Source organism: Triplophysa dalaica, chromosome 7, assembly GCF_015846415.1.
Source record: "Triplophysa dalaica isolate WHDGS20190420 chromosome 7, ASM1584641v1, whole genome shotgun sequence".
Classification (NCBI taxonomy): Eukaryota; Metazoa; Chordata; class Actinopteri; order Cypriniformes; family Nemacheilidae; genus Triplophysa; species Triplophysa dalaica.
Genome location: NC_079548.1, coordinates 703,218 through 773,884, shown reverse-complemented (window position 1 = coordinate 773,884; position 70,667 = coordinate 703,218). Strand labels below are relative to the sequence as shown.

General features: G+C 43.2%; 7 protein-coding genes and 1 long non-coding RNA gene across 15 annotated transcripts in view; 7 read left to right on the top strand and 1 right to left on the bottom strand.

Moving 5' to 3' along the window:
- Positions 1–4,790, top strand: part of LOC130426251 (ER lumen protein-retaining receptor 3) — a 42,845-nt gene extending 38,055 nt beyond the window's left edge. For both annotated transcript variants that reach the window (XM_056752925.1, XM_056752926.1), the window contains 3 exons: positions 1,951–2,109; positions 3,441–3,693; positions 3,858–4,790. In XM_056752925.1, coding sequence (XP_056608903.1) covers positions 1,951–2,109; positions 3,441–3,693; positions 3,858–3,901 — 456 coding nt within the window. In that variant the 3' untranslated portion in view covers positions 3,902–4,790. The remainder of the gene's footprint in view (positions 1–1,950; positions 2,110–3,440; positions 3,694–3,857) is intronic.
- A 101-nt stretch (positions 4,791–4,891) lies between these two features.
- On the bottom strand, positions 4,892–6,435 carry LOC130426248 (GTPase IMAP family member 9-like). The gene is made up of 2 exons (XM_056752921.1): positions 6,277–6,435; positions 4,892–5,857 (listed from the first exon to the last, which is right to left on the bottom strand). Exons 1-2 carry the CDS (start codon positions 6,305–6,307, stop codon positions 4,920–4,922), a joined length of 969 nt encoding a protein of 322 aa, XP_056608899.1. The 5' UTR covers positions 6,308–6,435; the 3' UTR covers positions 4,892–4,919.
- An 866-nt stretch (positions 6,436–7,301) lies between these two features.
- Positions 7,302–25,741, top strand: LOC130426232 (meiosis inhibitor protein 1-like). Of its 6 annotated transcripts, none has more exons than XM_056752892.1 (32): positions 7,302–7,466; positions 7,560–7,703; positions 7,792–7,900; positions 8,432–8,482; positions 8,588–8,655; positions 8,745–8,838; positions 10,625–10,828; positions 10,904–11,019; positions 11,142–11,256; positions 11,431–11,547; positions 11,857–11,956; positions 12,045–12,179; positions 12,303–12,446; positions 12,521–12,656; positions 12,783–12,894; positions 13,257–13,317; positions 13,445–13,539; positions 13,671–13,824; positions 14,098–14,245; positions 14,408–14,644; positions 14,717–14,870; positions 14,999–15,100; positions 15,190–15,300; positions 15,443–15,594; positions 15,769–15,853; positions 18,269–18,435; positions 18,626–18,707; positions 18,793–18,899; positions 23,424–23,555; positions 24,145–24,251; positions 24,324–24,432; positions 25,628–25,741. In XM_056752892.1, exons 2-31 carry the CDS (start codon positions 7,575–7,577, stop codon positions 24,400–24,402), a joined length of 3,603 nt encoding a protein of 1,200 aa, XP_056608870.1. In that variant the 5' UTR covers positions 7,302–7,466; positions 7,560–7,574; the 3' UTR covers positions 24,403–24,432; positions 25,628–25,741. The 6 variants fall into 6 exon arrangements, 4 of the variants coding, with proteins under 4 accessions (XP_056608870.1, XP_056608871.1, XP_056608872.1 ...); XM_056752893.1 differs by having other exon boundaries at positions 7,557–7,703; XM_056752894.1 differs by lacking the exons at positions 7,560–7,703; positions 7,792–7,900.
- LOC130425712 (coiled-coil domain-containing protein 134-like) lies at positions 24,723–27,524 on the top strand. The gene is made up of 7 exons (XM_056752085.1): positions 24,723–24,759; positions 25,628–25,741; positions 25,812–25,933; positions 26,011–26,095; positions 26,318–26,499; positions 26,574–26,645; positions 27,405–27,524. The coding sequence occupies exons 1-7, from the start codon at positions 24,723–24,725 to the stop codon at positions 27,522–27,524; spliced, it is 732 nt and encodes a 243-aa protein (XP_056608063.1).
- Positions 27,525–36,651: 9,127 nt separating this feature from the next.
- LOC130426262 (uncharacterized) lies at positions 36,652–37,636 on the top strand. Its single transcript, XR_008907166.1, has 4 exons — positions 36,652–36,711; positions 36,835–36,869; positions 37,297–37,378; positions 37,462–37,636. It is a non-coding gene; the product is annotated as an uncharacterized LOC130426262 (long non-coding RNA).
- An 8,735-nt stretch (positions 37,637–46,371) lies between these two features.
- On the top strand, positions 46,372–48,850 carry LOC130426245 (GTPase IMAP family member 4-like). Its single transcript, XM_056752914.1, has 2 exons — positions 46,372–46,512; positions 47,260–48,850. Exons 1-2 carry the CDS (start codon positions 46,506–46,508, stop codon positions 48,642–48,644), a joined length of 1,392 nt encoding a protein of 463 aa, XP_056608892.1. The 5' UTR covers positions 46,372–46,505; the 3' UTR covers positions 48,645–48,850.
- A 2,817-nt stretch (positions 48,851–51,667) lies between these two features.
- LOC130426233 (sterol regulatory element-binding protein 2-like) lies at positions 51,668–66,182 on the top strand. Of its 2 annotated transcripts, none has more exons than XM_056752896.1 (20): positions 51,668–51,983; positions 54,187–54,395; positions 56,176–56,317; positions 59,106–59,302; positions 59,448–59,594; positions 59,694–59,963; positions 60,618–60,732; positions 60,809–60,960; positions 61,044–61,245; positions 61,337–61,512; positions 61,877–62,126; positions 62,490–62,656; positions 63,910–64,081; positions 64,153–64,258; positions 64,338–64,447; positions 64,516–64,648; positions 64,733–64,898; positions 64,978–65,154; positions 65,226–65,325; positions 65,405–66,182. In XM_056752896.1, the coding sequence occupies exons 1-20, from the start codon at positions 51,902–51,904 to the stop codon at positions 65,605–65,607; spliced, it is 3,276 nt and encodes a 1,091-aa protein (XP_056608874.1). In that variant the 5' UTR covers positions 51,668–51,901; the 3' UTR covers positions 65,608–66,182. The 2 variants fall into 2 exon arrangements, with proteins under 2 accessions (XP_056608874.1, XP_056608875.1); XM_056752897.1 differs by having other exon boundaries at positions 51,670–51,983; positions 59,151–59,302.
- Positions 66,183–66,675: 493 nt separating this feature from the next.
- Positions 66,676–68,855, top strand: LOC130426254 (nucleolar protein 12-like). The gene is made up of 6 exons (XM_056752930.1): positions 66,676–66,816; positions 67,536–67,641; positions 67,718–67,766; positions 67,898–68,049; positions 68,139–68,230; positions 68,315–68,855. Exons 1-6 carry the CDS (start codon positions 66,728–66,730, stop codon positions 68,508–68,510), a joined length of 684 nt encoding a protein of 227 aa, XP_056608908.1. The 5' UTR covers positions 66,676–66,727; the 3' UTR covers positions 68,511–68,855.
- The last annotated feature ends 1,812 nt before the right edge of the window (positions 68,856–70,667 follow it).

Here is a 70,667-nt window from a genome sequence, read left to right as displayed (position 1 = left end):
TCATACGGCTGTATTTTGTGTTGTTGTGTTCAGATGCCTGGATGTGTGATGTCTTGCATTCAGAAAGCTGTGTTGTTGTGTGATCAAACTGCTTTGTTGTGTGTTGTCGTGTGTACAGATGGCTGTGTTGTGTGATCAAGTGCTGTGTTGTCGTGTGTTCATACGGCTGTATTGTGTAATCAAACTGCTTTGTTGTGTGTTGTCGTGTGTACAGATGGCTGTGTTGTGTGATCAAACTTCTGTGTTGTGTGTTGTCGTGTGTACAGATGGCTGTGTTGTGCGATCAAGTGCTGTGTTGTTGTGTGTTGTCGTGTGTTCAGACGGCTGTATTGTGTGATCAAACTTCTGTGTTGTGTGTTGTCGTGTGTACAGATGGCTGTGTTGTGTGATCAAGTGCTGTGTTGTTGTGTGTTGTTGTGTGTTCAGACGGCTGTATTGTGTGATCAAACTTCTGTGTTGTGTGTTGTCGCGTGTACAGATGGCTGTGTTGTGCGATCCAGTGCTGTGTTGTTGTGTGTTGTCGTGTGTACAGATGGCTGTGTTGTGTGATCAAACTTCTGTGTTGTGTGTTGTCGTGTGTACAGATGGCTGTGTTGTGTGATCAAGTGCTGTGTTGTTGTGTGTTGTTGTGTGTTCAGACGGCTGTATTGTGTGATCAAACTTCTGTGTTGTGTGTTGTCGTGTGTAAAGATGGCTGTGTTGTGTGATCAAGTGCTGTGTTGTCGTGTGTTCAGACGGCTGTATTGTGTAATCAAACTGCTTTGTTGTGTGTTGTCGTGTGTACAGATGGCTGTGTTGTGTGATCAAACTTCTGTGTTGTGTGTTGTCGTGTGTACAGATGGCTGTGTTGTGTGATCAAGTGCTGTGTTGTCGTGTGTTCAGACGGCTGTATTGTGTGATCAAACTTCTGTGTTGTGTGTTGTCGTGTGTACAGATGGCTGTGTTGTGTGATCAAGTGCTGTGTTGTTGTGTGTTGTCGTGTGTTCAGACGGCTGTATTGTGTGATCAAACCTCTGTGTTGTGTGTTGTCGTGTGTACAGATGGCTGTGTTGTGTGATCAAGTGCTGTGTTGTCGTGTGTTCAGACGGCTGTATTGTGTAATCAAACTGCTTTGTTGTGTGTTGTCGTGTGTACAGATGGCTGTGTTGTGTGATCAAACTTCTGTGTTGTGTGTTGTCGTGTGTACAGATGGCTGTGTTGTGCGATCAAGTGCTGTGTTGTTGTGTGTTGTCGTGTGTTCAGACGGCTGTATTGTGTGATCAAACTTCTGTGTTGTGTGTTGTCGTGTGTTCAGACGGCTGTATTGTGTAATCAAACTGCTTTGTTGTGTGTTGTCGTGTGTACAGATGGCTGTGTTGTGTGATCAAACTTCTGTGTTGTGTGTTGTCGTGTGTACAGATGGCTGTGTTGTGTGATCAAGTGCTGTGTTGTTGTGTGTTGTTGTGTGTTCAGACGGCTGTATTGTGTGATCAAACTTCTGTGTTGTGTGTTGTCGTGTGTACAGATGGCTGTGTTGTGTGATCAAGTGCTGTGTTGTTGTGTGTTCAGACGGCTGTATTGTGAGATCAAACTTCTGTGTTGTGTGTTGTCGTGTGTACAGATGGCTGTGTTGTGCGATCAAGTGCTGTGTTGTTGTGTGTTGTCGTGTGTTCAGACGGCTGTATTGTGTGATCAAACTTCTGTGTTGTGTGTTGTCGTGTGTTCAGACGGCTGTATTGTGTAATCAAACTGCTTTGTTGTGTGTTGTCGTGTGTACAGATGGCTGTGTTGTGTGATCAAACTTCTGTGTTGTGTGTTGTCGTGTGTACAGATGGCTGTGTTGTGTGATCAAGTGCTGTGTTGTTGTGTGTTCAGACGGCTGTATTGTGTGATCAAACTTCTGTGTTGTGTGTTGTCGTGTGTACAGATGGCTGTGTTGGCTGATCAAGTGCTGTGTTGTTGTGTGTTCAGGTGGTGTATTTGGCTTTGGCGTATGCCACCGTCAGTCTGATCTACTTGCGCTTCAGGAGCACGTTTGACTCTGAGAGCGACTCGTTCAGGGTGGAGTTTCTTCTGGTTCCTGTAGCCGGTCTGTCATTCCTGGAGAACTACGCCTTCACTCCTCTGGAGGTGAATCTCATCTGTCTGTCTCATCCAGCGAGTGTCTTCACATACAGTCTCTCACTGAGTCAATATTTGATGATATCTTTTGATGTGCCAACACTGAAGAAATGACACTGTGCAGTAAAGTAGTGAGTGTACAGCTTGTGTAACAGTGTACATGTCCCGTCTAAATAACACAACACACAGACATTCATGTCTAAACCACTGTTTACGAAAGTGAATTTGGACATTTTTACTTAGGGGTGTACTCACTTTTCTAACCTGTGCTTTAGACATGAATGTCTGTCTTTACAGCACTGTGTCACTTCTTCAGTGTTGGCACATCAAAAGATATCATCAAATATTGACTGAAATGTGAGATGTGGACTCACTTCAGTGAGAGACTGTAAATAAATATTCACGTCAGTAAAGAGGATTATTGCTTTAGATGAGTTTATATGTTACCCTGGATCACAAAACCAGTCTTAAGTAGCACAGGAACATTACTAGTAAAAGACAAAAATACATTGTATGGGTCAAATTAATCCATTTTTCTTTAATGCCAAAAACCATTAGAATATTAAGGAAAGATCATGTTCTGAATGCTTTAGAATTCACAAGTTGTACAAAATTAATATTGCATATAGGAATATATAGTCTGTTTAATGTTTGACCTGTGGTTCTCTCTCATTTATATTAAATGTGTGCTTTCACTCTGTGTGCGTGCATGCTTTTCTGTTTTTCCATTCGTCCGTGTGTGTCTGTTGGATGTGTGTTAGTATGTGTTAATATTGTGTGTGTGGAGTGTTTGTATGTGGGTGTGTCTGTCTTCTGTGTTTTCACATTTTTCTTGTTTTTACAAGTATATGACTTTAGTTGATTTGCTTACAGTCAATATGTCTCATGTACAGCTGCTTTGTAACAATGAAAATAGTGAAATGTGCTACACAAAAAAAGTTGAGTTCCATGAAGATATATCAAAACTTTATTTTTGTGAGTGTATGGCCTGTCACAGCACCTTTGACTCCCACAGATTCCAGAGTTCCATTTCTGGTTTTGTTGTCACAAGTGTGATCCAAACACAGAGATTCACAGAACATTTTTTCAAAGAACATTCTTAAAATACGAATATAAGGAATGTTTTGTAAAAGTTGTACTTTTCTCTCATGATTCTTCTCAAATGTCTGAAAAAGAAGCTGTCATAAAAACATTGAACAGTTGATGTAACCACACATGTGTTCTTCAATCATTTCATGAGTGAAATGTGATTATGAATGGTGATTGCCAATATGTGTGAATTCTTCACATGATTTGATTGGTCTGTGTTTGTCTTCTTCTGTGTAATGTGTTGTGTGTAGATTCTGTGGACGTTCTCCATCTATCTGGAGTCTGTGGCGATTCTTCCTCAGTTGTTCATGATCACAAAGACGGGTGAAGCCGCGTCCATCACCACACACTATCTGTTCTTTCTGGGTCTGTATCGAGCGCTTTATCTGGGGAACTGGCTGTGGCGTTATCACGTGGAGGAATTCTTCGATCAGATCGCTGTGGTGTCCGGTGTGGTTCAGACCATCTTCTACTGTGATTTCTTCTATCTGTACTTCACCAGAGGTCAGCACGTTCCCTCACATTACTGTTATTATTACTCATCATCTGTGACTGACCATAAAACCTTCACACACTGGACATTAAACACACCAGATCAAAGTGAGATGAAATGATTCGTGTTGATGGATCTGGTGGTTGTTGATGTGATAGTGTTGTTTTCTCTGCAGTGATCAGAGGAAGTGGAAAGATGTCTCTGCCAATGCCAGTGTGAGATTTTGGAGCAGACTGTTAGGCCACACCTCCATCATGACATCACCGCCCGCCGCTGTCTTCCTCTATGATGATGTTTTGTTGTAGTGGGATTGTGCCTTATGTGACCGGACGACTGCTGGACGCACATTTTACACGTCTGATGCCTTAATCTTTAGATTCATGAAGACTATGTGTGTGTCTGTTTGTGTGTGTCTGTGTGAGTGTCTGTCTGTGCATGTGTGTCTTTGTGAGGGTCTGTGTGTGTGAGAGAGGTTCTGTTTTTGTGTGTGTGCATGTGTCTGTCAGTGTGTGTGTGTGTGTGTGTGTGGGTCTGCGTGTGTGTGTTGTGTCTGTCAGTGTGTGTGTGTGTGGGTCTGCGCGTGTGTGTGTTGTGTCTGTCAGTGTGTGTGTGTGTGTGTGTGTGGGTCTGCGTGTGTGTGTTGTGTCTGTCAGTGTGTGTGTGTGTGGGTCTGCGCGTGTGTGTGTTGTGTCTGTCAGTGTGTGTGTGTGTGTGTGTGTGTGTGTGTGGGTCTGCGTGTGTGTGTGTGTTGTGTCTGTCAGTGTGTGTGTGTGTGTGGGTCTGCGCGTGTGTGTGTAGTGTCTGTCAGTGTGTGTGTGTGTGGATCTGCGTGTGTCTGTTTGTATGCGTGTGTGTGTGTGCGCCCACGCGTGTATGTCTTTTTGTCTGTCTGTTTGTGTGATATGTGATGTGTGAAACACTTCTCATGTTGTTGTATTACACTTTTTCTTGGTGTTTTTCAGTAGTTCATGTGTGATTTTCTCATGATGTGTTTTGTGGGTCTGGCAATATTGTATTTGAGTCATTTTTTTAAAGAATCTGATTAAAGTCTCATTTTAACAAAGTGAGTTTTATAAAACATGTCAATAAAGAGAGAGATTGTGACGTCTGCTGTGAACAGATGTGTGTTGTCTTCATTACAAACACACACACACACACACACTGTGTCAGTTACGCACATGTCTTTATTTTTAACTCTGTCTGCGAGAACACAAATGTTTGTTTGTGTGTATTTGTGTTAGTTGGGGAATGTTTTCTTATGTTTCTGCAGTACTTTCACTCCCTCTCTGATGGCTCCGCCCATCGCTTTAGCAGCAGTTGTGATTGACAGCGGCGTGGAAGCGATGGCCGCCGCCCTCTGTACGGCTTTCACCTTCTTCCCTTTGCCCTTGCCCTTCTCCATCACACCGGACCCCTCCACCGCCCCGCGACCTACGGCCGTGACCAGCTCATACCAGAACAGACGCTCCGCCCTCTTCCTCGCCTCCTCTTCGTCCCGCCCTCCTCGCCCCGCCTCCTCCTCTCCGTCCCCTCCCAGAATCCTCCTCTGTATGTGTCGTATGGCGGTCTCGGCCTGCAGGAGCATGTCGACGGTGTAACACGTCCCATCATTTTTCTGGATGAGCAGATCGGTCTTCTTCAGCAGCTCGGCGACCTGTGACCTCTCCTCACGACCCCTGGTGTTCTCAAACAAGTGACGGCCGCCCGCACACTCCCGCACAAACTCCCACAATTCCTCGCTCTCTTTCAGAAAGTCGTCCGCAGGTTTCTCTCTCAGCGTGTCGCCCCAGGTGATGAGAACGAGCGTGTGTCTGAGGAACTGAGGTCCGAACACGGTGCTGAACCAGTCCAGACCTGATCTCTGCTCCCGGGTTTGTCTGCAGGGTCTCAACACCAGCAGAAAGATGTGCGGCCCGGGTTCTGACAGCTTCACGCACCTGCTCAGCTCCGCCCGGACCTCGTCTGGGGTCAGACATGTGTGAAAGAAGCCCGGGGTGTCAATCACCTGCAGTCTCCGCCCCTCCACCACACCCTCCGCCCTCTGACATCGGCCGGTGACGGACACGGGCGACACGTCCGTCCAGAAGGCGTCTCGACTCAGAATAGTGTTTCCAGCAGAACTCCTGCCTGAACCCGTCTGACCCAACAGAACCATCCTCACGTCAGCAGAACCGCCTGAAGCGGAGAACATGTTACTGAAGTTAGTTTCAGTGGAATAAACACATGTTATATTAAAATGTCACATCCGTGCTCATGTATAAAGACATGAGTCTAGTAAAGGAGTGCTGCTGATAGAATATATCAGAATGAAACAACATCTGACATTCACACAGGACTGTAGACAGCCCATCTAGCACAGGCGACGTCTGCTAAAGATCACTTTACATCTATTCCAAATTAACATCTTACAGACGAGTTCTAGATGTCTATGACGTATTACAGATGAGCAGACTATCTTGCAGATGTAAATGCAGACATCAAATCTGCCAGTGTGCTATCAGAGACCCGCTAAAGGTATTCGATATTGTAAATAATAATTATTATTTTTGTGTATTATTTTTCTATTATTACATTAATGTTTTATTTTCACTAACCGGCAGCTGAAGGCTCTTCTGTCTCCGCCATGTTCTCACACACTGAGACTTAAAGAGACAAAACCTCTCAAAATATCTGCTCTGACTGGATCTTCTGCGTGTTATCAGCGTGTTTTATCAGAGTATCAGAGATCGTTTCACGCTTTTCTTATTGAGTCTTATTTTCTTATTCTGCCATCAGAACCAATAAAACCACGGAAAAATGACATCAAAATATCAAATCTCTTTCCGTGAGATCTGAGTTCTGTACTTCAATGTAAATCTCTGTTTGATTATTCAATTAAATGTCCTGTTTTGTTATTAGTATGGAGGATTAAAATAGCTGTATGTAAATCTCTTACTTCTTTTATTAAAACAACCATTCTCACATAAATATAAACGAGACTTAAGATCTTGACTCTCTTCATTCATCAGACACTTTTACAGTAAACACAGAGAGGAATGAAGAACTGATGGAGTCTCCACACACACGTGATCTGATGACGCTACCTGCTGGTGAAGAGTGACGTACAACACATTACATTTTAGGCATTTGGCAGACGCTTTTATCCTATTCATTTTACAAAGGTATTTGCAACCCCCTGGGATCGAACCCACAACCTTGCGTTGCTCTTACCACTGAGCTACAGGAAAGCTGCGTCACATCTGCATCAGACGCACTTAGTGCAGCAGAAAAAACACAGCTATGACAAAAGCACCAAATCCGATCACTGATGACGTCTCTGTGACATTAATCTTTACATTTTCATTCAAGGGTGACGTTGTGAAAATAAGCCACCAGATAAACCGGTTTTACATTTGAGTGGGCGCACGCAAATTATTCAACATACACATTCAAATTCATTTATACAAAATGTATTCAAAAATGTTTTACGCATTTTTTTAAAATAATGTATTTACTCTTAGCTCATAAAACAAACAGTTAAATCAAATTATTGTCATCCTCATTTCTTATTGGTTGAGGCCCCTCACTGTGATTGGCCCCACTGGTGTTCCCGCCGTGTGTGACGTTGCTGTGCTTGTCAGTCATCTAGTCAGTCAGTGTGATGTCTGACACTTCATTTACACTTTATTAACTTGACTAAAAAACTTTAAAAGACACACGTTGAAATTTTCTTTGTAAATGCAGTTTATATACATTAAGTGCTTTTGACGGAATTTAACGCGAGGTTCACGTGTTCAGCACTGAGGTAAATTCTTCACTGTGGAGATTTTCAACACTTTAATCTTAGAATAAAATGTGGAAACGATGAAAAAAACAAAACTAACATTATCGTCAGCAGCTGAAGTGTTTTAACATGTCGAGTTATGACGTTATCTGTGAGAGGATTCACGCCGGCCACGCTCCGCGGTGGTGCGCACGTTGGGAGCGCGCAACCGCTTGTGTCGCGTGCGTCGTTGAGATGATAGACAGGCCGGATGTGTCGGTAAGAAACATAAAATGTCGATGAATGAACTAAAGAACAATAATAATAAGACACGAGCACTAGCTCATCGTGACGGATGTTTCCGCAGGCTGTGCGCAAGCGCGCGGCGCTGGTGTGTGTGGCGCGAGCGGAGGCGGTTCGCGAGCTTCTGTACTGCGAGGAAACCCGAGGAGTAAACTTCACCTGCTCACTACTGCGTGAGAGATACACACAGACATACACAACACAGTATAGAGAACACGTTTAAGTTTAAGGTAAAGTGAAGTTGTTCTAGTGTAAACGTCACTGCTTTAATAAAGTCACAGTGAATTTTAAAATGACAGTTCTTATTGCTTCATGAAATATTGCAGCGTCTATAGTAAATAGCTAATCAATGTGGGTCATTTCTTTTTAAAAGTCATGTAACCTCAAAATCTGAAAATGCACTTCCGCCATGGAATTACTATGCATCTCAAATGACGTAAATTAGACGGCTTGGGCGAAGCATCTCTTAACTCCTCCCCTTCAACTATCAGCGCTGTTTTATACATCCAATCAATTCCCGGGGAAAACGCAAGCCACGCCCTCTACATTAAACGGAAATAAAAAAACGGGGATTTTAAAGTCTTTCAGATAACAAACAGATATTGTTACTGCCTACAAATACATTAAAGCAACATACCATAAGCACTAAAAGTAAATGAAATCAATAAATAACTGAACATTGGCAGTGGTCTTGTGTGTTGCAGGGATGTTGTCTTGTTGTGTGGAGTTAACTCTGTTGGATCAGGCAGTCGAGGGTGAGGAATCATTCACATTGTGTTTGTGTGGTGTTGTGTTAGTGTGTTACACCACAGAGTTATGAACAGTGTGTACATCATGTGTGATGTGTGTTCGTGTTTCAGTACTGGTGCAGATGACTTTAGACAAACCACAGTTTCTAGACTTCATCCTGGATAACATACACTCACAGGTACACACAAACACACACACACACACACACACAAGGATTGATTTGATGAACTTGTTTTGATAAAGTTGTTTCTTCTCTCCGTCTATCAGTTGAGTGGTGGCGGCCGTCTGAATGGTTTCATGTTTTTGGGGAAACTGATGGACTGTCATCCAGCTCTGAGTCAGACACTCATCTCCAGCCACTGTAATGATCTTCACAATTCACTTATATACAACACAAACACAACTCTTATTCTAGATCATATGTAATGTCAGTCCATGTCGAGTTTTTCATTGAAGGATCCATTTGATTTAATGAAAATATGAGCTTCAAGTTTCTGCTTTTATAAGCACAAAGTGTTTACCCCTTTGTGACTTTAATGTGTTTATTTAAACACACACATATTTAGCTTTGATATTTGTTACTGTGACCCAGATTCATTTTGTGTGTATGTATTTGTATTGATCTCACTTCACACTACTGGTCGACCGATAATCGAACTGGCCGATTATTGGCGTCGCTATCAAAGATTTAGCCGATAATCGATATCGATCATTTTCAAAGCCGATTTGCCGATAAAGTCATTTCATTTTGTAATGCACTATTTGGCTCTGACGCAGCCAAGGATTTAGTGAGAGCAGTCGGAACACGTCACTCTTGTTTGTTGCCTAGAGTAATGCCCGCCCACTGCCCCTCTGATTTGTTGGGACTAAGTCACGAGTCCGGCCAATCAAAGCGGGAGGCTGCGGAACAGAAAGTGTTTTTCACTCTCACACCGAAAGCGCTTACTAACTGGAGCTGCTTCTGGTTCATGCTCTCTGAGGTAAGGCAGCATCAGACGTTGAAATTAATCACAATCCACTACACTGAAGATGCAAAACACTTCAATTTAATTAGTGCCTGAATTCCGGAGCATCTTTGCGGGTTTCCTGCAGGTTCCGCAGGATTAATGCATTATTATCATGTAGATATAATTCACATCCACAGTATAACAATGATTTTGCTCAGCAAGCGAGCAAACTGCACTCGTTTCTTGTAATTGGTCGAGCTGGCGTTTTGCACGTCATTTTAAATTACGTCATTTAAAAAATACGAGCCATTTTAAATCATAAAGAACTTGAATCGTCGGTCTTCAGTCAGAGCGGTCTCATGCACGCGCGCGCACACACACACACATAGACTCCGCAATCTCAAACTGATGGCGACAAATGTTAGATTAAGTTATTTTTCACAACTTATTTATACACACAATTGTTCAAAGACACACATGGGTGTGATTAAATGCCCGTTTTGCCTACAATACACTCAAGGAATAGGCTAATGTACTCACTAAGTGTGTCTAAAATATGCTTTTAATGTTATAGCTTCATGATAACATTTGTGGTCTTTTCAACAACATACACAATAAAGCTATGAAGGCAATTCAATTATTTACACTTATTATATAAATTCAAATTGTGCTATTTAATCCAATGATGAGCAAAATGATTCATTGAATAGTTCTAGTATTGGATGCGATTTTCAAGTCATCAGAACATATTTTTTTCCATAAATAATTAAAATGTATTCCATTCAATTCATTTTTTCATTTGTTCCTTGCTGTTTTTTACCGTGTTGCTTGTGGTTTACAAAATGTTCACAGAATTCTGCTGGGTGCTCTCTTCTTTCTTTTGTTATTATTAATATAAGTGTTATGATTAAGATTTCTCAGTCAGAATTAAAAATCTTTCAAATGTTCCAGAGCCTGTGTTCTTAATTTCTATATAAATTTACGTTTTTACACCATATATATATATATATCGGTTCAAAATATCGGCTAACGGTCTAATTCACACGTGGAAATAATCGGCATCGGCCTGAAAAACGCATATCGGTCGACCTCTACTTCACACTTCGGAATAGACATGAGATGGATCTGATTTATATGCTTTTGTTGCACTACACAGCATACTGTTATACACACACTTACACATCAGTTGTGTGTGTGTAGTGTGTGTGCTAGAGTGTGTGTGTGCAGGTCTGCTGGTCTCTGATGAGGAAGTGAAAGTCGCAGTGTGTTACGTGTTGTTCAGAATCTGGAGCTCTATGTCTGCAGTTCATATGCTGCCCAACACACTCCGTCACAAAATGTGTGTGTTACTGCTACACACACTGTCAAACACACAAACAACTGCCCTCACCATCAACTGCCTGGGTAAGAAACACACACACACAATCAGTGTTTGAGAACTGTAAGAGTGTATTAAGTGTGTGTGTGTGTGCGTATCAGGTGTGTTGAAGCAGATGTTGCAGTACTCTGATGTGGTTTGTGTGTTGATGAGTGTGGGTGAATGTGTTGAAGAACAGCTGCTGGACCAACAACCACTGCCTCTCATTATAAAAAAGGTCTTTACACATGCACGCACAAACACACACACACATTTCTTTTGGTGTCTTTGTGGGTTTTGTTATCTTGGACAGTGTGACGTTCACTGTGTCTGATCTCATGTGTGTGTGTTTATGTGTAGCTGTTGTTGAGCGCTCAGGACTCTGTACAGTTGGTGTCGATTCGCTGTGTGTGTGCGGTTCTTATTTACTCTCCAGCTCGCTTCAGTACCTCCTTCATTCAGGCAGATTTACCTGGTGAGATCAATCAGTCTGTCAATCATTTCTTTTGATTCACTTTCATCTGGATTGATATTCCTACTGAACACACACAACATCTGTTTACACCACACATCAGGTCACTTATGGTGCTTCTTTCTTTCTCTCTCTCTCTCTCTCTCTTTCTCTCGCTCTCTTGTGTGTATGTGTCAGAGTTTCTGTTTGAGTCTGTGTGTAGCAGCAGTGATATGATGATGTGGTGGATCTTTAGATGTCTGTTGCTCATGTCGGAGGATCCTCTGTTCTTCTCACAGTGTCACTCTGTGTACGGTAAGAGAGTGTGTGTGTGTGTGTGTGTGTGTGAGAACACTAGAAATATTATAGAAATATACTGGGATTGAGTTAGCATTTGGGTTCTGAGGTCAGGAGAATTGTACAACACAGCATTTAATTCAATAAATTTTCATCAGTGGACACTTCATAAAGAAAAACTAACACCATCTATCTTACGTTATACTATATATGGTCTTTACTGTTTCCCTCGTTTAATGATGATAGCTTCTTAGCAAAAATGAAAATTATGAAGAGCGCTTTATAAATCAAACTGAATGTAAATACACTCCCGGTTGTGTGTGTTAGGGATTGAGTCATTAGTGCGCAGTCTGAAAGAGACTTTGGGGAAAGCAAATACTGAGGTGCAGAAACAAGGACTCGAGCTCCTGATAGCCATACTGGACAGGTAACACACACACACACACTGTTGAACAAGTTCAGATAGACTTCAGTGATTCTAGGAACTGTGTGTGTGTTTGTGTGTGTGTTTACAGGCAGCCTGCAGGTGTGTGTCTGTTCCCCACAGGATCAGAGTTTTCTGCTGTTGCTGATGTCATCATTAAGGGCGTGGCCTCCTCCTGTCTGCAGGTGTCTATACATGCCATGCGAGCCGCTGCTTTTCTCCTCAGGTATCAATTCAGTTTTATTTATATTGCGCTTTTCACAATTGTGATTTAAATAATAATAAAAAATGTGTCAGTGAGTGTCAGTCAAATGTAGGGATGTGTGTTATTTCTGTGTTGTGTGTGCAGGCCTCATCATCAGTGCAGGCCGGTTCAGTGGTCAGAGGTCAGGAGAGTTGTGGAGTCAGTGTTGTGTAAATGTAGTGATCATCCGTCAGAGAGGGCTGAAGGGCTTTTACTGCACACGCTCGCATGCTTTGATGCAGCATGCAGGTCAGACACCGACAACTCTCACACTGATGTCATCACACTGATTTGATAGAAGTCTATAATGTGTGCGTGTGTAGGTTGGCTGAAGTGTATGTGTGTGAGTGTAGTATGAATGACAGTGTGTGTTCAGCTTCACAACAGCAGGACACGCTGGAGACTCTGTGTGTGTATCTACTGCACTGCTGTGATTCAACCTTCATCCCTACTGTCACTGTGAGCATCACACATACACACACCTTATCGTCTTTAACACTGTGTGTGTGTGTGTGTGTAGTTAATTTAACAAACATACTGACATACTCTGTGTGTGTGTGTGTGTGTGTGTGTGTGTGTGTGTAGAGAGCGTGTGAGCGTCTATCTTCTCCGCAGCTTCTGCAGGTCTTTCTGTCCATTCTGTGCCGTCAGTTTTCTTTGTGTCCTGATCACATGACGTCATTCTCCAGGAAACTCGGTGAGATGACACACAGGTCAAAGGTCATGAGTGATGTGACCATCATCTAGACGTTGACACGGTCAAGTGTGTTGTGTGATGCAGGTTATTTATCTGTGATGTGGATCAGTGAGTCATTGACCAATGAGAGCAAGAGCTTTAGGTCATGTGTTCAGAACTGGCCTTGTGTTTTAGTGTTTTCTAAAAACATCATATAAATGAATGATTTGTGATTTAAAGCGTCTGCCAAATGAATGAATAGAGGTAATGTGTTGTTTGTTTTGTCACATGTCTCTTGGTGTGAGAGTGTGTGAGGTTTCTGAAAACAAACACACAAACATTGGACAAAGATTGACATAAAAATCTCTGTCTCTCTCTGTCAGTGTCCTCTGGTTTCATCAGACTGACTCTAGAGAACAAAGCTCAGCTGTGTTCAGAAAACAGGTAACAACACAAATGATATTGTTCTTATGTCAGGATAAATCTGACACTCCACACACACACAGACACACATCTGTAACACACTCACTTACCTGCTCATGTTGATGTGTGTGTGGTGTGTGTTCTTCAGAAAAGCTTCTCTGAATCTCATCTGCTGTGAGTTCCTGATCAAACTCTGCATGTGTGTGTTTGCACACTTACACAATGTCACCACTGAACTACAAGGTAATGTGTGTAATGCTTGCGCAGTGTGTTTGTGCAGCTCATGGCGTTGGTGTGTGTAAAACATACATGTTGTATGTTCGTAGAGTTTGTGCAGTGTTTGTGTATAATATGAGTTGTATGTGTTTGTGCAGATCATGTGGAGTGTGTCCTGCAGGAGTGTTTGGCGTCTCTGTGTTGCTCAGTGTCTGATTGGTGTTGTGTGTTGTTGGATTCATCAGAGTCCATCAGAAACACACAATACTGCATCATCTACCTGCTGTACGCATCACTGCTGCATGGACACATGTGCGTTCATCTCTAAACATCCAATCACATGCCCTGAAAATGTGTGTGTGTGTGTGTGTTCTGGCTGTTGTGTGATGTGCTGTGTGTGTGTGTCTGCAGGCTGTTGTGTGACGCTGCAGTGTTCTCTAGTGTTAACTCTGTGTGTGTGTGTGCGCGTGTGTGTGTGTGTGTGTGTGTGTGAATGTAGGCTGTTGTGTGACGCTGCAGTGTTCTCTAGTGTTAACTCTGTGTGTGTGTGTGTGTGTGTGTGCGCGTGTGTGTGTGCGTGTATAGGCTTTTATGTGACGCTGAAGTGTTCTCCAGTGTGCTTCAGTTTATCAGTGTTCAGGATGTCAGTGATGTGTCTGTACCTTCACCTGTGCAGTGTTGTGTAGTTTATCTTCTGTCCGTCACACACCAAAGCTGCTCTCATTTGGACACGGTGAGAACTACACAAAATACATCAAACTCTTTTCTAAACGAGTTAGGGTTGTAAACACACACATCTCACTGCTGCTATGCATTATCACGGTAACCATCTAGAAGCGTGAAGAACACAACACAATCATGTTTTAAAGTCATCCGTCTTTCTGTCTCTCTGAAGTCTGATGTGAGGAGCATCAGTAAAGCTCTGTCCTGCTCTCCTCTTCTCTTCTCTTTCTCTTCTGTTCATCCCTCAATCCTGAGCTTCATCTTCTGTTACCCGGAGCTGTGGGAGCGATTGGGAGTGAGTGTTCTCAGCGGATGTCTCAGTGCTGGATCAGGAGCAGAGGATGGAGAGACGCGATCACCTCTGCTGCAGCTGTTGTGTGATCATCCTGCCGCTCTGCTCTCGATGCTGGTGAACAAACAACACAAACACTTCACTGACTCATGCTCAGTGTGTTCAGGTGTATAATGTTTGTGTGTTCAGGTGGTGTTGTGCGAGGCTGACGCCGCAGTGGCACACAGAGCTGAAGTTGTGTTGAGGTGTTTTGTGTGGTCATCAGACAGCAACAGTAGTTGTGATGTGTCTCATCAGATGAAATCTGCTCTGCTGAATCTCCTGCAGAAACTCACACACACAGGTCAACAAACTAACACAATGAACACAATGATCCGCCAGATCTATAACACACATGGCAGTTTTGTCTGTGATACACACACCTACACAAGCAGAAAACTATCACGTGAATTCTGTGTGTGCGTGTGTCAGATTTCAGAGTGTGTGTGCTGCTAGATGTGCTTTCTGTGCTTCAGAGTAACACAACCGCACAAAGTGAAATGAATAACGCAGAGTTTAAACTGCTTTACCACGGTAAATACACACACTCTTTTATTAACAAGTGTGTAGCAATCATTCACCCATATATGTGTGTAATATGTCATGTGTGTGTGTGTGTGTAGTCAGTAATCTGGTTGCGAAGGTGAACTCCAGTGATTCAGAGCTGCTGTTGTCTGTGATTAACTGCCTGTACTGTTTCCTGAGTGTGTGTCCATCACACTGCACTGACAGAGGTAACACAACACACACACACACTGATGGGCTGAAAAACATCACACTGCACTGACAGAGTTACACAACACACACACACACACACTGCTGGGCTAAATAACAGCACACTGACTGTGTGTTTGTTTGTGTGTGTGTGTGGGTCAGTGGTGTCTCTGCTGCTGGGTAACATCAGACTGATGGAGGTGTTGGAGAATGTTTTCTCTCGCTCTTCTTCATCATCATCATCATCACTGCAGTGCTGTTCACTCCTTCTGCTCGCCACACTCATCTCCCTACAACACACACTCTCTGCACAGGTGAGACACACACAGACACCACTACACTCAAAAAATGTGTCTTCTCCACAACATCAGGCTTACTCGTGCACTTTTACCTGCTTTGTGTTGTGAACTATACTTCTCTAGACTCCTTGTGCATTCAGAAGAACCGAAGAGATTTGTGCTATCACAATGTTTGTGTGTGTGTTGTAGGTTTACAGGAACATTACAGTAGATCTTCATAAGATAGTGAGACAACTCGCCTTCAGGAAGAGACACACAGACACCCTGCTGTTGAGTAAGACACACACACACACACTTGACTCTAAACTTGACAGTATCATTGTTTCTTATGGAATTTTAAAGGTCCAGTGTGTCATTTTTTGGAGAAGCTTTTGTAGGGCTGGACGATATACCGTGTGTATTTTTGTTATGAATTTAAAATATACTGCAATACAGGTGTATGTCGCTTAAACAACAGGCGGAACGTGGTGCAACATGACACTCAGTTTCAGTGGGGTCCCTTTTCACTGTTGCACTGAGACCGGCCATTCACACAGAATGCGTCTTTCTATGCCGCGGCAGTATTTTATTATAATTTTTCTATAAATGCCCTTAACGGAGGCGTTAAGATGTTTGGGTGCGTCTTGCGCATGAGCGGTAACGTTACATATTTGATTCCTGACGCAATGGGAGTGCGCACCTCGCTGCTGAACAGCAGCACAAGTGGAACAATTGCAAGTTCACATTACCTTATATTAAATACTCACGAACAAACATTTTCAAAAACTATCGTGTTCCCCTCATACCCCTCAATTTAAGGATATAATATGGTGTCTTTTTAGTACGAGCTGTTTCGCTATATACTTTGATGAGAAATAAGGGTAAGTAAGGAGTATTGACCGTGTGATGCAATTGTTTTCCTCCCACATACAGTATCTAATTTAAGCCTCTGTTTTATGATTAAAAAATGATTTCAGGAAATCATAAAGCGACTGTGACTATGTAAAACATAACAGACATCACATGCATGTTTAATGGTTCAATTGTTACTATTCTGCTCTTCTGAAATAAAGCTCTTTGCTTAAATATTATGTACGCAAGTTACCTTCACATGCTATTCAGTTTAGGGCTGCAACAAACGATTATTTTGATAGTCGATTAGTCGACTGATTAAACGACCAATCATCTAATATTTCAATGACTAATCGGTACATTTTTAATGATAATTCAACTTTTGCAACTAGTTAAAACATTGAGTTATACATGATTTACGTAATTAATAAAATCCATTCAGCTTTTGAAAGCTGAAATTTCAACATGAACCAACTGGTTACTCTCTTTAAGTTTGATGATTCTGTCCAACCAGAATCACACAAATACTCTTTTAAAAATAATAATTTTAAAAATACAAATGAAATGACAAAAAGAGAAATTCAGATATAATATAATTCTTCCTAATATCTCCTTTTGTTAATTGTCATTAATATGGAACAAAATAAGTCAAGATATAAGACTTTTATCACTTAACGTCCCTCTCTTATATTCATTTTCCTCTCGTGTAATACCTAATAGTGTTATAATAATCAAAACAGGCTTGACTCCTAAGCTCAATCAAAGCTTTATACTTTGCAAAACAAATAATAACATTACTGTAATTATATGATTATTGCTGTTATTATCATCACTATTATTATTGCATTCTCTCATAAAAAGATTTAACGCTTAGTTAGTTAGTTAGCTCTAGATGGAGAACAGTCACCTCTCTCCTGCTCCGGGATGTTGACTAATCGTTTCTGCCCTAATTCAGTTGTTAAAGAAGTCTAAACTTTGCAGTTATTATAGGGGAAACTGTCACCATGACAGTATAAAAGGACATTTAAAGTCAATCAACAGCACTATTTCCTCTCTCAATCAGTAGAAATGTGGTAAAAATTGTATAAATACACTTTTAAGTTCACTTTTGGTCATACCACCCGAATCTATTGACAGAAATGCAATATAATATTCTTTCCTGTAGCTCAGGAAAGAATATTCTTTCCTGCACTTGCTAATTGCACTTCTGGTTAGACCTAAACTACATTTCGTTACACTGTACCTGTATATGTGTAATGACAATAAAGTTGAATCTAATCTAAAAAGTGGTAAGAGCAAGGTTGTGGGTTCGATCCCAGGGGATTGCATATGCCTATGTAAAATGTATAGGATAAAGCAATGTAAGTCACTTTGGATAAAAGCATCTGCCAAATGCCTAAATGTAAATGTAAATGTATATATCCATTCAGAGGTGTAAATGTATTGTGTGTAATTAAATATATATTATATATATTTTTGTTGTTCATTTTCTCACCCTCTTACTCCAGCTTTAATCCTCCAGTATTTTACCCTGTTGACAAAATGTGACATGCTCTTCAACTTGTAAATAAGTTTGGATAAAAGCCTTATGAATAGAAGTGAATGTATAAAGAGCTTTCATAATGAAGTGTAATGTCTTTATGATGTTAGAATGAGCTGTCTCTGTTTACATGTTACTCACGTGTTGTTTCTGCAGAAGCCCTAAACAGACAAACCGCTCATAGCATGTTTCATAAACGCATTTCTCAGCTGTTGTGAAGGGGGAAGAATGAATGAATTCAATTCCTCTCAGACTAGTCTGATGCTATGTGTCACATAAATGTGCTTTAACAGAATGTGTGTGTGTGTGTGTGTGTAGTGTGTAGAATGAGGTTGTTGCAGGTGTGGTTGGACGTAGACATGTGTTCTCTGGTGTGTGTGTGTCAGAGCGCAGCGCCCGTGCGGTCAGTAGATGACGCTCTCTATCCGCTCTGTTACAGCGGAGCACAGATGCTCATGACAGCTCTGTGTGGACTCATGCTGCAGGTACACAAACACATGTGTCATCATACAGTCAACATGCTGTGACTCAGATCGGCAGTGTGTAAACATTCATCACACACATGTGTGCTCTGAGAACTGCTCTGATTGTGTGTTTACAGAGCTTTATTGAATTCAACATGATTAAACACACTTTACTGTGTGTGCGTGTATGTGTTTGTGTGTGTGTGTTCAGAAACAGGATGTGATGATGAGCAGCACTGTCAACTGTTTGAGATCTTTGATTGGATTTCTGCTCAGAAGAGACACTGTCATAGGTACACACGGCTGTGTCATGTAAACACACACACACAATGATGAAAGATGAGTAATGTGTCTATGCTGTGTGTGTTTGTGTGTTAGCCCAACACATGGTTTGTCAGCCATGGACTCGTTTTCTGCTTTTCTCTTTACTGTCCTGTGGAGGAAACATCACACTTCACCCTGCTGTACTGACCCTCATCACACTGGTAACACACACACACACCCCGCTGTACTGACCCTCATCACACTGGTAACACACACACACACCCCGCTGTACTGACCCTCATCACACTGGTAACACACACACACACACACCCTGCTGTACTGACCCTCATCACACTGGTAACACACACACACACCCCGCTGTACTGACCCTCATCACACTGGTAACACACACACACACCCCGCTGTACTGACCCTCATCACACTGGTAACACACACACACACCCCGCTGTACTGACCCTCATCACACTGGTAACACACACACACACCCCGCTGTACTGACCCTCATCACACTGGTAACACACACACACACACCCCGCTGTACTGACCCTCATCACACTGGTAACACACACACACACACCCAGCTGTACTGACCCTCATCACACTGGTAACACACACACACACACACACCCCGCTGTACTGACCCTCATCACACTGGTAACACACACACACACCCCGCTGTACTGACCCTCATCACACTGGTAACACACACACACACCCCGCTGTACTGACCCTCATCACACTGGTAACACACACACACACACCCCGCTGTACTGACCCTCATCACACTGGTAACACACACACACACCCCGCTGTACTGACCCTCATCACACTGGTAACACACACACACACACCCAGCTGTACTGACCCTCATCACACTGGTAACACACACACACACACACACCCCGCTGTACTGACCCTCATCACACTGGTAACACACACACACACCCCGCTGTACTGACCCTCATCACACTGGTAACACACACACACACACACACACACCCAGCTGTACTGACCATCATCACACTGGTAACACACACACACACACCCCGCTGTACTGACCCTCATCACACTGGTAACACACACACACACACCCCGCTGTACTGACCCTCATCACACTGGTAACACACACACACACACCCCGCTGTACTGACCCTCATCACACTGGTAACACACACACACACACACCCCGCTGTACTGACCCTCATCACACTGGTAACACACACACACACACCCAGCTGTACTGACCCTCATCACACTGGTAACACACACACACACACCCCGCTGTACTGACCCTCATCACACTGGTAACACACACACACACACCCCGCTGTACTGACCCTCATCACACTGGTAACACACACACACACACCCAGCTGTACTGACCCTCATCACACTGGTAACACACACACACCCCGCTGTACTGACCCTCATCACACTGGTAACACACACACACACACCCCGCTGTACTGACCCTCATCACACTGGTAACACACACACACACACCCAGCTGTACTGACCCTCATCACACTGGTAACACACACACACCCCGCTGTACTGACCCTCATCACACTGGTAACACACACACACACACACCCCGCTGTACTGACCCTCATCACACTGGTAACACACACACACACACCCCGCTGTACTGACCCTCATCACACTGGTAACACACACACACACACACACCCAGCTGTACTGACCATCATCACACTGGTAACACACACACACACACCCCGCTGTACTGACCCTCATCACACTGGTAACACACACACACACACCCCGCTGTACTGACCCTCATCACACTGGTAACACACACACACACACCCCGCTGTACTGACCCTCATCACACTGGTAACACACACACACACACCCCGCTGTACTGACCCTCATCACACTGGTAACACACACACACACACCCAGCTGTACTGACCCTCATCACACTGGTAACACACACACACACACCCAGCTGTACTGACCCTCATCACACTGGTAACACACACACACACACCCCGCTGTACTGACCCTCATCACACTGGTAGCACACACACACCCACACACCCCGCTGTACTGACCCTCATCACACTGGTAACACACACACACACCCCGCTGTACTGACCCTCATCACACTGGTAACACACACACACACACCCCGCTGTACTGACCCTCATCACACTGGTAACACACACACACACACACACCCAGCTGTACTGACCATCATCACACTGGTAACACACACACACCCCGCTGTACTGACCCTCATCACACTGGTAACACACACACACACCCCGCTGTACTGACCCTCATCACACTGGTAACACACACACACACCCAGCTGTACTGACCATCATCACACTGGTAACACACACACACACACCCAGCTGTACTGACCCTCATCACACTGGTAACACACACACACACACCCCGCTGTACTGACCCTCATCACACTGGTAACACACACACACACACCCCGCTGTACTGACCCTCATCACACTGGTAACACACACAAACACACACCCCGCTGTACTGACCCTCATCACACTGGTAACACACACACCCCGCTGTACTGACCCTCATCACACTGGTAACACACACACACACACCCCGCTGTATTGACCCTCATCACACTGGTAACACACACACCCAGCTGTACTGACCCTCATCACACTGGTAACACACACACACACACACCCCGCTGTACTGACCCTCATCACACTGGTAACACACACACACACACACACACCCAGCTGTACTGACCCTCATCACACTGGTAACACACACACACACACCCAGCTGTACTGACCCTCATCACACTGGTAACACACACACACACACACACCCTGCTGTACTGACCCTCATCACACTGGTAACACACACACACACACCCAGCTGTACTGACCCTCATCACACTGGTAACACACACACACACACACACACCCTGCTGTACTGACCCTCATCACACTGGTAACACACACAAACACACACCCCGCTGTACTGACCCTCATCACACTGGTAACACACACACACACACACACCCCGCTGTACTGACCCTCATCACACTGGTAACACACACACACACACACACACCCAGCTGTACTGACCCTCATCACACTGGTAACACACACACACACCCCGCTGTACTGACCCTCATCACACTGGTAACACACACACACACACCCCGCTGTACTGACCCTCATCACACTGGTAACACACACACACACACCCAGCTGTACTGACCCTCATCACACTGGTAACACACACACACACACCCCGCTGTACTGACCCTCATCACACTGGTAACACACACACACACACACACCCCGCTGTACTGACCCTCATCACACTGGTAACACACACACACACCCCGCTGTACTGACCCTCATCACACTGGTAACACACACACACACACCCCGCTGTACTGACCCTCATCACACTGGTAACACACACACACACACACACCCCGCTGTACTGACCCTCATCACACTGGTAACACACACACACACACCCCGCTGTACTGACCATCATCACACTGGTAACACACACACACCCCGCTGTACTGACCCTCATCACACTGGTAACACACACACACACCCCGCTGTACTGACCCTCATCACACTGGTAACACACACACACACACACCCAGCTGTACTGACCATCATCACACTGGTAACACACACACACACACCCAGCTGTACTGACCCTCATCACACTGGTAACACACACACACACACACACCCCGCTGTACTGACCCTCATCACACTGGTAACACACACACACACACCCCGCTGTACTGACCCTCATCACACTGGTAACACACACAAACACACACCCCGCTGTACTGACCCTCATCACACTGGTAACACACACACCCCGCTGTACTGACCCTCATCACACTGGTAACACACACACACACACCCCGCTGTATTGACCCTCATCACACTGGTAACACACACACACACCCAGCTGTACTGACCCTCATCACACTGGTAACACACACACACACACCCCGCTGTACTGACCCTCATCACACTGGTAACACACACACACACACACCCAGCTGTACTGACCCTCATCACACTGGTAACACACACACACCCAGCTGTACTGACCCTCATCACACTGGTAACACACACACACACACACACACACACACACACACACCCTGCTGTACTGACCCTCATCACACTGGTAACACACACACACACACCCAGCTGTACTGACCCTCATCACACTGGTAACACACACACACACACACACACCCTGCTGTACTGACCCTCATCACACTGGTAACACACACAAACACACACCCCGCTGTACTGACCCTCATCACACTGGTAACACACACACACACACACACCCCGCTGTACTGACCCTCATCACACTGGTAACACACACACACACACACCCAGCTGTACTGACCCTCATCACACTGGTAACACACACACACACACACCCCGCTGTACTGACCCTCATCACACTGGTAACACACACACACACCCAGCTGTACTGACCCTCATCACACTGGTAACACACACACACACACACCCCGCTGTACTGACCCTCATCACACTGGTAACACACACACACCGTGCAAATACTGTCCCCATAGCGTAGGGTTTACCAGGTACAGACACACACACATGTACTGACCCTCATCAGACAGGTAACACACATGTGTTGTACTGGTCTACTTTAGAAGCATAACCATGTGTGTGTGTCCACAGCTGGTGTGTGTTGGTGGAGACGTCTCAGAGTGGAAGACAGAAGTTCAGTCAGTGTGTGAGGAGGTGGAGACACAAGGAGTGACACAAATCAATGACAACAGCTTAAACACACTGAGACTGCTGCTTACACAAGTACACAAACACACACATTGAGACTGCTGCTTACACAAGTACACAAACACACACATTGAGACCGCTGCTTACACAAGTACACAAACACACACATTGAGACCGCTGCTTACACAAGTACACAAACACACACATTGAGACCGCTGCTTACACAAGTAAACAAACACACACATTGAGACCGCTGCTTACACAAGTACACAAACACACACATTGAGACCGCTGCTTACACAAGTACACAAACACACACATTGAGACCGCTGCTTACACAAGTACACAAACACACACATTGAGACCGCTGCTTACACAAGTAAACAAACACACACATTGAGACCGCTGCTTACACAAGTACACAAACACACACATTGAGACCGCTGCTTACACAAGTACACAAACACACACATTGAGACCGCTGCTTACACAAGTACACAAACACACACATTGAGACCGCTGCTTACACAAGTACACACCCTCAAAGCCCTTTAAGTAAGTAAGCATCAGTCAAAATGGCCTCCTTCTACTCACTCCACTGGTCTAAAACTCACAAATGTAATGTTAACCGTGTGTGTGTGTGTGTGTGTGTGTGTGTGTGCAGTGTTGTGCTCTTGCTCCTCCTGATGATCTGAATATGAGGATGGAGAATTTACTGGAGTCACTTCAACATCAGCAGCCCTGTGACAGCTCACCACCTCAACACATGCTGTATCCTCACAACAAACACAACAGTCTGTGTACACTGCTCATTGTGTGATTCCTTAACACTGTGTGTATCAGTTGTGTTGATGGAGTTTGTGTTCTCCTGTCTGATTTCACAGTCAACACTCAACAAACTGCCTCCTCAAGTGTTCTCTAACCTCTTACACTGGTGTTATTAACTTATGATGTAACTTTTCGAATATGACTCATGTTTTGATGTTATATATGAGTATATATTTAATAGTAATGTGACGTGTTCATTGTGTTTATGTAGTTTTCTTTTGTCAAATTTGTAAAATGAAATGTTGCAAAACGATGGATCGTCATGACGCGACAGTGACGTCAGCGCGCAACCGTGCGTCGCTGAAATCGCTCCGTGCGGAAACCGGCGGTGTGGAGGACACGCGTCACGTAAGCGGTTCTCTGTCAGACTGATGACGTTTCGAGTTTACACGCGTGTTTTATTCACTCGGACAGATGAGTTTAACCGATGATCGCTCGTGTCGCGTGTCAGGTGAGTTGATCCGGAGTCACACCGCATCACTATCACAGCTGTAACATCTGCATGTTTAATGACGTGCTCGTCTCGCGCTTCGTGTAGTTAGTGTGCAGTGTGTCATCAATCTAGTGTTGAGCTGCACATCTGAATTCATTCAGCGGCTCATTTCACTTGTGTTTAGCGCTACAGTGACAACACAACTGAGTTGAGTGTATTTGATATTTTGTGAAGCACTCGACTGTCATTTCATGGTGCTCGTGAATGTCTTAATTCATCGATTTCTCTCCGTGATGCACGTGAAAACAAACCAGTTGAGCGGCTCTTAAAGGGACAGTACACGCTTTACATGCGCTGTGAAGAATGTGTGAATTCTGATGATTCTCTGTACAAATACACAACTAGATTAACATGCTGAAGATCAGAACATACACGTCACGTGAGATCAATCTTTCTGTGTCTCTGAGCACACATGTGTGGAATCTAAATCTTCACTGTATCATCTGTGCTGTTTGTTTAGCACCGCTTCTGTTAAGGTCTCATTTAGGACCCAGAAAATCTACTTGAAATAAAAATGCACATTCAGTAGTTTCTTTATTCTTTCACGTTTGTCATATAAATCGAATTGATGTTTATCTGCAATGCCATAATAGTCGTCTCAGGAGTCATCAGTGGAGTGTGTTTGATCCTCCAGGAGTGTGAGCCGTACATCAGTGTACTCATGCATTGCTCTGACTAGTAACACAACTGGTGTTGACATGAGCTGTGTTCTGGTGTGAAGTATCTGCTGAGATGATGATGTCATCAGTTTGGAGAAACCAGAAGAACACTGAATCCCTCCGCTCTGTTCATATCATCCAGCTGTTGTGTGTGTGTTGTGTTACAGTGATCATGTTGAGCGTTTGGACCCTGATGATGATGATGCTGGTGACCCCGACGGCCCTCGCCTCAAACTCTGACACACATCACAGACACAAACATGACTCAAACCTGGAGATCTGTATCCTTACACAAACACAGATCAGATGTGTGTGTGTGTGTGTGTGTGTTGTCCTGAACGTGGTCTACAGATAAGCGTTTGTTTGAGACGAAGAGGAAAGATCAACTGAACGCTCTGAAGAATCTGGTGGAGCTGAACGACATCAACCAGCAGTACAAGATCATCGACATCATGCTGAAGGGACTCTTCAAGGTCCTCATCACACACACGTTCATTCTGACGGACAGCTGAAACACTCCCATCATCATCATCTGTGTGTGTTTGTGTAGGTGCTGGAGGACTCTCGAGCTGTTCTCATAGCTGCTCATCTACAACCGGACGATCCGTTCCCACAGGACCACAAAATCAAAGAAGGTGAGAGGACACAATACACACACTTGATCTGAGTTTACAGGAGTGGATTGTGTTTGTCAATATTGTCAAAACATTGTACATAAAGTAATGACATGAAATACACAATATTACAATAACAACAAACAGTTATTTGCTGCTAAGATAATAAGTGCTTAAAATAATGATATAAATATAAAAGAATTGTCTCTGTGTGTGTGTGTGTGTGTGTGTGTGTGTGTGCAGCGTACTCTCATGTGGTGGAGAACACGGCGTTCTTCGGTGACGTGGCTCTGAGGTTTCCTCGTATCGTTCATCATTATTTTGATGGTAATGCTGAATGGAACGGTCTGCTGCGCTGGGGTCTTTCCTTCTGTAACCAGACGGGGATTTTTACTGGAGGAGCACACCAACACGTCCTCACGCTGGTGAGACTGAGGCATTATGGGTAACACCTGGATGCTTTATTAATGAACATAGTGACGTGTGCGTGTCTGTTCAGATGTCACAGGAGCTGGGAATCACAGAGAAATCTCCAGACTTCATCAATCCCTACCGCACAGAGAGAGACGACGTATGTACACACACACAAACACACACACACACACACACACACTGATGCCCAAAACATGAGCACATGAGTTGAAAAATAACAGTAATATCTGATGGTATTCCTATAGACGTTTCATTTTAACAACTTACACAAACATTACTGCACATCCACACTTTTGTGAGGCCAACTGAACTTCCGGTAAACAAACAATATAGCAGTTGTAGATTATTTGTGATAACAAGCAAGAACCAAGAGGAAGATTACTGGGCTAAATTAATATTTCAAATAAAACTATGAGCTCAACCACTAGATGTCAGTGTGCCACACGCTTTCTTTATATGCCACCAAACTACTGGACCCATTTAACAAATTGTTTATTTGATAAAATAATTTGAGAATAAAATAATATGAATGAATATTAACCTAAAATATATATAATATAATTAGTTTTAGTGTCTATTATTAGACACTAGTCAAACACAAACTGGAAGTTAAGTGGAGGTCAGGTGTGCTTATCTGATGAAAAATCTTTAGAAAGTCACCAAAACTATGTGAATGAACTCTGAAATCTGCACAAAAAAACAATCTCATAATACTTTCATTTACATTCAGTCATTCAGCAGATATTTATCCTACAAATGAGTATTCTTTACTTGATCATCTTCACATCACGGCACTTTCATTCTCAATTCATATTCATGTAGTTTTAATAGCTGAGAGGATGTCAGTAGAACAGAGATGTAATGTTCTTTCTGTGATAAACGTGTGTGTGTGTGTCAGATGCTACACACGGCTGAGGCGTTCCAGAAGATTCTCCGTGAGGAGGACAAGAGGAGGAGGAAGGAAGAGAAGAGGAAGGAGATCAGGAAAGGACCTCGGATCTCTCGCTCAGAGTTATAGAGCCGAACATCTGATGTGATGTGATGTGATGTGGGTTTGAGCAGAAGAACACAACACACATCCAGTGTTCACACACACACACACACACAAAAATACACACACTTATCAAAGTTTACAGCTGCTCACAGTGACTTTCTGTGTGGATGTTTGTGTGTATTTACTGCTGTAGAGTTTAAGATCTAAATGTGACTGCACTGCCTTTATACAGGGTCAGTGGGCAGGGTCTGATGGGTGGGTGAGGTTGACGGGTGGGCAGGGTCTGATGGGTGGGTGAGGTTGACGGGTGGGCAGGGTCTGATGGGTGGGTGAGGTTGACGAGTGGGCAGGGTCTGATGGGTGGGTGAGGTTGACGAGTGGGCAGGGTCTGATGGGTGGGTGAGGTTGACGGGTGGGCAGGGTCTGATGGGTGGGTGAGGTTGACGGGTGGGCAGGGTCTGATGGGTGGGTGAGGTTGACGAGTGGGCAGGGTCTGATGGGTGGGTGAGGTTGACGGGTGGGCAGGGTCTGATGGGTGGGTGAGGTTGACGGGTGTGATGGGTTGGCGGGGTCAGGGTAGGGACTCTGTTTATCGGATTAATGATATTTTGGAAAGAGAAAACTAGAAACTGAAATAAGTTACAAATGTACTCAAATAGAAAGACTTTACATTTACAAATGTATGAAAGTGGAGTTTGTGTGTTTTGTAGAGTGATATGAGAATGGTTAATTTGTCTTCTGCTTTCATACAGTCTTTTATTTGTTAAAGTGTTTGTGTGTATATGAGGGAAGACAAGATGTGCGGATGGATTCACTTCACCTTCTGTTCTAATAAACTCCACGTGAGAATCCAGCAGCTGTGGATCTGAGCTCATCTGTCTCTTCTTTAATAGATCTTCATCAAATGAACATTCATAGAAATATCAGATTCGGGATTAAATACCTGAGTTTGTGCATTGTGTGCTCTATGCAAAAATAAAAGAATGTGCTCTACAGATCGCCTTGTTGACAGTTCGCTGTATGCACATTTGTAAAAGAGGTTACAATATTCAATTTCCTTGAGCAGATTGCTTTTTAAGCAAATTTGATTTTACGATCGTTTCTCAAAGTGCGTATGTGTGATTAATAGAACGAGCAAACGCTTGTTCTTCTCTCTATCAGATGTGAAATCACAAATGATCGTGAAATTGCACGCCGCATGGGCCCATGGGCACGGTATCTTTTGTGAACGGCAGCCAAATCGGCTTAAAGGCGGTGTCATATCAAAATCTCCCTCCCATGTTTTCTCCTACGAAGGTTAGGACTAGGTGTGGGGCGGGCTTTAGAGATAGGGACCAATCACAAAGCAGCATCTTAAGTGAATGAACCAATCAAAAGTAGGGGAGTCAAAATCTTAAAATCTCAACGGGAGTCAAAATTCGGTAAAAACTGCAGCTGGCGCGCGGAAGTTCCACCGCGTACTGAGTAAGTGTTCCATAAGAGAACTAAGCGGTTGCTTGGGGCCTCGCAGTCACTAGGGGGCCCTCAGGAGCACATGAAATTACCGTTTTTTTTGTGATATATTCACAACCCACTCCATCCAGGGTGTATCCTGACTTGATGCCCGATGACTCCTGAGATAGGCGCAGGCTCCCCGTGACCCGAGGTAGTTTGGATAAGCGGTAGAAAATGGAATGGAATGGAATATTCACAACCCACATCAATTTTCTCACACAGGGCCAAACCCACTATTGTTTCTGTGGTGTGTGTTAAAATTTGAGAAATTACTGACAAAACGCAACATTGAAATATGTGACATTTACTTTTATGCATTTGGCAGACGCTTTTATCAAAAGTGACTTTCATTGTATTATCCTATACATTTATACTTAGGTATATGCAATTCCCTGTGATCGAACCCACAACCTTGCTCTTACCACTGAGCTACAGGAAAACCCTCGAAAACTATTTTTATTTGGGATATGGTCAAAGGTAATTGTGTGATTGTAAATTGATTTATTGGTCATCGAGTAAATACACTAAAATAAAACAAAGATTCAAATAGACCCCAAATAAAATTCTGTCATTCACATGGTCACGAACAAACACTCCTCTGATTCCGGCATGAACATCGGTCTACTTCGGACCCCCCAGCTATAATGTACAAACATTAAACCCCTAACATTCCTCATCCCATTCACCACAATAAACATAGGTGTTACCTTTCCAATATTCCTACTCAAATGTTGCCCAGGACACGTCCACTATGCTGTATTCCCTTAACGTTTCCTTCAACACAACATCTACATGCGAGTCTGTGTGTCACAATATATTCCTGTCGCCCAGAAACAGACACCCCTCTCCGCGTGGAGATGGTGGTCTAGTGGGTTAAACCACTGAACTGGTAAATCAAAGGTTGCTGGTTCGATCCCAGCAGCCACCACCAGTGTGTCCTTGAGCAAGACACTTTACTCCATGTTGCTTCAGGGGGATTGTCCCTGTAATAAGTGCACTGTAAGTCGCTTTGGATAAAAGCGTCTGCCAAATGACTAAATGTAAATGTAACTCTTTCCTACTGGGCACCTTTATCCCTCTAACCGCACCCCTTCTCTTGGGCAACTCCCTTGGTCTTACCCACTACATCCCACTCCCTCAAAATGCATTGGGGACCCGACGATGAAAGTCCTCTACATAATTCGTCCCCCTAGCTGATCGTGGCAACCGTTAGGGATTTGAATGTTTACCAGCTGAACTTCTTGCAGATGTGAGGTAATAATTGGTGATCCAAGGAAAGAGCGTTTTTTACCCTACAGAGTTTCTTGCAACTAGGCCTAGGAGTTTGCCATACCCGTACCCCTGCAACCTCGCGGTCTGTCACCACCCCCTCAGTTGAGATGACATGGCCGGAACCTCACCTGGGTCTGGAAAAAGTTACACATAGACAGTTTTGCTTTCAGACCCGGTGTCTGTGACTGCCAAAAACACTTCTTAGAGCCTCCCCAAGTGTAGTTGCACTGATGATGATAACAATATCAGAGCATGCTACGCAGGTCCTAGTGCAGGCTCTGGTCCTGTCCAGACTGGACTACTGCAATGCGCTACTGGCTGGACTTCCAGCTTGCACAACCAAACCTCTACAGATGATCCAGAATGCTGTGGCAAGAGTTATCTTTAATGAACCGAAGAGAGCACACGTCACTCCTCTATTCATTAAGCTACATTGACTCCCTATAGTCGCTCGCATCAAATTCAAGACTCTGCTGCTGGCCTACAAGACCACCACTGGTTCGATACACCACCTTATCTTCACTCGCTACTGCAGACATATGTACCCGCCAGATCCCTACGCTCTGCAAACAAACAGCATATTGTGGTGCCATCCCAAAAAGATAAGAAAACCTCTCATGGACCTTCTCTGGATCTTTTCCACATCTGTGAAATGATCTGCCCGATGCTACAAGTTCAGCAGATTCTGTAGCCATCTTCAAGAATCGTCTGAAAACACATCTCTTCATCAACACCTCACCTATTAGTTCTGACTTCTATCTCTTTTCTACTCTTTCAAAAAAATAAATCCAATTTATCTCTGTATACTGTGGTGGGCTACATGAGACTAGTCTTATTGCACTTGTGCTTTTGTTGTCCTAATGTTGTCCCGATTGCTTCCATTGTTTACTCCATCTGGAAGTCGCTTTGGATATAAGAGTCTGCTAAATGACTATATGTATTAGATCGTCCAGGTACAAAAACACAGATTGGTACCGACGGTCTCCAAACACACCATCCATAAGTACCCGGCGCATCACATAGCCCAAATGAAATTCAATTAAATTCAAAGATCTGTTTTAGCCTGGTCTTTCTCAATCACCTTCACCTGACTATAACCACTGGCTAAATCCAGCGTGGAGAACCATTTTCCTCCTCAATCCGAGGGCGATGGAAAACCATCTTTCTTTGTCTTTGCATTCGACTGTCTATAGTCCACACACATTATCAGACCTCCATCCTCCTTTTGCACTAACACAATTGGAGATGGATAGATGCTACTACCCTCCATGATGACTTACTATCCAGCAGCTACTTAATATGAGCTCTCACCACCTTTACTGTGAGGGGTGAATCCGGCGATAGGGCTGGCGACCAGAGTCTCATCTAAAAGAGGTCTTAAACTTTTCCGGTGTTGTGCCGAAAAGTGACTCCTGCCAAATTATGACTCCCCCATTCCCCACTAACATTAGGTGTTAGGATTAGGTGTGGGGGAGGGGTTAGGATTAGCTAATCCATCCATCAAAATCAATGAGGGTAGTCTTAATCTGGTGGGGAGTCCAAATTCAGCACAACACCGGCACTGTGACTGATGTACTATGGCTTGCGGCGTTTGACTGCGAAAAAAAAGATTTATATAAAGAAAATATTACATTTAAAAAGCTTATTGAAATCAGTTCGCGTTCACAAGTTCGCCTGCCAATGGTATGAGAGGAACAAATGGCTGTCACTCTCAACCAAACAAACATTACCAACCAATCAGAATTAAAATGGGGCGGGTCTTGGTTGCCGGAGTGGAGAGTACGTTAGCAAGTGAACAGTGGGCAGGATCGAGAGTAAGTTTATAAAGCCTAAGAGGGCAGCTTTTAAGTCCATTATGACAAATTTTGTATCTTAAATACAATTGAATAAACTCCAAGAGAACGGAACTTCTTGATGGTCTCTCTTTATTACGTGCTCTTCTCTGCTTTTAACTCCACACAATGCATCACCTCCCCCTGTCAACAATTTGTAAATTTGTTTCGAACCCACTAGTGGCATCCGACATTTTCTGACTGTTTGGGAACACGAACATGAACATAGTACATCTATTTACATAGTTTGTTGGCGGAGGCAGTGCACTACAGGGAAAATAGCCACCACTCTTTAATGTAGATGTACGAGGACTTTGTCAGACGATGTTGCCGTATAATCAGGATAAAATGTGTTTTAAAAGTGACTCGTTGTTAACATGTAGTATCATGGGAAGTGTTTTTTATACTTGTTTCCTGTCTTGACACAGATACATAAAAAGATGTAAATGGAAACAGCTTTATTAGGTGTTCATTTGTATTACAGTATGTGACAGTTCAGATATAATATGGCTTAATAATAATAATAACGCATATTGTCGCTTTGTGTCGTAGTAAGTACAATTTTGACTGTATTATTTGTGTCACCTTGAAAAATTGCTCTTGAGAAATTTTATGTTATTGTCCCCCCTACTGATAAATGAGATTTATGCCCATGGATATGAATCAAACAAATGACAAGAGAAGCACTCACTGCCGACTCTGTGACCTTTGTGGCTTTAATATGAATTTATATGGTTTTCCTTTCACAGTTTGTTGTGCAAAATTTGCTAGAAGGAGTTTAAAAATAGAAAATAAATCTGCCACCACTAATCATTATAAAAATGAGTTAAAAAAGGTGAACATCTTTGATTTTTTGAGGGCTCATTCATGCTAACCTGCTTTGACCAGCTGTGATCTGTGTTGTAGATGTGACTTGTGCCATATCATCACCATTAATACCTATGAAACTAATGATTACATTATACTTTGCTTTAAAAAGGGGGATTTTTAATGTGTAATAAGGTTCCCCACTAGTGAGTGACTCTGCACAATGCAGACTTCTAGGTTTCCTGTTGAGTCACATTTTCCTTTTCTGCTTGTATCGGCTGTGGTGGAGCAGAACAATAATGTGCATCACTGATCACAGCAAAAACATCTCGACCTGCTCTCCACCCTCCTGCTATTATACATCCAGCAAATAAGTTAAGTTAAATCAATTGTCCTTAATGGGTTTAACCTGTTTGCTCAATATATTTACATTTACTTTACACAAATGTGAAAAAATAAAAGTAGTTTTAAATCTCTTTGAGTGTGTTTCTGTTGTTATGGCTATACACAACATCAGTACCAAATAACATTAATAACACAATAAATGAATACAGCAGAATGAAAGACGAAAGAGCTGAAATATTAAAACTGATGTTCTATTCATGTTTTCTTTTCATAACAGTTCAGAAACGACATCACATACTGAGCTGTGTGTGTGTTAGTGACCCTCATTTTATTACCCGGAGGGGAATTCACAACAACTTATGGGGTCTCGTGTCACAATATAAATCGTACAGAACAGTATTTTTTGAAAATCTAAAAATAAAAAATGTTTAGGGGTGGGGGATCAAATATTCAGTTTGGACAGTATAAAAAACATTATCTATACAGCAGTATTGCATACTTTGTATCTTCGAAGAGTATTTAGTTTGATCACATTTATAAAAGACAGATACAGCAGTACTATTATTTCCAGAGACAGATGAGCTGCTGAAGGTGCATTATCTCTACATAACTGTTACTATAAGTTTGTGTGGTTAATGTTATTGGACATACGAGCCGATTGCCTACAAAACACAAACATATGACTCAGTTTCACTATCCGGGTGCACGTGGTTCATGTCCGGCATCTTTTAGCATCTTGGGACCGCTTCATCTCCTCAACTCAACTTTATTTATATAGCGCTTTTTACAATTTTCATTGTTACAAAGCAGCTGTACATGAGACACATTTAATACAAGTATGAATTCTAAAGCAGCCCCCCCGGCCAGGCAGATAGTGCAAAACAATATGCAAACGGTGGTGAGGAACCCAAAACTCCCATCGAGAAAAAAAACCTCAGGGGAACCCAGGCCCAACCAGGGGATTCCAGTTCCCCTCTGGCAAAAGCTGCTGCCTCTGCACAAGTTCAACAGTGCTTGCAAAACAAGGCTTAATAAAAATATAAAAATTAAGGATTAAAGATTATCATTAACAATCTAATAGCATTTGAAATGTTGTAGGAAAAACAAAGTTGTCGCGTCCTTTATCCAGCTCTATCCTCTTAGCACTTGTCAGGTCACCGCTTCCCATTCTCAGCTCTGCCATCAGGTCTGGGCATGAACTGCATCCTGCGGTAACCTTGGAACAAAGAGACAAGACTGGCTGAGATTAGAGTACTGTTCTGCACTCTTTGATGCAACAAGTACATCATTTGTTGTTGGATGTGTTCCTGGTTCCGGTTGATCTAAATAATGCAGCCTAAATCCTCTGAGGATTAATATTATGGAGGTATAGTGTATGCAAGATTAAAAAGATGAGTCTTTAGTCTAGATTTAAACTGACAGAGTGTGTCTGCCTCCCGGACCGTGCAGGGAAGAATATTCCAAAGTTTAGGCACTAGATAAGAAAAGGATTCTTCTTAACGTACATTTGTCTGTTCAGTTTGTTTTAAAATGTATTTTGTAGAACAACTCAAAATGTTGAAAAGCAATATAACCTAAGTTCAAATTTAATAAAGATGAATTTAAATACATTGTAAATGTTTGTTAATGTGTATAGTAAAGATAAACAGAGTAGTATAGCATACAAATTAGAATCTGAACGAATGAATCGATTGACTGAATAAATCAGTGACTGACTTCTATGATCTTGCCTCCAAATACTGGCGGTTTCTTTTCATTGAGAAAGAATGTTTTTGACACTTAGTGTCAGTGTCACAGTCACTGAAGCATCACAAATGTTACAAACGCTGAAGAAACAGAGCGGAAACGTCTGACAAAACACCGAAAGAGTAAACTAAGTTTAAGTCACAGCTCGACACTGACAGTCTCACAACAAGCGACTGAAGGATTTACACAGAAATATCTGATTATGATCTCAGTAGTAATGTCACTTCTGACCCTAATTCTGAGAGAGCTTTCTCATCGTGAGGTGAGGTGAGGTGAGGTGAGGTTTGAGAGAAGGAGGGGACACAGCTTCATCCAGTCTGCATCATCAGTACAAGACATTATGAACGCCCCCACAGTACTGTACAGACCACAGCCGGTGGACATCTACTGAAACTGAGATCATTCACTCATGCAGAAGACATCCGCTGTGAACACATCACAGGTAACACTCAAGCATCCCTCCATTCACATCAATACTTTTCTAACTTGAATGCATTTTTGTTCTGAAGTCATTTATGTGTCAGGTCAGTGATTACATAAATAAACTTTATATACTGTGGTAGTCGAGAACAGATTTCTTGCTCTTCTGTTTATTGTTGTCCTGATGTTGTTCATATTGTTTACCTCATTGGTAAATGTCTTTGGATATCAGCGTCTGCTCAATGACTCAGTGTAAATGTAACTCGTATCTTGTCTCTACTTCTCTAATGATGAATTATATGAATGACGTGTAAGAAGAATGTGTCAATATGATCAGAAACTATAAAGAGTTAATGTTGACATTTGAGCTAAAAATTAAAGAGATATTTATTTGACTGGTTTAATGTAAAGCTCACACAGTGAACGTGTGAGTGTGATGTTTAGAGAGATTTCTCTCTGTGTTTCACATGTCTTTAGTGAAGACTTCATTCAGACACTTTATTTAAAAACACTCGTGCATGTGTGTGTTCTGTCTGTTAACAGCTGAAAGATGTCTGACATCAGTGTGATGTGTTCAGAGATTCAGACGTCAGCGGGGTTTGTGTATGTGCTTCTGACCAGTGTGGATTCTGACTGTGAACAGTCCTGGTTAACTAAGGTGTGTGTGTTTGTGTGTTCCTGTGCTCAAAGTCACAGTTATAAGTGTGTAATTGTGGTTTTGAACAGGACGGGGTCGTGATAGCAGATCCATCAGCTCACAGATGGATTGAACCTGTGACGTCTGTTTCATCTGACAGACTCATCACATCTCACTGTGTGGATGAACTTCATCATGACATCATCTGTCATTCATCTGGAGTAAATCACTGCACACACACACACACACACACACACAAACTGAGACACACCAACTAATGCATGAATATAAACAAAATGATGTTTTCTTCTCATTGCAGCTCACGCACAAGACAACATACAGAGGTGTGTGTGTTTCTGTGTGTGTCTTCATCTCTCAGTGTTATTCAGTTTGTGTACATGGTAAGGGAGTGGTTAGTAATAAGAAATCTAAACACAAGTGTGGCGGGAATGACTGAAGGGTAAACCACAATCTGTTGTTTTGTGTGTATTCATGAGTCACATATGCTTTACATGTCACTTTCACTTCCTTCCTATCTTTGTGTGCGAGTGAGAGTGTGTGTCTGTTTGTCTTTGCTTTTTACTTTGATTAAAATGTAATGACTTGTGATTTGTTGTGTGTTTAGTGTGGAATGAGACTCTTGGAACACAAAATCCTGGTGAGTTCTGTCTCATCTGTATGACAGAGACTCACAAACACAAGTCAATAACATAAGTCATGTGATAAAACACTTTTGTTAATATGTACAATGTCTGTTTATGTTTTTTTATTTAATTTGAAGAAGATTTGAAGGAAATGACATCATCATCGTCTCAGGTAAAAACACACAACTCAACTCAACTTTATTTTTACAATTTTTATTGTTTCAAGGCAGCTGTACATTAGACATATTGATCATAAGCTAAACAACTAAAGTCATATACCTGTAAAAACATAAAAAATTTGAAAACACAGAAGACAGACACACCCACATACAAACACTCCACACACACAAAATGCACACATACTAACACAGGTACACATATACACACACACAGTGTAAGCACACATTTAAGAAACACAGAGAGAATCACAGCTCAAATATTACACAGACTATACATTTCTCTATGCATTATTAATTATGTATAACTTCTGAATTGTAAAAAAATCTAAAACAATCACTACATGAATGTCTGACGTGTTTAAATCATTATTAATGCTATAAAAACTAAATCTGATGTATTTTGTGTTATTGTTTGTGTAGATGTGTTGCTCTGGATGCTGGCTGCTCTTCTTTGCGTCGTTGGCTTCATTGTTGTGCTGTTGGTCAGTTTCATCATTCTAAAGTGAGTGACAGAGAAAAACCTCTTATCATTTCTGTCTGAGACTTTATATCTGTGTTAATCCAGTGCTGTGTGTCGTTGTGTAGTCAGAGGTTTCATCTCTCGCTGCACAAACACCATCTGTCCAGGACGATTTTCCAGGATCTGAAAGAAAAAAAATCCCTACTCCTTTCTCTCTCTCTCTTTCTCTCTCTCTCTCTGTGTCTCACTCTCTCTCTCAAACTCTCTCTCTCCCTCTCCCCTAAAAGTGTCTGATAAATGACTAAATGTAAATATATCTCTGGGCTTTGATTCAGCGAGCTGTTGAATCTGCTGAGGCTGAATCTACGCCGGACGAATGTGAACTCATGAACAGGAGCTGATGATGAAGATGATGATGAAGATTATGATGTAGATGATGATGATGATGATGATGATGATGTTTAAATGGAGTTAAACTCAGGGATCCAAAATCAAAGAGTTTTTAATGTTGTAATGTTCTAACAGTCATGTGGCCCATTTTTTATCTTTATTATTGGTGTCAGGTATGTGGTGCAAGTATTAACTAGATGACTCGCGAGCACATATTTTGTTCTGTCATTCTGTTTGTTTTGTACAATTTTCACTAAAATGGACATATACTTGTTTTTACAATATTTAAGATATGCATTATATAGATATATATTAAATTATCACCTTAAACATGTACTGTATCAATAAATAGTGAATTCAGAAATAATACATTTTTATACAGCTGTATTTTATGTAACTTAGTTTTTTATTACATTTAACTCAACATATCGCTGATTTCATTGTGTCATCACTTCATCTCTATATCTTTCATCATTCTTAAGTAACACACAGACAGACAGACAGACAGACAGACGTGAGATCTTGTGATCTGTAGAATCTAGTATTTTCAGAACAGGCGTAACACAGCGTTTGTATTTATGTCAAAGTTTATTATTTAAGCCCATTTGGATGCAGAATAAGATTGCAAGATACATGAGCACACACAGTCAGTTTAATACTGCAGGTACTTTTAAAATAAAATCATATTATAAAGTAAATATTTGCTCAATTACGATATTTGATGAATCAGCGCAATATGTCTGTTATTACAGTTTTTCTCATCTGCTAAGACACGCTCAGGGAAACTGGGATCCACATCATCACATTCTTAGCACAGCAGAAATCTTCTCTTTCAAATGCCTTAACACTTTTTCATTTGTTTCACACAGTTTTCAGACCCTTTGTCAAAACAGTAACCACAGATCTCATTGAAAGATCCCAAACTCCACTTGATTCACTGTGTTGAACAAAAGGAAAACATCTATTCACAGCTGATAGAAAGCACTTGAATAATTATGAATCTCCAATGCACCTGTGTGAAACTTGTCTGCACAACTCAGCAATCAATCCTCATCCCTCTACAAAAGATGCCACCTCTATATTGCTTTTTTGCAAGCATGGATCAAAGAGGCCATAGGCACAGAAGGAGAGTAAGAGGCCGTGGCAGAGGGCCTGAGGAAGAGGAGCTCGTGTGCGTGGTGGAGGAGCTGCAGCAGCAAGAGGACAAAATCAAGGTCAAGTTTCAAATGAAATTCGGGCAACAATTATTGACCATGTCATCAATCATGGCTTGTCTTTTAGAGAGGCTGGACAAAGAGTCCAGTCCATTCTGAGTCGGAGCACTGTGGCATCTATTGTCAGGCTTCTTCGGAATGAGAACAGGTAATTCACAGTGTTTTCAGTACAGTCAATACAGAACGCCTCATCACATTTCTTGATGCATTGAAAGAAATACTGATTCCACCCGAAGAGAGAGAGCTGTTGAGGCCTGGCATGAGTCTGTATTTCATCATTTGGGCGAGAGTGGTTGCTTTCCACCACACTCGCCTTGTGAATGAATGGTTTGCAGCACAGCCTCGTATTATGATGCAATTCCTCCCTGCATACTCGCCTTTTCTGTAGCTCAGTGGTAAGAGCATAACGTTAACAATGCAAGGTTGTGGGTTCGATCCCAGGAGATTGCAAATACCTTTGTAAAATGTATAGGATAAAGCAATGTAAGTCGCTTTGGATAAAAGCATCTGCCAAATGCCTATATGTAAATGTAAACCCAATCGAGGAGTTCTTCTCTGCTTGGAGGTGGAAGGTGTATGATCACCGGCCATATGAGCACATGCCCCTCCTGGAGGCAATGAATGCTCGTGCCTGGCAGTGGGTGCAGAGGACTGCCAGGGATGGATACGCCATGAAAGGAGGTTTTTCCCTCTGTGTATTGCAAGGGAAAACATTCAATGCGATGTTGATGAGAACCTGTGGCATAATCGTCAAGAACGAATGGACTAAATGTGAAAGATAAAATTTATATATATATATATTTTTAAAGGTATTTCCACCCATAAGTTTCCTTTGGTAGCTTTTTTTTCCAGTTTCCATTTGAGTTTGTGAAGTATCATATTTCATATTGATGCCTGTATTTTGTGGTCCATCGTGTAATGATTGATTGAAAGAATAAATTAATTTGACAACAAGTTGTGGTGTTTGATGGAAATATTTGCTTATGTTGCATGTTTTTAATGCATTTTTGAAAATGTGATGTCAGAGTGGGCAAATGTGTTTGAGCAATCGAGAAAAACTGTAAACATCTACACAACTCATTGAATCACATCACATGAAGAAATTCAATCACCCTCATAAATATCGACACTGTCACTGATAGAAGATATCATTTATCTCATAGAAAGATATCATTTATCTCATAGAAAGATATCATTTATCTCATAGAAAGATATCATTTATCTCATGGAAAGATATCATTTATCTCATGGAAAGATATCATTTATCTCATAGAAAGATATCATTTATCTCATAGAAAGATATCATTTATCTCATAGAAAGATATCATTTATCTCATAGAAAGATATCATTTATCTCATGGAAAGATAACATTTATCTCATGGAAAGATATCATTTATCTCATAGAAAGATATCATTTATCTCATAGAAAGATATAATTTATCTCATAGAAAGATATCATTTATCTCATAGAAAGATATCATTTATCTCATAGAAAGATATCATTTATCTCATGGAAAGATATCATTTATCTCATGGAAAGATATCATTTATCTCATAGAAAGATATCATTTATCTCATGGAAAGATATCATTTATCTCATGGAAAGATATCATTTATCTCATAGAAAGATATCATTTATCTCATAGAAAGATATCATTTATCTCATAGAAAGATATCATTTATCTCATGGAAAGATATCATTTATCTCATAGAAAGATATCATTTATCTCATGGAAAGATATCATTTATCTCATGGAAAGATATCATTTATCTCATGGAAAGATATCATTTATCTCATAGAAAGATATCATTTATCTCATAGAAAGATATCATTTATCTCATGGAAAGATATCATTTATCTAATAGAAAGATATCATTTATCTCATGGAAAGATATCATTTATCTCATAGAAAGATATCATTTATCTCATAGAAAGATATCATTTATCTCATAGAAAGATATCATTTATCTCATGGAAAGATATCATTTATCTCATAGAAAGATATCATTTATCTCATGGAAAGATATCATTTATCTCATAGAAAGATATCATTTATCTCATAGAAAGATATCATTTATCTCATAGAAAGATATCATTTATCTCATAGAAAGATATCATTTATCTCATGGAAAGATATCATTTATCTAATAGAAAGATATCATTTATCTCATGGAAAGATATCATTTATCTCATAGAAAGATATCATTTATCTCATAGAAAGATATCATTTATCTCATAGAAAGATATCATTTATCTCATGGAAAGATATCATTTATCTCATAGAAAGATATCATTTATCTCATGGAAAGATATCATTTATCTCATAGAAAGATATCATTTATCTCATAGAAACATATCATTTATCTCATAGAAAGATATCATTTATCTCATGGAAAGATATCATTTATCTCATAGAAACATATCATTTATCTCATAGAAAGATATCATTTATCTCATAGAAAGATATCATTTATCTCATGGAAAGATATCATTTATCTCATAGAAACATATCATTTATCTCATAGAAAGATATCATTTATCTCATGGAAAGATATCATTTATCTCATAGAAAGATATCATTTATCTCATGGAAAGATATCATTTATCTCATGGAAAGATATCATTTATCTCATAGAAAGATATCATTTATCTCATAGAAACATATCATTTATCTCATAGAAAGATATCATTTATCTCATGGAAAGATATCATTTATCTCATAGAAAGATATCATTTATCTCATGGAAAGATATCATTTATCTCATGGAAAGATATCATTTATCTCATGGAAAGATATCATTTATCTCATAGAAAGATATCATTTATCTCATAGAAAGATATCATTTATCTCATAGAAAGATATCATTTATCTAATAGAAAGATATCATTTATCTCATGGAAAGATATCATTTATCTCATAGAAAGATATCGTCTCGGGTTACGTCTGTAACCCTTGTTCCCTGAGAAGGGAACGAGACACTGCGTCGCCATGGCAACGCTTTGGGGAACGCCTCAGCGTGACCAGCTCTGAGCACGTGTGTCAACATCGTCCAGTAGTGAAACGATACGTCATGGATGACGTATGGACCAGGAGGTATAAAACGACATCCGAAACAGTCAACTTCAGCTCGAAAAACTTCGAAGCAAGAGGCTAACAGGGATGTAGGGAGTATGGCAAGGTGACGCAGTCTCTCGTTCCCTTCTCAGGGAACAAGGGTTACAGACGTAACCCGAGATGTTCCCTTTCGAGGGAACTCGCACTGTGTCGCCATGGCAACGCTTTGGGGAAGGAAATACCCAAACCGCCATACGCCCAAATGCCTGTCTGTGTGTACAAAAATGTCACGTGGAAGACACAAGCACCTGGGCTCCCGGGGTGAGATTCATGTCCAAACTATAGAATCTCACGAATGTGAGCGGAGAGGACCAGCCTGCCGCATCACACACGTCCCGCATAGACGCCCCCGACCTTAAGGCTACGGAGGCCCCCATACCCCTAGTAGAATGAGCTCTGACATCCAAAGGCGGTGGTCTGCCAGAGGCCTCATAGGCCGGAGAGATAGTCTCAACTATCCATCTGCTAATGGATTGCTTGGTTGCCGAAAGACCTTTCTTCGGTGAACCAAAACATACGAAGAGCTGCTGCGCTTTCCTCCAAGCCGCAGTTCTGTGTACATACGAGTCCAGTGCTCGCACTGGGCACTACAAATTTAACCTTTCCTGGTCCTTGCTCCTGAAAGGTGGAGGACAGAATGCTTGCAAGGTAATGGGTCTCGGTACATCATCCATAACCTTAGGCACGTATCCTGCCCGGGGGAAAAGGAACGCCTTAACCAAACTAAATTCAAGCCACGTAGGGGAAACCGACAGGGCCTGAAGATCTCCCACTCTCTTGAGAGAAGTAATAGCCATCAGGAAGACTGTCTTAAGAGTGAGAAACTTAAGAGCAACTGAATGGATGAAAATTCCCGGACAAGCGCTTAGTTGAAAAACTCATGCTTTGTGTAATTCCCTGTCTAACTTGTTCAAACATAGCTCTTTTAAAATTTGCTTTTAATTTAGCAGAGCTGTGGAATTGATATTTCTTTCTCTACCGTTCTCTTCCCAGGTAGGTACCCTAGTGTAGCTCACAGGCCTCAACCTGCGAGCACCATGAAGAAACTGTAGAACCAAGGGGTCTCTACCAACAGGTATGCCCCCTAGCCGAACATGAAAGGCAGAAATGGCTGCCATATACACCTTTAAAGTAGATGGGGATAAGTCCGCAGCAAAGGGATCTTGTAAGAACTCAAGCACTGTAGAAACTGGGCAGTTACAGGGTCCAAACGGTGAGCTGAACACCAAGTAGTGACGACTCCCCACTTCAAGGCATAAAGCTTCCTTGTAGAAGGAGCTCTGGAATTAAGTATGGTCTCCACAGCCTCAGCTGAGAGACCAGTGTCTAGAAGGCTAGCCCTCTCAGAGGCCAAACCCATAGTTTCCATAACTCCGGGCGTGGGTAATGTATCTGACCCTCCGCTTGAGAAAGGAGGTACCTCCTCAAAGGAATCTCCCATGGAGAGTTATCCAACAGGTCTAAGATGTCTGAGAACCACACTCAGGCCGGCCAGAACGGGGCTACCAACAGTAGGTGAACTCCGTCTCTGTGCACCCTTTCCAGAACTCCCGGGAGTAGAGCGATCGGGGGAAAGGCGTACAGGTGAAGCCTCGGCCACACCTGTGCCATACTTACCTGAGTCGCGAACAGATTTACCTCTGCCCTGCAAAACCTCATCCAAATCTGCTCCACCACCTTGGGTGGAGTCTCCATTCCCCCGGCCTCAGCCCCTGCCTCGACAGGATGTCTGCTCCTCGGTTCAGGTGACAGGGGATATAGACTGCCCTCAAGGAGAGCAGCTCCCCCTGAGACCAAAGGAGGATCTGATGTGCCAACTTGTATAGTTGCCGTGACCGCAGACCCCCCTGGTGATTTATGTATGAGACCACAGCTGTGTTGTCTGTCCTGACAAGCACATGTTGGTCTCTGAGTTGTGGGAGAAAGTATGTCAACGCCAGAGACACTGCCATCATCTCTAGGCAATTTATGTGCCAAGATCGAAATTGGCTCTCCCATCGGTTTTGGCCCCATTGGCCTTCCACAACAGCTCCCCAACCTGTGAGTGAAGCATCGGTTGTCAGTGCAACGCGCCGACAACTGCTTCCCAACACTGGTCCTTGGGAAACGAACCAAGGTTCTTTCCACATTCTCAACGTGTGCAGGCATCTGCGTGTCACCTTGATAATGCGCAACTGGTTGCCCCTCGGGGAAAACCCTTTGGTTTTGAGCCAACACTGTAGAGGTCTCATATACAGCAGGCCGACAGGAATGATGTTGGACGCAGCTGCCATGAGTCCCAACAGCCTCTGAAAAAGCTTTACCGTCAGTGATTGGCCTAGCTTTATTCTGCAAACGGCTGACAGGATTGCAACAATACGAGCAGGCGCGAGCCGCGCCTGCATCGTGATGGAATCCCATATTACTCCTAAAAAGTGGTTCTCTGTACTGGAGAAAGCACACTTTTCTTGGTATTCAGCCTCAGCCCTAGCTCCTCCATATGTGCGAGAACAACATCTCGATGTTGAACCGACAGATGTGATTTTGCTAGAACTTCTTGTTCCATCACCAGAGTCTACTCAGGGCACACCTCGGTGTACAAAACCCTGTTGAAGCGGTGTGGGCGGATTTGAAATTGGATCCGGTAACCCTGCTTTACCGTGCGCAGGACCCATTGTGACACATTTGGTAGACTTTTCCAGGCTACCAAATGGTCAACTAAGGGGACTAGCCTCTCGGGGCCAGCCTCTGGTGATATTATTACGGGAAACGCAACGGCTCGGCAAACCTCGATTGGCAGAGCCGGCTGAACCCTCTGGGGACACCGAGGAGGAACGGGCACCGTATAATGAGGTGCGAGCGCACGCTCCTCGGGGGAAAAGGGCTGTCAGGACTTTTTCTTGTTTTCCCCTTTCCTCGCCTGAATGACTGCCCTCAGGTCAGTCCTAGGTATGTAAGGCTGCGGGTGAAATTTTCTTCCTGAACCCCCATCCTTCTGGGGTGGGGCTCGGGAAGCAACACTCTGCTTCTGACGCTCACGATAGCTAGTGGACGCCTGTGGCTGTTCTCGCCCCGCCGCCTGGGGAGTTTGTCCGCGGCGGGGGAGATAAAGTTTAAATGCCGCAGCCTGTTTCTTAGCCTCCTCGAACCTTTCAACAACGGTGTCTACAGCGTTGCCGAAAAGGCCAGTAGAGGACAATGGGGCGTCCAGAAGAAATGACTTGTCAGATGGTTTCATGTCTGACAGGTTCAACCATAAATGCCTCTCAGTGGCTACCATAGCGCCCATGGAGCGGCCCAAAGAACGGGCAGCCTCACGAGTAGGGACGGAGAGAAACATCCATAGCATGACGGACGGGTTGTAAAACATCCGCCGCCACCACTCCCGTGTCGAAAAGAAAGGGAGTTTGCCTCGTTTGGGCTGTGTTCTATGCTTAAGACATCGCTCGTCCATCTTATTCTCAGGACGAGCGTTCGGTTTATCTTGTGGCCAGTCTATTGTCAGTTGGGTTACCGCAGCTGTCATGACTTCCACCAGATCGGCGTGTACCAAAGCAGCAAGAGGGGGAACATAATCTAACTCTCCTGCTTCGATACTAGTTATGTCTACATCCTCAGATGCAGAACATTGCCGAACCGGACTCCCTCTATGAGCGGGAGAAACCGCAGTGCGTGCTCCCGACTCAGCAGAGAGAGAGGTGGAAGCTACGGAGGGTAAAGAGAAGCCGGAGCATGTGTCTTCAGCCTCCCTGACGTCCTTCTGTGAGCCCCACGAGTGAATATTCCGCTCGGCCTCGGCAGAAGCGGGACCATCACCACGCGGAGCTCGCACCTGGCCGTGCTTATCAAATAGTGCTGAACGGGAACGGAGCGTACGCTGTGGTAAAAGTCCACAGGCTTCACAGTCAGCTCCCTCGAGCGCTGACTGTGCATGCTCCGCTCCCAGACAGACTACACAGAGATCATGCGTATCATTGCTCGTGATAAAACGCGAACAAGGAGGAGCACAATGTCTGAAACTTTTCTCTGACATGTTAGCAAACTGGCTAACCAAACACACTTCTTTTACAGAACACACTCACGCTTCTTTTAACTAGACAAACACACACTACACACAGAGCCGTTGCTGAGAAGAAAAGAGCTGAAGTTGACTGTTTCGGATGTCGTTTTATACCTCCTGGTCCATACGTCATCCATGACGTATCGTTTCACTGCTGGACGATGTTGACACACGTGCTCAGAGCTGGTCACGCTGAGGCGTTCCTCAAAGCGTTGCCATGGCGACGCAGTGCGAGTTCCCTCGAAAGGGAACATTTGATATTTTACGCTCTGTGTCGAAGTGAAGCACGTGTTGTGCAGTGAGTGTCCGACAGGTGGCGGCAGATCACTGCTGATGACGTCTGATATGTCCGCGCATGCGCATATCGTGACTGATCCACACGCCGGAAGTCAACACAAACACGGAGGTCATGTCGGGTAAATAAACATTCATATTTTACTGTATTTTACACAGTTTTTCAGTGAGTTGCGTGATAGTGATCTGATTTTATTATGTTTGTGTCTGTTTATCAACAGCTGACAAAATATTTACGTACATGTTTATAAATTTATTCTGTAAAGTCTTCCTGTGGCCTTTATAGTTGATATATTAAACGTTAGTGTACATTTGTTTGTGCTATAACAGAAAGATCGCATGAGTGCTTCTTATGTGTTTGTGTGTTTGTACTTGAATGACCCTGTAGTGTAAGTTACAATGTAGTCAATTGTAGTTTTCTGTCATATATTTTAGTAATGATTAACTTTGTTAATGTGTAATGGGGTATTCTGTAGTATTATCTAAAGAGAATTGATGAACTTTAAACATAAATACTGCAGTATAACTGTAATATTCAAATTTACATTATCTAGACAGTTTACCACAGTAAATACTGAAGTATTGTAACATTTTAAAGCTTTTATTAAGATGTAATACTTTACATTATTACATTTATTTATTAGTTAGATATTATTTATTAGAATGATCTTATAAACACCATGAAGTGTGCTGTGTTTTAACTTAATGTGTTTTTCTCTCTTTCTTGTCTGCTCCTGTAAAGCTGCTTTGGAACAATGCACATTGTGAAAAGCACTATATAAATAAACTTGAGTTGAAACTTGAATTAATAATACTGGTTGTTAGGCATCGGTCTGAGGAAGATTTTGACCTCTTGCTCTCTTTTGCAGATCAGTCGAGCAGGGCCGAGGAGGAGAGAGAGAGTGACGGGGAGGAGCTGAGACTCGTCCTGATTGGTCGAACGGGTTCCGGCAAAAGTGCCTCAGGAAACACCATCTTAGGAGGCCGTCACTTCCTGTCGGCTCTGAGAGCGGCTTCAGTGACGCACGTGTGCGAGCGGAGCGGGGTGGCGTGTGACGGCCGCAGGTGGAGGAGGGTGACGGTGGTGGACATGCCGGGATTCGGTGACACTGGACTGGACACCAGTCACGTTCACTCTGAGATCGCCAAGTGCATCGCTCTGACCGCTCCCGGCCCGCACGCGTTCCTGCTCGTCATCCCTTTGGGTCGCTACACGGAGGCAGAGGACCGGGCCGTGGAGGAGATGATCCGTGTGTTCGGCGAGGAGGCTCTTCATAGTCACACAGTGGTTCTGTTCACACGAGGAGATGAACTGGAGGACGGAGGAATGGAACGGTTCCTGAATGAATGCGTTCCAGATCGTCTGACGGTTCTGCTGCAGAGATGCGGCGGCCGCTATCACGTCTTCAACAACAGAGAACCGGAGAACAGAACGCAGGTGAGGGAGCTACAGCAGACGGTGGAGAGGATGCTGGAGGTCACAGGACACAGGTGCTACAGCAGCGAGGTGTTCCTGCAGGCGGAGCAGGCCATACGAGATGAGCAGCGCCGGATGAGTCAGGAGGGGACGGAGCTCTGCAGGCTGCGGCGGGTCAGCAGACGTCAGACCCTGCGCTCCGCTCTGAGCTGCTTCAGAACAGAAGCCGCTCTCTCGGGGAAAGTTCTGGAGCGTGTGAAGGTGCTGGTCGCCGCAGGAGCAACAGGAATGGCAGTGGGGGCTGTGTTTGGAGCCGCGGCTCCTCTGGCTCTGGCAGCGGGGGCCTCTGTGATGAGCGGATCTGTGGCAGCGGGCGGAGCAATAGTTGCTGTGGCTTCTGGAAAGACAGCATTGGCTCTGGGAGCAGCCAAAGGTGGGGTGTTGGGGGGTTCGGTGGGTGCGCTGGCCGGGGCGGAGGCTTCGGGACCGCAGGCGGCTGCTTTAGAAGTGCTGCAGCGGGTTGGAGTGATGGGTGTGTCAGTGGTGGGTGTGGCTGCAGGAGTTGGAGGGGCTGTTGGAGCGGGTGCAGCAATAGGGGCGGTGCTTGCGGGAGGAGCTGAATCGGCAGCAGGAGGGGTCGGTGCCACTATGACTGCACCTGGAGCGCTGGACGCCACTGCACGGATCCTGACGGCCCTGACTGAGATGGGACGAGCGGCGGTTGGTGTTGTGCTCGCTGGAGGGCTGGTGGTGAAGGTGGTAAAGGAAAAGATTCGATCTGGTCATGGAAACAGCCACACTGAACGAAACTCCTACGAGGTCTACTGGAATAAATAAAAGAACCAGAATGTGATGTTTTCTTTTGTGTTCCACTGCAGAAAGACACCAGAGAGAATACATGATGACAGATGATTTTTACAGATTTTGTCGTTTTGTTTGTACAGGTTTGTTTGGTTTTGTGAAAGCTTGCTTGAGAAGATTTCATTAAAATGTGTTTGTTTATCTTCTAACGCAAATTAAATACGTTACACCTTCAAACCAGACTGAAGTTTGACTGACTTTAATTTGAATTATGAGTTAATTTCGCTCAAAAACATCTTTTGCTATAACATTGGTTAAAACAATAATTATATGATGTTACATGTTAAATTTTCTCTTTATTTTCAAGGTACTTTATTGGCATGATTGCGTGTTCTTGCAATTTCCCAAAGCATTGAACGTATAACAAAAGCCCATATTGATTGGATAGCATCTTGCAGTTGATAGAGATTTGTGGGATGCACGAAGCTCACGTTCCACCACATCCCAAAGATGCTCTATTGGGTTGAGATCTGGTGACTGTGGGGGCCATTTTTAGTACAGTGAACTCATTGTCATGTTCAATAAAAAAACAATTTGAAATGATTGGAGCTTTGTGACATGGTGCATTATCCTGCTGGAAGTAGTCATCAGAGGATGGGAACATGGTGGTCATAAAGGGATGGACATGGTCAGAAACAATGCTCAGGTAGGCCGTGGCATTTAAACGATGCCCAATTGGCACTAAGGGGCCTAAAGTGTGCCAAGAAAACATCCCCCACACCATTACACCACCACCATAATTACATTAATGAGAAATTGAACAAGTGTTCCTAATAATCCTTTAGGTGAGTGTACAGCAGTTTGTCTGGTATTTGTAAGGATATTAAACAATCAATGTCAATTATATAAAACATTTTTTTAAAAGTCCATGAAAAAAGTAGTTGTATCTATGTAGAACACAGGGTATGTCTCCAGAAATTCGTATCAAGACTGGATTAAATTCTTGAAGTGTTTTATTCGATCAACAAAGAGGTAAACAATTCAAAAGAAATAATCACAAAAATGATCAATCAACAGTCACAACAGTGTCACGGTATGGGACTCATGGATTAGATATCACCTCCCTCAGACATAACTGTGGAATTATGAAAAAAACTCAACTGTGTCATAGTGTGGGACTCATGGATTAGATATCACCTCCCTCAGACGTTATGAAACGTCTTGAAGCACTCAATATGCATTGGCCTGGCACACTTTTCACAACCAAATGATGTGCGACCATCACAGACACAACAATCAATGGAAAACAAAATGAACACATAGACAATGATTTCACTTTTGTATAGCTTCTGGAACATATTTGCAGGTGTTTTAAAAAACATTGTGATTAAAAACAAATCTTCATATAATCTGCCCACCTGTGTTTAACGGCCAGTGAGCAACACTATCAAACCTGGGAATATGAGTCACAGCAGCTGACATTGAGCTTTTGGTGCAGTACCAAATTTTTACAGGAGACTTTGGAAACTACTTGCTGAAATCCAAAGAGATCATAATCACCATTCATGACATGGTGTTCCACCTATGTGGAATGATCTGCCCGCTGCTACAAGATCTGCAGATTCTGTAGCCATCTTTAATAAACGTCTGAAAACACATCTCTTCCGTCAACATCTGATCTGTTCTGACTCTATTTTCTTCTCTACTCTTATCTTCTCTACTCTAAAAAAAAAAAAAGTATGAATGAATGGTTCTGTATACTGTGTTAGGCTATATGAGACCAGTATTCTTTTTGATTGCACTTATGCTTTTGTTGTACTTGTGCTGTCCTAATTGCTTCCATTACCTACCCAACCTGTAAGTCGCTTTTAGCGTCTGCTAAATGACTAATTGTAAATGTAAATGACATCTCTGTGGAACATCCAACTGTTGACCACATGACTGTGGAGAGTCAAGGCATAAATTGGCCAGCACCACTTTTTTGATGTCATTGTGCTGTGGTAACGGGACACCTGAAGATCATGTAGATCTACTCCTCCCATTCGCTGGTTGTAAGAATAGATTTTTTGAGGTTGCTGGAGGTAGTCATATGCCTTTCTTTCTTTGTTCCATCTCCTAACTCAGTGTAGACATTTTCCACATTGCTTCCAACAGGTACCACACTGTTAACCCTTCACCTCACCAGAAGCTTTTTTCCTTCAGACAGAACTTCTGTGAAGCCCCGCTGCAACTTTTGGAATTCCTTCATTGGTTTGAATGGCACATCAAACAACTGGTTTTGCCGCATGGTCCCAGTGCACCAATATCCTCACTTGGTCAGAGATCACATCAGAGATAATGTGTTGAAGAGGTTGTCATGAGTGAAGGTGCATCCTTCTGGAACACCACCTTCAGCTAAACCCAGCACTACACTGGGCCCATGACCTAACCCAGTCTCTGTAAGGAGGGTATGCACTCCAGCATAAGGCTCCATGTGGTAGAGGAAACCGTCTGAGGATGCCAGGCTCCAAACCTTATAGCCGTAGTGGATTGGTTTTCCCTTTCTGGTCTTTTGAATTCTTCTCTATCTTAGGGACCACTGCAGCCTCTGGATCATCAGTGTCAAGTTAATCCAAAACTTGACTTAAAGTCAGTCTGAAAGAGAAAATAACACAGAAGGACATATGGGGGACATGGACTCCATGGTCACAATTGTGACCGTCTTCATTTATCTGCAGTTTGACAACAGAATAAAGCATGTAATGATTCAATGCATACATTTGTTTTTAAGATAATTGCGATATTGGTAACAATTGTACTATGTTATCATTTGTATACTTTGTAAGCATCTATAGGGACTTGTGAAGATGACGACGGACGCCTTCTCTCGTTCTACATTAACATAATCAGTGAGCCATTTCAAACTCCGCCCCTTGGTTGAATATTAACGAATGACTCTTTATTTCCTGTGAGCTGCGTGGGCGTGGATTGGTTTAAATGGACGTGTCGATGCAAATGATCCCAGCGCCTCTGCTCATCGACGTATCATCGGACCACGGTCCAGCGAGCGACCGGATTGGCCGACAGCGCCTGATCTTACGACTGCCATTGACGAGCACGAGCCAATCGGAGGGGAGCGTCATTGTTTGTGATTGACGTCACCGCTGGAAAGCAAGATGGCCGCCTGTGTTCGGTGAACGCTCGACCGACAGCGGAACCGCCTCGAGAGAGAAACTGTGAGTGTTTGAAACTCGATCCTGATAACCGAATAAAGCGACAGAGACACGTGACGTCCCGCACGAGACGCGCTGAGGATGGACGGCGCGGGGTTCATGGACACCATGTACCCGACCCTGACCGAGCTGGGCGATGAGTTCACACTGGGAGACATCGACGGTAAGAGACCGAACCGTAAACCGTGACCGCGAGCTCAGGGTTCGGCTCGTGTGTGTAAACGCAGATGTCATGTTCGGTTCGAGCGTGATGATGTAAACATCATGTGTGTGTGATGTATGATTGTGTGTATTCATGTTAAATAAACATCGTGTGTGTTTGTGTTGACGCTGTAATGAATTGTGTTCTTTACTGTTTTGTCCTCTTGACAGTTTCTCATTGAATTATTTTGTTTGTCGAGCTGTTTTGTGTTGACATACAGTTCTGTACAAAAGTTGTTTATGTGACACGCACGCACGCACGCACGCACAGCTGGGGTCGGATGCAACAGGTGATGTGTCATACAGGAGCAATAATACATAAGGGTTGAGAGAGAGAGGGAGAGAGTGAGAGAGAGAGTGAGAGAGAGAGAGTGTGTGAGTGAGAGAGTGAGAGAGAGAGAGTGTGTGAGTGAGTGAGAGAGTGTGTGAGAGAGCGTGTGTGTGTGAGTGAGTGAGTGAGTGAGAGAGAGAGTGAGAGAGAGAGAGTGTGTGAGTGAGAGAGAGAGATGGAGAGAGAGAGAGAGAGAGGGAAAGAGAGAGAGAGAGAGAGAGTGATGGAGAGAGTGATGGAGAGAGTGAGGGAGAGAGAGAGTGACGGAGAGAGAGAGTGAGGGAGAGAGAGAGTGAGGGAGAGAGTGTGTGAGAGAGAGTGAGTGAGAGAGAGAGAGTGTGTGAGAGAGAGTGTGAGTGAGAGAGAGAGATGGAGAGAGAGAGAGAGGGAAAGAGAGAGTGTGTGAGTGAAAGAGAGAGAGTGAGGGAGAGAGAGAGAGAGTGATGGAGAGAGTGAGGGAGAGAGAGAGTGAGGGAGAGAGAGAGTGAGGGAGAGAGAGAGAGTGTGTGAGAGAGAGAGAGATGGGGAGAGAGAGAGAGAGAGTGTGTGAGTGAGTGAGAGAGTGTGTGAGAGAGTGTGTGAGTGAGAGAGTGAGAGAGAGAGAGTGTGAGTGAGAGAGTGAGAGAGAGAGAGTGTGTGAGTGAGAGATAGAGAGAGAGAGTGTGTGAGTGAGGGAGAGAGTGAGGGAGAGAGAGAGAGATGGAGAGAGAGAGAGAGTGTGTGAGTGAGTGAGAGAGTGTGTGAGAGAGAGTGTGTGAGTGAGTGAGAGAGAGTGTGTGAGTGAGAGAGTGAGTAAGTGAGAGAGAGAGAGAGAGATGGAGAGAGAGAGAGAGAGTGAGAGAGAGAGAGAGTGTGTGAGAGAGTGAGAGAGAGAGAGTGTGTGAGTGAGAGAGTGAGTAAGTGAGAGAGAGAGAGATGGAGAGAGAGAGAGAGTGTGTGAGAGAGTGAGAGAGAGAGAGTGTGTGAGTGAGTGAGAGAGAGTGTGTGAGTGTGTGAGTGAGTGAGTGAGTGAGTGAGTGAGTGAGAGAGAGAGAGTGTGAGTGAGAGAGAGAGAGAGAGATGGAGAGAGAGAGAGAGAGGGAGAGAGAGAGTGTGTGAGTGAGAGAGAGAGAGTGAGGGAGAGAGAGAGAGTGTGTGAGTGAGAGAGTGAGTAAGTGAGAGAGAGAGAGGGAGAGAGAGAATTTAGGACCAATCAGTCTTTTCAGATTTCAATGAGCCCAATCTGCGTTCCTATGTAACAGACTAAAAGAAGACTAAATGAGAAGATGAACATGTGGGACGAGTTTAAGGAGTTTAAGCAGCCGGCCCTGATCTCATCATCACTCAACATTATATTCACTGTACATTATGGGGTGGTTTCCCCACAGGGTTTAGGCTAACTAAACGTTTGAGCTGTCTAAACTGAAAACTTTTTTCTGTCTCAGAATGCACATCAGTAATGATTTTCCTAATTTAACTAAGGTCTATTCTTGGTTTAACCCAAACTGCCCCTCAATTAATTTAATTTATAAATGAAGATTTTACACCTTTTACACATGTTCAAATGTATGATTTAAAATAGATGTGTTATCATCAGTTGTTACTGTAATAAAGTTGTAAACCATTTGATCTACATGACAGTACAATACAACTCACTTTCTCTCAAGGTCTGGTGTGTGAGTTCAAGGCTGCAGTGTGTGTGTGTGTGTGTGTGTGTAGTGTGTCACGCTCATGAGAGATCTCAGCTGTACACACATGATGATCTTCTGTTGAGTTGTGACTCATGTGTGTCTGCTGTCACAGGCCGGTGATGAAACTCATTGATCTCCTGGTGTGTGTTTGTGTTGTGTATCAGAGATGCTGCAGTTTGTCAGTAATCAGGTGGATTTTCCGGATCTCTTTGAAGATCAGATGGGGGGCAGTTCTGTGGCTCCTGTACGGGGTCCTCCACAGACGGCCCCCAGCTCCATCCTGACCCCCCCACACACTCCCATACAGACCATCAGCCAGATCCAAACACGCACGCCACCACTGCTGCAGCCCAGACCACAGCCCATCACACAGGTGAGCCCTGACCACACCCACTCACAGCCATCACACAGGTGAGCCCTGACCACACCCACTCACAATCATCACACAGATGAACTCTGACCACACCCACTCACAGCCATCACACAGGTGAGCCCTGACCACACCCACTCACAACCATCACACAGATGAACTCTGACCACACCCACTCACAGCCATCACACAGGTGAGCCCTGACCACAGCCATCACACAGGTGAGCCCTGACCACACCCACTCACAGCCATCACACAGATGAACTCTGACCACACCCACTCACACACTGACCACACCCAATCACACAGGTGAGCCCTGACCACACCCACTCACAGCCATCACACAGATGAACTCTGACCACACCCACTCACAGCCAATCACACAGGTGAGCGCTGACCACACCCACTCACAGCCATCACACAGATGAACTCTGACCACACCCACTCACACACTGACCACACCCAATCACACAGGTGAGCCCTGACCACACCCACTCACAGCCATCACACAGGTGAGCCCTGACCACACCCACTCACAGCCATCACACAGATGAACTCTGACCACACCCACTCACACACTGACCACACCCAATCACACAGGTGAGCCCTGACCACACCCACTCACAGCCATCACACAGATGAACTCTGACCACACCCACTCACACACTGACCACACCCAATCACACAGGTGAGCCCTGACCACACCCACTCACAGCCATCACACAGATGAACTCTGACCACACCCACTCACACACTGACCACACCCAATCACACAGGTGAGCCCTGACCACACCCACTCACAGCCATCACACAGATGAACTCTGACCACACCCACTCACAGCCAATCACACAGGTGAGCGCTCACCACACCCACTCACAGCCATCACACAGATGAACTCTGACCACACCCACTCACACACTGACCACACCCAATCACACAGGTGAGCCCTGACCACACCCACTCACAGCCATCACACAGGTGAGCCCTGACCACACCCACTCACAGCCATCACACAGATGAACTCTGACCACACCCACTCACACACTGACCACACCCAATCACACAGGTGAGCCCTGACCACACCCACTCACAGCCATCACACAGGTGAGCCCTGACCACACCCACTCACAGCCATCACACAGATGAACTCTGACCACACCCACTCACACACTGACCACACCCAATCACACAGGTGAGCCCTGACCACACCCACTCACAGCCATCACACAGGTGAGCCCTGACCACACCCACTCACAGCCATCACACAGATGAACTCTGACCACACCCACTCACACACTGACCACACCCAATCACACAGGTGAGCCCTGACCACACCCACTCACAGCCATCACACAGGTGAGCCCTGACCACACCCACTCACAGCCATCACACAGATGAACTCTGACCACACCCACTCACACACTGACCACACCCAATCACACAGGTGAGCCCTGACCACACCCACTCACAGCCATCACACAGGTGAGCCCTGACCACACCCACTCACAGCCATCACGCAGATGAACTCTGACCACACCCACTCACACACTGACCACACCCAATCACACAGGTGAGCCCTGACCACACCCACTCACAGCCATCACACAGATGAACTCTGACCACACCCACTCACAGCCAATCACACAGGTGAGCGCTGACCACACCCACTCACAGCCATCCCACCCACACACACTGACCAAACTCAGATCACAGATGTTGAGGATGTTTAGTGTTTTTTGTATAGGTTTTGTTTTCAGATGTGATGTGTGATTTTCTGTGCAGGTGCAGACGTTTCCAGTGCAGACGCTGTCTGTGCAGACGCAGGCGCAGCCGCAAACTGTGATGATCACTCCAACTGGCACAGCGTCTCGTTTCATTCAGAATCAAGTCATCTGTCAGCAGAACCCCAACGGCGGCTTCCAGGGTAACACACACACACTACCAGGGATGGGCATGTTCTCTATTAAACGTATTTTAATGACCTATTTAATTACTTTTGAGTATTTTGTCATTTGTATTTTATATGGAAGTAAAATAGTGACTAATGTGTTTGAAGCAAAGAGACGTGCTGAAAAGCACTAACTGAAAAAAAATGCATTGAATTAACAGTTCTTGCATTTTAAGGTTCTGCAATTCAATATGGTTGTACATTTAAGCTGTGAATATTTCAAATTGAAAAATTTCACACTCGGTTTCACTGTCTAAAAATTAAAAAATCAAAATTCACCTTTTAAATTTCATTTAAAAAAATTAACTTTAAATACAACCTTTAATATTCGACGGATAATTTTCAGTCCATATTATTTCGATTTAAAAATTCGCTTCCACAAATTCAGCGGTTCAAATTCGACTTGAAATTCAAAGTTTCACATCCGGGAATCCCAGGAAAAGCAATAGAGCGCCGATTCTACAAATGCATGATCTCTTCCTGCTGCCTGAGCGCTTCACCAGCAGGTGGTGTAAGTCGGTTCTGACGAAGATCAAATCAAGAAATGCAGAAACTCTTTAAATGTTTGCCACGGAGTCCACTCATCTGCTCAATTAAGTGAATTTAGTTGTTCTCATAGATAGCTTCTTATACATCATCAAGAAAAAGAAAAAAAGTTGACGTTAGTACTGGCAGCTTAGCTCACCACTATTAGCCCTAGAAAAGACATGGAGCACGGGGACAATTCTAGGTGGCCTGGAATCATTGGACGGACTAGTCATACATTTTAATTTAATTATTTAATATTCTACCCGATCTCCTTGTACTGTCTATCTAGAGTACGAGTTTACGTTTGTATATGGCTTGCTATTTATACCCATTCATTACTTTTTTGCGTGCATATGATATATTAACATTAAGTCATTTAGCAGCATTTAGCATTTTTATCCAAATTAACTTCAAAAGAGGTCAGGGAGCAATAAAGCGATATGTCATAAAGGAGCAAAACAATATTGGTTAAGATGGTATGGGTAAATTACACCTGCGTATCAAATGCACGAAAATCACTGTAGCTTGCCACATGCAAACATAAAATCGTGCTATTGATAAGCACCATCTTAAGTCATCAAATAATGGTTTGAGTTTCGGGGATGAGAAAAAATGGATATATAACAGTGCTTTACTAAGCCATACTGTGTATTGAGTTTTTAAAATAAAATAAGTTAATTTCATGAAGCTATTTGAATGACACAAGCGATGGTATATGATTAAATGTGCCAGAAAACAATACAATAAGATTTTAAAGCATTACATTAGGTTCATAACACGATCACAATAAACTTAACGATTCAAATGAAACTTTCTATTTTGGTATAAAACTAAATAGGAAAAAAACAATAAATATCCATTTAAAACTTACTACAGTAGGAAATGAAAAAGTAGTGCAAACAGATATAAGAACAAGCCATGAAATATTTTATCACAACGTAAAATAATCTACAATATAAATAACCAATTAAAAGTAAAGTATTTTCTTCAAAACATAATTGTAAAATATTTTTAAATATAGGATATAAATGCTTAAACTTAAACAAACTAATAACCACTTAGAAGAGAAATATCAATGGAAATAATTATGCCTGTTTTTCATCTGAAATCTCTGAGGTCAGAACTAAAAATATAGCCAAGTATAGTCTATTAGGCTAAATGAACCAATGAATAAAAAACAAACTGAAATACTGCAATAATAAAGACACCTACCTACGCATCTCATTCAGTCATCATAAGTTTAAAGAGGGTAAACTTGATCGTTTATCTGAACTGTACACGTACATTTTAGACACTTTGCTATGAGGTGTACAGGTCTGTTAGATCCTTATGGGTCCCAGCGGCTTCGGGTCTAAAACGTTGACAAAGATCGTGTCCGATATGGCATTGCGTCTCTAGTAATTTAAAATGAATTTACTTTTACCGAATCGACTTGAAAGACAAAAATTGAATCAGTTTAATTGTTATGGAAACAACAAATATTTGATACACCAAAATTTCCAATACATTATTAGATTAATACCGTAATTGACATTTTTGCATTTTATTAACAGACAGCAACTCAAGCAGTTTGTCGCACATTTTAGGAAACACCATCTTACAGCTGTTAGATCCATAACGCCGTGAGGTCTCTTTCTTGGCTTCGACAATACATTTCGTGTCTGTTCTGGCTCTAAAGAACGTGATGTCTATTTGTATCTGGTCAATTTTATCTGGCCTGCTCAAGAAGTTCGCTTGGCTAAAAGATCGGTTTTTTATTTTATATTAACAAAATGAAAACGACGAATGTTTCCACAATTCCACAACATCCAGCATTTTCTGAGAGTCGCAAATTAAAAAAAGATCATGTGAGGAAAATTAAAAGAAAGTCTGTAGAGATTGCTGCTATGTCATATAAACAGAAGCACTGAGAGAGTTGCAGACTTGTTAAAATCGGAGCGGTTATCAATGAGATGCTGGTTGAGATCTCAGTATTTGACCAACAATTAAACACAATAAATGTCCTGTAAATGCTGATGATGCACAATATTTATGTGTTTAGTTCAGTCAACTGTTCTCTCTCTCTTCTGTTTCTCCACGGTTCCTCCCGCACTTCAAATGATTGCTTGTCACATGTTTAGAATTTTCGAATGACAAGTAACTTGCATTTTATTTAAATACATTTGATGAATAAGTATTTGTCATATGTTACTAAAAGCTTTTCGATGTATTTGTGCCCATCTCTGCACACAACCAGATGATGCACAACAGCAGTGTTCTAAACGACTGCTTCTCCTCACAGTCCTCCAGCCGCAGATGCAGAGCATCATGACATCACCGCAGGTCCAGCCAATGACCATCCAGCATCAGCGTGTGTTGACTTCAACTGGTCAGACCATCCAGACGCTCTCCACAACCCCCGCCACTGTACACACGGTGTCTCAACAACTACCTGTACGTCACACATGCGCTTACCCACAATTCCCTGCTGCAGTCTGGAGAAACGTGTGCTGTATCGTATGCATACTAACTGCACGGAGCGCATTATTGGTGTGTGAGTGGCTCTTAAAGGAGATGCTGTTTTCTGATTGGCTCTCAGGTGTTGGTGCATCAGCCTCAGATCCTGAAGACAGATTCTTTGCTTCTGACCACACTGAAACCTGACGGGACTCAAGTTCTCTCGACCGTCCAGAACCCCGCCGGCATAACAACCCTGACCACGCCCATACAGACCACCGCCCTGCAGGTACCTGTGTGTCGATCACCTGATGAAAAGAGTCAAACTGAAGAAGTGTTGTTGTGTCCACACTCACTCTTCATCTCTCTCTCTCTCTTTCTCTCACAGACCATAATGGGCGGCAACATTCTGACCACCGTCCCGGTTATGATGGGAGGCGGAGACAAGCTGCCCATCAAACAGATGTCACCCATCACCGCCCACAGCGGGAGTGGCCCTAGGGTGGATCAGGGCATGACCATCGCCATGGGAACCGGAGGAGTTGTCAAAGAGGGCGAGAGAAGAACGACACACAACGTCATCGAGAAGCGCTACCGCTCGTCCATAAACGACAAAATCCTGGAGCTGCGGGACCTGGTGATGGGCAGCGACGCTAAGGTTTGTCTCGTCCTCACGCTCAGCATCGATCTTTCTCTCTCTCTCTCTCTCTCTCTCTCTCTCTCTCTCTCTCTCTCCCTCCCTCTTTCTCTCTCTCTCTCTCATCTCTCTCTCTCCCTCCCTCTTTCTCTCCCTCTTTCTCTCTCTCTCTCTCTCTCTCTCTCCCTCTCCTTCTCCTGAATCTCTTTCTCTCCCTCCCTCTTTCTCTCTCTCTCTCTGTCTCTCTCTCTGTCTCTCTCTCTCTCTCTCTCTCTCTCTCTCTCTCTCTCTCTGTCAAGATTCAAGATTCAAGATTCAAAGGAGCTTTATTGGCATGATAAAAGAAAATGTACATTGCCAAAGCACAAGATTAAATATAAACATGCAGAAATACAGATTAAGATCAAAAATAAGATAGAATAAAATTAAAAGTCTATAAGTAAAAATCTATATATATATACATCTCAATATAAACAGAAAAAGAGTTTTAATTAAAGTTCTCAATGAGGGTGATAGTGTCAGTTTGTGTGTGTTGTCCTGTCAGTGTTGTGTTGTGTTGTGCTGCTTGTTCTTTGGTCGTGGCAGGACTTGACATATCTTGCAGCAGGTCTCTCTCTCTCTGTCTCTCTCTCTCTCTCTCTCTTAGACTGACAGGTTTTGTTTTTTCTGTCACAGATGCACAAATCAGGCATCCTGCGGAAAGCCATTGACTACATCAAGTATCTGCAGCAGATCAACCACAAACTCCGGCAGGAGAACCTAACGCTGAAGATGGCCAATCAGAAGCACAGTGAGTCTAATGACCTCCACACACACACACACACACACACACAGACCTCTCGCTCACTCGTGTGTTTGTGTCTCAGAGTCTGTGTGTCTGTCTGATGATGTGGATATGAAGGCAGAGGCGGCGATGATTTCTCCTCCTCCATCTGATTCGGGTTCCGGTTCTCCTCCTCAGCTCTCGCCCTTCTGCGTCGACTCGGAACCGTGCAGTCCATTGCTGGACAACGAGCAGGTCAGACACACAACATGACACTTCCTGTGAGGTGAGGTGGGTTTAAAGGTGTTGTTTGTGACAATGTTTTTGTTGTGAGTCAGATGAAGAGCGAGCCGGGGTCTCCTTCATCGGTGGGTGTGATGGACCGCTCTCGTCTGCTGCTCTGCGCGCTCACGTTCCTCTGTCTGTCTCTCAATCCTCTGCCATCTCTGTTGGGTTCAGAGGAGCGCTGGAGTTCAGCTGTCACTCACGGACCCTCACGCTCTCTCTCCTCGCTGCCCCCCGGACCCTCGCAGGACTTCAGTAAGACAGAGTTCAGTCTGATCTCCGGTCAGTCGTGTGTTCACTCATCACATCTCATGTCTCTCTCTGTGTGTGTGTGTGTGTGTGTCAGTGGAGTGGATGCGGATGCTGTTGCCGTGGTTTCTAGTGTGGGTTCTGAGCGGGGTGGGCGTGGTTTTGGGGTGTGTCCGGGTGCTGTATTTGTGGGAACCGGTGACGCCCCTCCACTCGCCCAAATCTGTGAGCTTCTGGAGACACCGCAAACAAGCCGACCTACAACTGTACAGGGTACAAACACACACATCACACACACAAGACAAACACATACCACACAAACACACGTCACACACGCATTACACACACATCGCACACATGACAAACACACATCACACATTTACATTTAGGCACTTGGCAGATGCTTTTATCCAAAGTGACTTACATTGCTTTATCCTATACATTTTACATAAGTATTTGCAATCCCCTGGGATCAAACCCACAACCTTGCGTTGTTAACACTATGCAAACCATTGAGCTACAGGAAAGCACACAAACATCAAACACAAACATCACACAAACACAAATCAAACACACATTTCACAGACACATCACACAAATACAGACGGTGACGTGTGTGTATGTTTGTGTGTTTCAGGGTGATTATTCGTCTGCGGCGGCGGGTCTTCAGACGTGTCTGTCAGTGTTGTCCAGAGTTCTGCCCATCACCACATTCGACATCACCTGCTCTCTCTCCTGGAATCTGATTCGCTACTGTCTGAGAAAACCTGCCCCTCTGGGCTGGCTGGTACGTTTGGTTGGTGGGAAGCAGGAGGGGGAGGAGTCAAAGACGAGCTCGCGGGACGCAGCGCTGGTATATCATAAACTCAGTCAACTGCAGCTCACAGGTGTGTGTGTATGTGTGTGTCTGTCTTTGTGTGTGTGTTTCCTGAAATGTATTTGGAATGAGAGGAAACGTGACATGTGCTCTAACTCAAAGACAATTAATGACCGGGTTATGTGTGTGTGTGTGTGTGTGTGTGTGTGGGTAGAGTAAACACTAGGGTATATGGACTAAATGTCCCCACAAAGATGGCCATTAGGAAACAAGCTTATAAATCAGACAGAATGAACTTTTATCAAAATCTAAAAGAGCAGAAAGTGTTGTGTGATTGTGAGGCTCAGTGAGAGAGAATATGATATAAAGTTTGTACAGTATTAAAACCATTGTGTCATAAAACATGGGAACCCAACATGTGTGTGTGTTGCAGGTAAGCTGGAGCGCAGTCCTCTGTGGGGTGTTTGTGTTTCTCTCAGTGCGGTGAATCTGTCTAAAAGTGCAAAAGGGAAGATTTCAGTCACACAACAGATTGAGATCTTTGTGACGGCAGCAATCAGCCTGAGAACATCACTGGGAAAACATCTCACCTGCCTGCCTGTGAGTGCACACACATCATACACACACACACACACCATATACACACACACACATCACACACACACACACATCATATAAACACACACACACATCATACACACACACACATCATATACACACACACACATCATACACACACACATCATACACACACACGCACATCATATACACACACACACCATATACACACACACACACCATATACACACACACACATCATATACACACACACACACACACATCATACACACATCATACACACACACACACACACACACCATATACACACACACACATCATACACACACACACACACACACCATATACACACACACACATCATATACACACACACACATCACACACACACACACATCATATAAACACACACACACATCATATACACACACACACACATCATACACACACACATCATACACACACACACACATCATATACACACACACACATCATATACACACATCACACACACATCACACACATCACACACACATCACATACACACACACACATCATATACACACAAACACATCATATAAACACACACAAACATCATATACACACATCACACACATCATATACACACACACACACATCACACACACACACACACACACACACACACATCACACACACACACACACACACACATACATCACACACACACACACACACACACACACACACACATCAGACACACATTACACACACATCACACACACATCACACACTTCACACACACACACACATCACACACACATCACACACACATCACACACAGATCACACACACATCACACACACGCATCACACACTTCACACACACATCACACACACACACATCACACACTTCACACACACATCATATACACACATCACACACACATCACACACACTTCACACACACATACATCATACACACATCATACACGCATCATACACGCATCACACACACACATCATACACACACACATCATACACACACATCAGACACACATCATACACACATCACACACACACACACACACATCATACACACACACATCACACACATCACACACACATCATACACACACACACACACACACACCATACACACACACACACACACACACACCATACACACACACACACACACACACCATACACACACACACACACACACACACACACACCATACACACACACACTCATTATACACATTGATGTCTCTCTCTCTCTCTCTCTCTCTCAGGGTTATCTGTTAAGTTGTGCTGAGAGTTTGGCCTGTCAATCAGACTCTAAGCCCCTCCCAGACAGTCTGCTCTGGATCTTCACACCATTGGGCCGTCAGTTTTTCCTGAGCTGTGATTGGTCAGTGAGGTCAGAGAGCAGCGAGCAGATTTTCACCTCTCAGAGAGATCAGGGTGAGACAAACAAACAAACAAACACAGCCAATCCCAGCCGACAGATGTGTTCATGTGTCTTCTCTCTGCAGTGGACCCCGTAGCACAACTGCACCGCTGCTTCTGTGAGAAACTTCTGGAACGAGCCGTTCACACACTGATCGAGCCACAGAGCGGCAAACACACAGAGGATTCTGGGTAAACACGTGCACACGCTCGCTCATGAAATTAGCATAGCAACACAGCTGATCATGTGGCGTCATTGATGTGTTTATAGGGAGTTCTCTGGAGTTCTGGAGTTCCTACAGCTGTTGAACACATGCACTGAAGACTCCGCCCCCTCCACCGCCCCCTTCCCTGCGCTGGCCAATCACTTCACAGCACCAGGTTTGTGTGGCTGTATGTTGATGTCCTCATGTCTGTTGTGAGTGTTGATGTGACTCTTGTGTGTTCAGTTAGGGACCCGGTGTGCCGCTGGTGGGCGTCGGTGCTGAAGGCCGCGGTTCATTGGCTGCAGGGTGATGATGCGTCCGTGAGGTCACTACTGTCGGAGGCGGAGCGTATGCCCAGAGCTCTTCACTCTCTAGAGTGAGTGATAAACATCATGTAAAGTGTTTGTGTGTTAACCGTGTGTAGCTCTGCTGTAAGCCTGTGTGTGTGTGTGTGTGTCAGTCACCCGCTGCCCAAGGCCGTGTTGGCGTTGTGTAAGGCCGTTCAGATGAGTGTGTGTCCTCAGAAGGGAGAGGGCGTGTCCAGCTGTCTCGCTCACTGTCAGCGCGCCGGCGCTCACCTGCACGTCAGTGTGTCGCAGTCACACAACAACACTTGGCTACACAAGGTACCACACACACTCACACGTCGACAACATCTTAGTGCCTTCTGGGATTGACCTAAAAACCAATGACGACTTCTTTCAGGGGGTGGAGCTTCTGATGTGTGACCTCCTCCTTACTCTGAGAACCAGCCTATGGCAGCGCGGCGGGGGGTCTAACGGAGAGCCTGGCCCCGCCCCCGGAGCACAGCTGGCTGGATTTCAGAGGGACTTGAGCTCTTTGAGGAAACTCGGACAAGCTGATAGCCGAGCTCAACACAAGGTGACCTTTGACCTTCACATTAAACCGCGCATGTTGGACGCTGACGTTAAACGTGATGTTTGTGTCTTCAGCTGTTCCTCCACGAGACCACCGTCAGACTGATGGCCGGAGCCAGCCCTACACGCACACACCAACTGCTGCGCAACAGAACGCACAACTACACCACCACAGGTAAACGCCTCCCACGCTGACCCCCGGTGCAGTGGCTGTGAGCGCCAGTCATGTGTTTGTTTGTGTCTGATGTCTTCAGATGGAGAGCGTGAGAGAGCTCATGTCATTCTGTTGGCGTGTCGTCACCTGCCGCTGCCCTTACTGACGCCTCCGGGTCACCGCACTCGTCTGCTCGCTGAAGCCAAGCGTACACTGGAGAGAGTCGGTGACCGCCGCTCGCTGCAGGACTGTCAACAGATTCTACTGAGACTGGGAGGAGGGACCACCATCGCTGCGTCATAACACACACACACTGTATGTTAGTGAGGAAATCAACATTAGATGTATAATAGTTTCACACACACACATACACGCTCGGTTCAGTGTGTATTTACTGTAGTACCCAGCATCCTCCTCAACTACCTCTCTCTCTCACACACACACACACACACGTTGTACAGAACCGTGTAGAGACCAAAGTCTTTTAGATCACATGGATGGGGGGTATCATGTGTAATTAGCTCATGTCACATGCTTTTTTATGTATTTGCTTATTGTTGTTCATGATTATTTTCTGTTTACTATCGGATGTATATCGGAACATTAGATCAGGACTTTTATTATGAAGACACATGACGATCAGATAAAAGTCTTTCACGCATAGTGAAGCTCAATGGAAGAAAGTTGTGTGTTTATTGTTGTTTCGAGTTTGTCATAATTTAAAGTGTTAAAGGTTCTGCTTGTGTTTTAAACTCTTCCACTCGCTCATGTTTGTTTGTTTTGTGCGGATTTCTATTCCTTGATTTGTTTTTTAAATAAAACTGCAGATGCCATTGAAAAAGAAGCATGTGCTCAGTGTGTCTGTAGATTCTTTGGGATTGTGTTTGTGATGTTTAATAAATGTGAAGTTGTTTGAAGTTGTGATCATGTCACTGACATGTTTAAAGGACGGTGCCACATATGATGTATCTGTTATAAATAACGTAAGTTATCATTATTAGCAGACAAAACAGATAGAAATGAGCCTTAAAGGGACAGTTCACCCAAATACATAGAATTCTGTCAACATTTACTCATATATGTCTGTGTCTGAGGAGCTAAGTTATTTTAATTAAATAATCAGTTATTTTTAATAATTTACTTTTAACAATATATTGTAAAGACAAAATACACATAAAGCAAAATAAGTTGCCGGGTCTAGTCTAGTTGAGGCTACTGCATGTATACAACTATTTGTACATTTAGGCGTACATTAGCACACAATAAATGCCCACAAAGGAAGTAGAAGTCTTAAGAAAAGCGTTTTTGATGAATCTTTAATTTTGAAAAACATTGGTCTTTTATTTTGTATTGTACTGTGGTTTCCGGAAGTGGATCTTTAATTCGGAGTGTGTTTCTCACGTGTCTCTGAAAATTCGTGAAAATGGTGAAAAAGGACTTAAACAAACAGAGAAGCGGAATGAAAGAAAAACAAAAGAAATGTGTGGTGATGTTTGATGATAAAGAGCGACAGTAAGTTCATTTTAACAACACATTGTGTTAAAGTTCACACACGATCTCGATATTTGATGCTAAATACAGATGTTGTGTTCACTTGTTGTTCGTCATTAATATCTGAGGGGTGAAGTTCTCTGTTGCTTCTTGTACAAATAGCTTCAGTAGAAACTAAAAAGAGAATTAAATGAGAGTAAATTGATGTCAAAGTTTGACACATTGTTGAGATCTCTTCTGGAACTACATCGAGACATTTCTGACTCTTTCTCATGAGACTTTGTGTCTAAGCGAAACATTTGACTCATTGATGGATTTCATCGTTGTTTTATGTACTGATCATGTGTTGTGTTGTGTTGTGTTGTGTTGATTCTTTTTTGGTTCTACAAATATCACGATCAAACTGTGTACTGTAGCAAATCTTCTGTTCAATTCAATTGATTTATCTATAGCACTTTTCACAATTTTCTAAAATATATGTTGCAAAATATAGACAGTGGTTGCTATAGTAACGAGAAATTAATATTAAAGTACATGGTGATTTTGTGTATGTCATGTTTTTACTGGCATGCGTTTTTTGTAGTAAAATCCTGATGATTGAGTCTTCATAAGAGATGTTTTTATGCTGTTTTCACTACAGAACTGATGTTTATATCTGATGTGTGAGGAGTTTCAGCTGAAGGTGTAATGTGTGTGTGTATGTGTGTGTGTGTGTGTGTGTGTGTGTGTGTGTTTGTCAGAGAATTCCTGACGGGTTTTCACAAGAGGAAAGTAGAGAGACGGAAAGCTGCAATGGTGGAGATGAGGAAGAAACTGAAAGATGAGCAGAAGAAAGTCAGAGAAGAGGTGATGATGACACGTGTGTGTGTGTGTGTGTGTGTGTGTTCGTGTGCTTGGCTAAATGTCTCTTTTCTGCTAACAGAGACACAAAGAATATTTAAAGATGCTGATGGAGCGCCAAGAAGCTCTGAGTGAGTTTCATACATTTTATTAAGTTGTTTAATTAGATGCGTTTCACATCAGTAATCTAGTGTGTGTGTGTGTGCGTGTGTGTGCGCGTGTGTGTGTGTGTGTGTGTGTGCGCGTGCGTGCGTGTGTCCAGATGAGGCAGATGAGCCGGATGAACTGGAAGACGCAATAACATCGACCACTGAGTGTCTTCAGTACAATCACCCCAACCACACGGTTACAGTGACAACCATCAGTGACCTCGACCTATCAGGATCAAGACTGCTGGAGTCCCAGAGAGTGATGGTGAGACAGTTAAAGCGTGTGGAATGATAGAGCATCACTGTGCAGTGTGCGATGAAGTGTTTGTGTGACAGGTGTTTGTGTTTCTCCAGACGACTGAAAACTGTGATGATGCTAAAGATGCTAAAGAAGAGCAAGTGCAGTCGCTCCCAAGGAATGCCAGGAAGCCCATGCTCTCGAAAAAGTACCATCAGCTTCACTCGACCACACATGAACGACTATCATACCAAAGATAACAAAACATTCATATTTATTTTTCTCTTTGTAGAATTCAGTCCCTCACGGCGTCCATTAACATTTTCACAAAACGGAAGAGGCAGAAGCACAAACAGGATTCAAGGTGGCAACATCGCCAGAGTGACAAGAAGTCATCGGCCATCCATGAAAACAAGCTCCGCCTCGGCAGAACCACCAAGAAGCAGAGACGCCAGCGGACTGGATCGAAGGGGCGGAGTCAGGACTGAGTTGTGTGTTGTGTTGTTTAGCTCACACTGCACATGTTTGCTTTTGTGTTCTTGTGATACTTTAAGGACATTAAAAATAGATTTTTCATCTTAATGTGTGATGTTCACAGTTCTTGAGCTTCTGCATATCTGAACACTGATATTATAATGTTTAGGAAATGTAATATTCAAGATACCAGACACGCATGAGAACACAATGAGAACAAAGACTGTTTATATTGTCAAGGTGTTTTACTGACTTTAAAGTTCATCTTCAAATCTAAATGTATTCTTTCTCATGTGTTTGTAAATCTGTATGGCAGTCATTCTGCAGTGGAACACAATAAAAAGATATTTTGAGAAATGTCTCGGTGGTATTGTGTTCATACAATGGAAGTCAATGGAGTTCAGTGTTGCTTGATTATCAACATTCTTCAAAATATCTTCTTGTGTGTTATAATAAATAAAAACTCATACAGGTTTGACATGAAATGAAGATGAAAAAATGATAAAAGACTCTTTTGTTTAATCTTTTTTTAACAAATGTTGATAATACATTGATGAGATTTTTTCATGCTAGTTTAAAATTGTTCCACTTTCCTTATTTGGTTTTTAAGGTGAAATATGCCTGTGTTTGTTTTCAGAAGTTATTATTAAACTGTCAGTTTAAAAAGTGTCAGTATTTCGTGTGTCCTGTGTGTGGCGTTTACCATCTGCAGCAGAAGTGTGTGTTTCATTTGAAACTGTGGATATTTAATACACACAACAGATGGACACACACAAGACTCACAATCAGCTATTGTTTAGCAGCCAATGAGAATGTGTGTGTGAAGAAACACACGCGTTCTGTTCATCTCACAGACTCAATCGACTCTCATCTGCTGATCAGGTAACACTCTCTCACTGTCTGTCTGATCATGTGTGGTTTTGTCTCATGATGCCTGTTTTTTGTGTCCTTGTGTTCATATCAGATTATGCTTGTGTTGCTTTTACAGACCGATTTGACATCATTCTAAGTTTGTTGATGTTACAGAGTCTGACTGTGCTGATCTTACACATTTGTTGATATAAAAGTCAGATTTTGAGGAAACAGAGTCTGATTGTGTTGTTATAACACACTCTGACTGTGCTGTTTTAACAGAAACTGACAGTGCTGTTTTAATAGAGTTTGATTGTGTTGTTATAACAGGGTCTGGCTGTGCTGTTTTAATAGGGTCTGATTGTGTTGTTATAACAGAGTCTGACTGTGATGTTTTAATAGAGTCTGACAGTGCTGTTTTAATAGAGTCTGACTGTGCTGTTTTAATAGAGTCTGACTGTGATGTTTTAATAGAGTCTGACTGTGATGTTTTAATAGAGTCTGACTGTGATGTTTTAATAGAGTCTGAATGTGTTGTTATAACAGTGTCTGACTGTGCTGTTTTAATAGAGTCTGACTGTGCTGTTTTAATAGAGTCTGACTGTGATGTTTTAATAGAGTCTGACTGTGATGTTTTAATAGAGTCTGACTGTGATGTTTCAATAGAGTCTGACTGTGATGTTTTAATAGAGTCTGACTGTGATGTTTTAATATAGTCTGAATGTGTTGTTATAACAGTGTCTGACTGTGCTGTTTTAATAGAGTCTGACTGTGATGTTTTAATAGAGTCTGACTGTGATGTTTTAATATAGTCTGAATGTGTTGTTATAACAGAGTCTGACTGTGCTGTTTTAATAGAGTCTGACTGTGATGTTTTAATAGAGTCTGAATGTGCTGTTTTAATAGAGTCTGAATGTGATGTTATAACAGTGTCTGACTGTGCTGTTTTAATAGAGTCTGACTGTGATGTTTTAATAGAGTCTGACTGTGATGTTTTAATAGAGTCTGACTGTGATGTTTTAATAGAGTCTGACTGTGATGTTTTAATAGAGTCTGAATGTGTTGTTATAACAGTGTCTGACTGTGCTGTTTTAATAGAGTCTGACTGTGATGTTTTAATAGAGTCTGACTGTGATGTTTTAATAGAGTCTGAATGTGCTGTTTTAATAGAGTCTGACTGTGATGTTTTAATAGAGTCTGACTGTGCTGTTTTAATAGAGTCTGAATGTGCTGTTTTAATAGAGTCTGACTGTGCTGCTTTAATAGAGTCTGACTGTGCTGTTTTAATAGAGTCTGACTGTGCTGTTTTAACAGAGTAT

What these genes read in the sequence shown, in the direction of transcription:
- LOC130426254 (XM_056752930.1), top strand. Translation starts at nt 66,728, where the DNA reads ATGGTGAAAAAGGACTTAAACAAACAGAGAAGCGGAATGAAAGAAAAA. An exon ending in AGAAGAAAGTCAGAGAAGAG is followed by an intron (nt 67,642 to 67,717) that starts GTGATGATGACA and finishes TTCTGCTAACAG; the next exon opens with AGACACAAAGAATATTTAAA. An exon ending in GGAGCGCCAAGAAGCTCTGA is followed by an intron (nt 67,767 to 67,897) that starts GTGAGTTTCATA and finishes GCGTGTGTCCAG; the next exon opens with ATGAGGCAGATGAGCCGGAT.
- LOC130426232 (XM_056752892.1), top strand. Translation starts at nt 7,575, where the DNA reads ATGTCGAGTTATGACGTTATCTGTGAGAGGATTCACGCCGGCCACGCT. An exon ending in TGGATAACATACACTCACAG is followed by an intron (nt 8,656 to 8,744) that starts GTACACACAAAC and finishes TCCGTCTATCAG; the next exon opens with TTGAGTGGTGGCGGCCGTCT. An exon ending in GACACTCATCTCCAGCCACT is followed by an intron (nt 8,839 to 10,624) that starts GTAATGATCTTC and finishes GTGTGTGTGTAG; the next exon opens with TGTGTGTGCTAGAGTGTGTG.
- LOC130426233 (XM_056752896.1), top strand. Translation starts at nt 51,902, where the DNA reads ATGGACGGCGCGGGGTTCATGGACACCATGTACCCGACCCTGACCGAG. An exon ending in CACACTGGGAGACATCGACG is followed by an intron (nt 51,984 to 54,186) that starts GTAAGAGACCGA and finishes GTTGTGTATCAG; the next exon opens with AGATGCTGCAGTTTGTCAGT. An exon ending in GCACAACTACACCACCACAG is followed by an intron (nt 65,326 to 65,404) that starts GTAAACGCCTCC and finishes TGATGTCTTCAG; the next exon opens with ATGGAGAGCGTGAGAGAGCT.
- LOC130425712 (XM_056752085.1), top strand. Translation starts at nt 24,723, where the DNA reads ATGAGTTTAACCGATGATCGCTCGTGTCGCGTGTCAG. An exon ending in TCGCTCGTGTCGCGTGTCAG is followed by an intron (nt 24,760 to 25,627) that starts GTGAGTTGATCC and finishes GTTGTGTTACAG; the next exon opens with TGATCATGTTGAGCGTTTGG. An exon ending in GGACCACAAAATCAAAGAAG is followed by an intron (nt 26,096 to 26,317) that starts GTGAGAGGACAC and finishes GTGTGTGTGCAG; the next exon opens with CGTACTCTCATGTGGTGGAG.
- LOC130426248 (XM_056752921.1), bottom strand. Translation starts at nt 6,307, where the DNA reads ATGGCGGAGACAGAAGAGCCTTCAGCTGCCG. An exon ending in AGAAGAGCCTTCAGCTGCCG is followed by an intron (nt 5,858 to 6,276) that starts GTTAGTGAAAAT and finishes TCTCCGCTTCAG; the next exon opens with GCGGTTCTGCTGACGTGAGG.